General features: G+C 42.6%; 4 protein-coding genes and 1 long non-coding RNA gene across 7 annotated transcripts in view; 1 reads left to right on the plus strand and 4 right to left on the minus strand.

Moving 5' to 3' along the window:
* LOC123369599 (olfactory receptor 4S2-like) overlaps positions 1 to 13,345 on the minus strand; it is a 22,299-nt gene extending 8,954 nt beyond the window's left edge. For 2 of the 3 annotated variants that reach the window (XM_045015363.1, XM_045015361.1), the window contains exons 1-2: positions 12,520 to 13,345; positions 6,316 to 6,409 (exon numbers count right to left, since the gene is read on the minus strand). In XM_045015363.1, coding sequence (XP_044871298.1) covers positions 6,316 to 6,329 — 14 coding nt within the window. In that variant the 5' untranslated portion in view covers positions 6,330 to 6,409; positions 12,520 to 13,345. The remainder of the gene's footprint in view (positions 1 to 6,315; positions 6,410 to 12,519) is intronic. The other variant, XM_045015362.1, reaches the window with a different exon arrangement.
* A 6,947-nt stretch (positions 13,346 to 20,292) lies between these two features.
* Positions 20,293 to 37,671, minus strand: LOC123369217 (up-regulator of cell proliferation-like). Its single transcript, XM_045014573.1, has 4 exons — positions 37,665 to 37,671; positions 34,510 to 34,869; positions 29,747 to 30,031; positions 20,293 to 22,907 (listed from the first exon to the last, which is right to left on the minus strand). Exons 1-4 carry the CDS (start codon positions 37,669 to 37,671, stop codon positions 20,293 to 20,295), a joined length of 3,267 nt encoding a protein of 1,088 aa, XP_044870508.1.
* A 3,091-nt stretch (positions 37,672 to 40,762) lies between these two features.
* On the minus strand, positions 40,763 to 48,517 carry LOC123368277. The gene is made up of 5 exons (XM_045012928.1): positions 48,413 to 48,517; positions 46,223 to 46,585; positions 44,264 to 44,410; positions 42,033 to 42,112; positions 40,763 to 41,057 (listed from the first exon to the last, which is right to left on the minus strand). Exons 2-5 carry the CDS (start codon positions 46,509 to 46,511, stop codon positions 40,896 to 40,898), a joined length of 678 nt encoding a protein of 225 aa, XP_044868863.1. The 5' UTR covers positions 46,512 to 46,585; positions 48,413 to 48,517; the 3' UTR covers positions 40,763 to 40,895.
* Positions 48,518 to 53,014: 4,497 nt separating this feature from the next.
* LOC123368931 lies at positions 53,015 to 55,201 on the minus strand. Its single transcript, XR_006578935.1, has 3 exons — positions 55,121 to 55,201; positions 54,040 to 54,180; positions 53,015 to 53,137 (listed from the first exon to the last, which is right to left on the minus strand). It is a non-coding gene; the product is annotated as an uncharacterized LOC123368931 (long non-coding RNA).
* A 13,071-nt stretch (positions 55,202 to 68,272) lies between these two features.
* The window catches only part of LOC123369218 (up-regulator of cell proliferation-like), a 13,528-nt gene continuing 10,270 nt past the window's right edge, over positions 68,273 to 71,530 (plus strand). Inside the window, exons 1-2 of the mRNA XM_045014574.1 lie at positions 68,273 to 68,328; positions 70,247 to 70,359. Coding sequence (XP_044870509.1) covers positions 68,273 to 68,328; positions 70,247 to 70,359 — 169 coding nt within the window. The remainder of the gene's footprint in view (positions 68,329 to 70,246; positions 70,360 to 71,530) is intronic.

A 71,530-nucleotide genomic window follows, 5' to 3' on the forward strand; every position in this document is an offset into this window, starting at 1 on the left:
AAGTAACTTAACTTGTTCCTTCCCTATTTTAGCATCAGAACCTACCCCATTATCACTGGCATTCACTATGTTAGGCATCCAAACGCCACCAATCTTCTTGGTGAAAACCATAACCAAGAAGTCATTTAGCACTTCTGCCATTTCCACATTTTCTGTTATTGTTTTTCCCTCTTCATTTAGTAATGGGCCTACCCCGTTCTTGGTCTTCCTCTTGCTTCTAATGTATTTGTAGAATATTTTCTTGTTACCCTTTATGTCTCTAGCTAGTTTGATCTCATTTTGTGTCTTGGCATTTCTAATTTTGCCCCTACATATATTTTTTAAATGCAGGGGCCGGAAGAGGTGGGGCAGGAGCGGGGCCTGGGGCGGGGAGGGGTCAAGCACCCGCTGGGCAGAAGGGAAATCAGCACCTATGGATACATGCAGTGTTATCAATCTCTAGATACTATAAGTGGCTGTTGAAGGGAGAGGAGTTGCTTTTTGGTTGGGGTTGGGGCAGGCTTGCCTTATGTGTGGGGTGTGGGGGGGGCTCAGGTTTTTTGCATTTCAAATTTGGTAACTGTCAAATATAAAAGGAAGGGTAACAACCTTTATGTATGCAGTATTTTAAATGTGGAGCAGCAAATTTGAACCTGATAGAAAAGTATAGACAAGATTTCAAAAGGAATGCAAATAGCCTCAGACATGAACTTCAAGTTATTTAATGAGTAATTGCAAGAAAGCAATTAGAATTATTATCCACACTGGATATGATCAGACAATTGAAGGGAAAGCTGACAGGCTCTTGTCTGACTGCCAGAACAGAACACAAACTAGACAATGAGAAATGAAAAACAGACTTTCAGTACGTCCAGACTACCCGCCCTATCGGCAGGTAGAGATCGATTTATCGGGGATCGATATATCACGTCTCATCTAGACGCGATATATTGATCCCCAAACGCGCTCCCCATCGACTCCGGAACTCCACTGGAGCGAGCGGCGGTAGCGGAGTTGATGGGGGAGCCGCAGACATCCATCCCGCGCCGTGAGGACCCGAGGTAAATCGATCTAAAATATTTCGACTTCAGCTACACTATTCATGTAGCTGAAGTTGCGTATCTTAGATCGACACCCCCCCCCCCAGTGTAAACCAGCCCTTGGAAATGATAGAGGGAAGACCCTTATCAAAGTTAAAGCTCAGTAGGTTAAAGAAGCCTCAGGACGATCAAGATATAGACCTCCAGCTGAGACAGGGTCCAGTAACTCATGCGGGTGCTGTCAGTCAGAGCCTACAACATGCAAAAAGCCTATGGTGTTCTGGAGTGAAAGCTTTCAGCATGAAAATGGAATTCTTAGACATAAAATAGATTTGAGCAGTTGTAGAATACTTAACACAGGACTGTCATTATAAAATTGAAGAGCTTGCTAAATCTTTAGTGAATGAATGCACAGATTACATTGAAGAAAAGTTAAAGCCAAAGCAGACTGACAAAACCTATTGTGGAGAATTGCTGTATCTGATTAATGAGAGATTAAAGCAGGAGGGTGTTTAGAAACTTTACACTCCTCCTTTATCTGAAGTTGACCTGAAGCTTCACATTTTGGGGGAAGAAGTTCCCACATCTCAGAAGATGTTTGAGGATTTTAACAAAGAAAATGATCCTCAGCAGCATCTGGAGCAGCTGAAACATCAGTATTTCTCCATATTTACAGATTCTTACTTGGAAAAGGATGATAGCCAGACAAGGACCAGTGATTTCTGTGATTGGTGTCTCAGACTTGCCCTGGTCAACAAAAGTTTTGGATTAGAAACAGTGGACAAGTTTCTCAATAGCAAACAGACCATTGAATACACCAGTGGAGCTTCTTCCAGTTCTCTGTGCTAAAGAAACTGCAGGAAGAGTTGAACTTTGATAACTGTGTGAAATACACAAGTAACTAAAAAGAGTTTGCCACATCCAGGGTACAGAGACATCTAGTAGATCATTATGGAGAGGAAGCACATTTGGGAGATTTGGAGAAAGGGATTCTGTCCACAATAATAATATTACGGGAGTTTTGAAAAACTCTAAATGAAAAGGGCAAAACACTGTCTGCCTTTTTTAGGGAAACTTCTGCAAAGAGCTGCAGCAGGACCTGGTCATTTCCAGTGTTAGCTTAGTTGGAGTACAGTTTATAAGCACAGAAAAAATTGAGCTGCTTCCTGATAACATTCAAATCTTTCTTCTGGAGCTGGAACAACAAAACTTATCCCAATTTGGCAGATTGGAAATTGAAGCCAGACTCTTTAATCTGTCAGTGAAGCCCCAGAATGAAATCTTCAAGTGAGTGTTTGCCTGTGGGAAGCAGTGCCCATCCAGTAAAGTCTCCAGTGAAGCAGGACTCACTGACCATGCAGAGCATTTTCTATCAGTCCACTAACCGAAGTCACCAAAAGACTTAGGGAACTTCAGAGATGATGATTCACAAAAAAACTGAGCATTCTGTATGCTCCTCTGATGTGGTTTCCAAACTGTAGACACTGCAGGAATATTTCATCCCTTCAAAGATTACCGGCATTACAACCCAGACAGGTGCATTCAGCCCCATCCCAGCACTGATGTTTCTGATTACTGGAAATTTGTCTTCAAGGAGTTTAATGATCAGCTGTAGGAAAGATTGGAAGTGGGGCAAGAGACCACCTTGGCTTAACCAGGAGTTCTTCAGTGGTCTGAAACTCAAAAAAGATTCCTAAAGAAAGTAGATATTTACAAAGGATGAATATAAACAAACAACACATGCAGGTAGTGATAATATTAGAAAGACCACGGAACAAGAGAGACATAAAGGGCAAGAAGAAAACATTCTACAAATACATTAGAAGCAAGAGGAAGACCAAGGATAGGGTATGCCTGTTACACAATGTGTGTGTGGAGGGGAGGCTCAATAACAGAAAAAGTGGACATGGCAGAAGTGCAAAATGACTTTTTTTATTTAATTTTTCACCAAAACATTTAGCAGTGATTGGACATCTAACATGGTGCATGCCAGTGAAAATGAGGTAGGCTCTGAGGCTAAAATAGGGAAAGAACAAGTATAAAATGACTTGGACAGGTTAGATATCTTCAAGACGCCAGGGCATGATGAAATACATTCTAGAATACTCAAGGAGCTGACTGAGGAGATATCTGAGCCATTAGTCATGGAAAACAAGAGAGATTCCAGAGGACTAGAAGAGGAGAAATATAGTTCCAATCTATAAAAAGGGGAATAAGGACAACCCAAGAATTACAGATTGGTCTGGTTAACTTCAGAACCTGGAAAGATACTGGAGAAAATAATTAAGGAATCCATTTGATAACCAATCAATTTGCAAACACCTAGAAGGATATAAAGGTGACAGGTAGCAGTCAGCATAGATTTGTCAAGAATAAGTCATGTCAAATCAACCTAATAGCTTTCTTTGACAAGGTAACAAGTATTGTGGGTGGGGGGAAGCAGTAGATGCGGTATATCTTGACATTAGTAAGGCATTTGATACTGTCTCACATGAATTTCTCATAAACAATCTAGGGAAATTCAACCTAGTTGGAGCTTCTATAAGATGGGTTCAAAACTTGTTGGAAAACCATTCCCAGAGAGTTGTTATCAGTGGTTCACAGTCAAGCTGGAAGGCCACACTGAGTGGAGTCCTGCAGGAATCAGTCCTGAGTCTGGTTGTCTTCAGTATTTTTATCAATGATTTAGATAATGGCATAGAGAGTGCACTTATAAAGCTTGCCGATGATACCAAGCTGGGAGGAGTTGCAAGTGCTTTGCAGGATAGGAGTAAAATTCAAAATGATGTAAGCAAACTGGAAAGATGATGTAAAGAGGATGAAATTCAATAAGGATAAATGCAAAGTACTCCATTTAGGAAGGAACAGTCAGTTGCACACATACAAAATGAGACATGACTGCCTAGGGAGGAATACTATGCAAAGTGATCTGGGGTCATAGCGGATCACAAGCTAAATATGAGTTAACAGTGTAACACTGTTGCAAAAAAAGAAATCATCATTTTGGGATGTATTAGCAGAGCTGTTGTAAACAGATAACTGTACTCCACACTGATATTGCCTCAACTGGAGTATTGTGTCCAGTTCTGGGTGCCACATTACAGGGAAGATATGGATAAATTGAAAAAAGTCCAGAGGAGAGCAATAGAAATGACCAAAGGTCTAGGAAACATGACCTATGAGGGAAGATTGAGAGAGTTGGCTTTGTTTAGTCTGGAGAAGAGAAGACTGAGAGGGGACATGAGAACAGTTTTCAAGTACATAAAAGGTTGTTACAAGGAGGAGGGAGAAAAATTGTTCTCCTTAACTTCTGAGGATAAGACAAGAAGCAATGGGCTTAGATTGCAATAAGGGAGGTGTAGGTTGCACATTAGGAAAAAATTCCTCACTGTCAGGGCAGTTAAGCACTGGAATAACTTGCCTAGGGAGGTTATGGAATCTCCATCGTTGGAGATTTTTAAGAGCACGTTAGACAAACACCTGTCAGGGATGGTCTAGATAATACTTAGCTATGCTTTGAGTGCAAGGGACTGAACTGGAAGATCTCTCAGGGTCTCTTACAGTCCTACGATTTCTATCCTACCATTCTGTGATTCTGCTGTGCTACAGCAACAGATCTCCAGGAGACTGGAAAAAAATAACTAAAGAGTAGGCATTGCAGAGACTATAGCAAGTGTTTAACATTAAACAATAGACACAACGGGAGTCTCTTTAAACAGGATACACTTCAACAAAAATAAATGTATCCTGTCATTTTAAAAAAACAGCATATGAAAAAGTCTGATGTTCTGTATCTGTTTTTTTGTGGAGAATTTAAGGAAGTCAACAAATCATCCAAATGAGTGCAGGGCTGATGTACAGTTACTGATAGGATCATGGGAACTACCATTCCCCTACCTCCCTTTGCACTAGGACAGATCCTAGCCCATCCAGCCTGGAGTCTGCATCTGATGACTGCATCGGATCAGACCAATAGCCCATCTAGCCTGGTATCCCATCTCCCTGAGGCGCTGGATCAGACCAGTGATCCATCCTGTCTATGACAAGGGCCATTACAAAATGCCTCAGTGACAGAGGAATAAACCCTTTAATGGAAATTATGTAAAAACTTGTGTAAAGGTGGAAATTTCTTCCTAACATAACTAGATGGTTTCTAATTTAGGCAGTTCCTTGAATTTTGATTGGTTCAGAGATATCTGAATAATCACGGAATGATAATTTTTGGTAACCATGGAGTATGCTCTTGCTAAGAATGATCCCTAACCAAACAATATGAAGGGATTTGCACAATCACTGTATGGTTATTTCTTTGAATTAATACGCAAATTATCTTTATCCTGACTGGCTGCTGTACATTTCTCAAGCAAAGCAGAAATATTCCAAAATGTACATGAAAGATGAGGGGACAACAATATCTAAAAGCAATAAAATGTGCTTTTGAAACTCCACTATTCTCTGGGCAGCTGGTTCAGTGAATTGTGGGATACCCTTGTTGTAGCCTGTAAAATGGTTTGGGTTAAGAAATAAGTAGAAGTTAGGATAACATGGGCCCAAAACCTAAGTGTAGAGGAGTACGGGAAATTGAAATTGCTAGAGTGAAAAAGTTAGAGATAAGTTGTAGCCAGAGAGTAACGGGAATGTAAGAGTTAACGGGGACATGGCCTGGGGTTATGTTTCCATTAGGTTTTGGTTATAAGTGGTTTAACCAAGGTTTTTAATGAGTGTTTTTGAGAACTGTGAATGCTCTATTTCAATGCTAGCTATTTGATAGTATGGGAAGGATATTGATGCAGATATTAATTTAAATAATGTGCAATGTAAAGAGAAAATAAAAAGGTGGTGAAAATATAACTGTGGTAAAGGATAGTTTAATGTTTCTTAGTATTAGAATATAGTATAAAAGGAGTACTTTTGCTAAATCGTGGGATATCTCCAATTAACATTAAAAAGGTAACATTCAGTTCCAGGATTATAAGGCAGTACTTTGTTGTAAGTCGATTAATCATCCATTGACACGCTATTTCATCTTTGAGTGTAAATAAAACAATAGCATTTGTGTAAGTGCTTATTTGCTTAACTAATCATTTTTTCCTTTTAATACACCTAAACGTTATCAGTCCATGTGTTGCTTAGTGGTCCTATACCAAATAAATGTTCTGTGACCAAATCTAGAGGCTCAGCCCTGAAATCTAAGCTGGGTTTTACTGCACCCTTATCTTTAACAACTTAATATTAATTAAAAACATTTTAACATACACATTACTACATTGTACCACAAACATCTCCTTGTGCTCACCTGTCTGTCTTCATCTTGTTTGATGCTTAAATTGTCAGCTCCTTGGGGCACTAGCCATCTTTTTGTTCTGTCTACACAGCACCTAGCATGGGATCTGAGCCATGGCAGGGGTATTATTGATAATACAAACAATAATCATATATAAGTAGCTACGCCAGTCAATTTAACCATGTACATTTTGTCTGTGTTACTTCCTATTCTAAACCCAGTCTATTGCATTTATTCATTTTACTCAGATTGATGGTCTTAATATCAACTGCTTAATATCAAGAAGTGATGCTATTAAATTATAGCATTTAGAGCATGTCTGTCATTTATTATCTGTATTGTGTCTTCAGTGATTTGTATGCCTTTTTTGACATGTACATAAGAATCAACAGAGAATCATTTACTTAAAAAACAAAATAAAAGTCTAAACTGTCTTCCTTGGTGGTGGTTTTATTTTTGAAATGTTCCCTTGACATTTTTGGTAATAAAGCTGATAGGAAGATAGTTAGGGTGAAGGAAAGAATGTTTTTTAATTGAGATGGAGGATCTACAGCTCCTATGGAGGCAGATTTAAGCATTATTCTTTCCTTGTTTCCATTTGCCCCTCCTCTCTTCTCATGGCATTTTCTGGTTATTACACTGCATGTTGAAAAAAGAAAAAATCTTAAGAAAGTTTAACACATCAGGCCCCTGTGCTACCGTTTGTGAGGGTAACTTCTTGCTTGTTTTCAGGGTGGGGTACAGATGCGGTTAGATGCTGCCTCTGTTTGGGCTACAAATGGAGTATAAAGATTGCTTATATGACACAACATGGAAGTAAAATCCACAAGGAGAGGGATGTGAATAAAGGGATCTGTAGTAGAAGAGGAGATATGAGTGGCAGACATCAGCGTGGGGTGGCACTAGAGAGGCTGTGACTTGAGGAACCAGAAAAGGTGTGAAAAAACAAAGAGAAGTAGATGAGAAGTTTAAAGTAAGAGGAGATTAGGGGGCAGATTCTGATGTCAGTGACCCTGGTGTAAATCCAGAGGGACTCCCCTTACTTCACTGGAGATAGGGATATATTATAATCTGTTACACCAGTGTAAATCCCCTCTACTGAAATACGGAGTTACTCCAGATCAATGCCTCTGTAACTGCAAGCAGACTCTGGTCTAAGAAGAATTGAAATAAGGTCTAGAAAAGGCCAAGTGGTTGACAGTTCAGAACGGCTACCAGGGGCATTGATGGAGGAGACTGATTCCAAGAGATGGGATAGAGACTGAGAAGGTTGGAGGCTACAGGAGGAGGAAACAGGCAATGAGAAGGCAGTGAGGGGCAACTGGCTAAGGAGTGACTCCAGACTCTGGGGCCCAGTCTGAGTAGCCAGGCAAACCTCTGGAGAGATGTGAGAGGGGAAAAGGAGGGAGGCCATGGCGCAGCTGATCTGAGGCAGTGAGTGCAGTGACCCTTATGGTGACCTCAATACCCACTCCCAGCAGAGAGGGAGATGCTTGGATCCAGATAGACCCTTCCCTTCACACTAATATGTAAGGATTCGCTGCAGATTTCTTGCCAGCGGGTGCACCACCCTTTGCTGGCCCCCCAAATACTGCCCCACTCTTTAAAGGTGAGACTGCCATAGGGAGGAGATTTTGCTGCTAACCATAGAGACAAAGTATATTTAGAATTGGGAGGAGATGTCAGTAAAAAATATTATTTCACCCTGGGAGGAAAGAAGAGAAAAAGACATGAAAGACCGAGGGACAGGAGGTGCTTCCAAGCTGGAAACCGGAGTTCCTCAAGTGATGCAGGGGCTCTGACTTTGGATTCACTGCCTTTTGAGGAGCCTCAATGCTCTTATACAGGTAAGAGACAAAAATCTGGAACAACAGACTCTGTTTTGTGGATTGTTATTATTATTAACAACATTCACGTTGCAGTAGCACCTAAAGCTTCACTGAGCTCACCTCAGCTTCACGCCACAGCTGACCTTCATACCCTCTTCTCCCCAGCTCTGTCCCCCTTGTCCTCTTCCCTTCGGTGTCCCCTCTCCTTCCATTTACCTCATCCCCTCCTAACTAAACCCACTCCGCCCTCCAAAAACAATAATCAAACTACACAGATTCATGGATTCTAAGGCCAGAAGGGACCATTGCGATCATCTAGTCTGACCTCCTGGATAACACAGGCCAGAGACCTGCCCCAAAATAGTTCCTAGAGCAGATCTCCTAGGGGAAAAATCTTGATTTAAAATGGCTAGTGATGGGGAATCCCCCATGACTCTTGGTAAGTTGTTCCAACAGTTAATTACTCTCACTTAATAAAAATATATGCCTTCCTTCCAGCTTGAATGTGTCTAGTTTTAACTTCCAGTCATTGGATCATATTATATGTTTCTCTGTTAGACTGAAGAGCCCATTATTAAATATTTGTTCCCCATGTAGGCACTTTTAGATTGTAATCAAGTCACCTCTTAACTTTCTCTTTGTTACACTAAATAGACTGATCTCCTTGGGTTTATCACTATAAGGAATGTTTTCTAACCCTTTCATCATTCTCATGACTGTTCTCTAAATGTAGATCTGCCTTGAGTGCAGGAGACTGGACTAGATGATCTCTTGAGGTCTGTTCCAGTCCTACACTTCTATGATACTTTCCAATTTACCCACACCCTTCTTGAATTGTGGATGCCATAATGGGACACAGTATTCCAGAAACATGACATTTGCGGCCATCGTATTGTTCCCTCTGCTTGTGTTTAAAAAGCCTTTTCCCACCTGTCTCTCTCTGGTCTGTTTAGATTGTAATCTATGACATTTGCTGCCATCACATAGTTCACCCTGCTTGTTTGTTCTTTTGCAGTTAGGAAGGAACGGATGTTTTGATGCTGAGTTTCCTTTCAGAAACAGTTTGGCATCATTCAGTGCTTTCCTTCAAGAAAATAGAGTGCAATCTGCAGCCTCAGGATTGATGCTAATATCTGGGGCAAAACAACAAAGCAACAATTTTGCCTACATCCCATTTCACAAGTCACTTTAATTGTTTTCTGCTCTGTGACTAATAGTTACTCCTGGAGCACTCTGTGTAAATCAGTTGTGGAGACATGTTTGGTGCCAGTTCAAAGTGCTCATGATTTATTTAAATTACCAACTGAACAACTGAAAGTGACACAAAGGGCTTGCCTGCGTGAGAAAATTATACCAATTTAACTAAACCAATTTGGAAACTGATTTAGTTAAAGCCATGCAACTGTGCCCATATGTGGACATTCTTTAAGGGTGCCTTAAATTGGTTTAATTTAAATCAATTCCTTAACAACTCAAGCTGAATTAATATAAGGCACTGAAAATGCCAACCAGCTTGCTGGCCAGGTTGGAACTGTTTTCATCTACCTGCACTGATACCTTCCTTCTCCACCTCCCCAAAGGTTTGCATTTAAAGATTTCCTCCTTCCCCAGTCACTTGCTGTGAGGGCAATCCTTTGTCAATCACCCTAGGTCCTTCCCCTGCTACAGATTTAAAAGAAGGGTGCAGCAACCTCCCCAGCCTACCAAAAGCTAGCAAGGAGAATGAGTCCTGCCCATCCCAGTCTTCCCTTTATAAAACCCCAGCTCCACATGTGACCCCTCTCCCCCATTATTACTGACTGACAGCCTGTCCCTGCTGATTGCAAGTGAAGCCATTCTAGCTCCTTCAGCTGTGAACCTCTTCCCCCACCTCCAACAAGCCACCTCACCTCAACACCACCCAGGCCAGGCCAGTAAGTTACATGGGAATTTTTTTGGGGGGAAAAGGGGCTACCAGCAGCTCTACCTCAGTTTCCAAATCTCTAATGGAAAACACAGTGTAACAGCATGATCCCCCTCAGGCTGTAATCAAATCCCATCCCCTGGCTGAGAGTTACACATGCTGACCTTAGATTCTGGGGGAACCTCTGTGAGACACTCACTCAGACAGACACACCCTCCATAGATCCAAGCCCAGGAAATCTGCTCTCATCCCCAGATGCATACTGCTGTCCTCTCAGTAACAGTTTAATAGAGAAGCCAGTTAGTAAAGCAGAAAGATCAGCACCTGGGGGCAAGCCTCTCCCAAAGATAAGTGTCTGCCCTTCCCACAGCTGCAGGTCCCAAGTAACAGAGGGGCAACCAGTCTTGGCCAGTGTCACGGCAAGGGGGCACTAGTGCAGTGACAAGGCTCTGAGGAGAGTAGCCCAGTGGCTAGCTTGCCTTTATTATAGTGACTGCTTTGCGTTATATTCAGCCATAATGCAAGGATCCTGCAGGCCTGTATCCTGTAAGACATTAGCTTCAGCAAGTTAGCATAAGGCTTGAGGCCTATGAACTTTGAAAGATAAAACTTTGAACAGATAAGCAGCCCAACAGAAAATGCCAAGTATTTGGGGAGCTGAAAATAGAGTTTAAGAGGACCACAGATACATCAGTCAATCACCAAAGAGCCCTGGCAATGAACTGACGTACATAACAGGTATATGAGATTCATCTAAGACTAGCTTGCTTGCTTGCCTATATATCTTTTCTTATAAGTTTCTTTGGGGGATGATTATTTATTTTATTATAATAGGTTTATATTAGAGCATATTTGGGCCATAACACAAGGATCTGCAGGTCACATCCTGTATGTTGAGTTAAGGCAAAGTTTGCATACATACGTTTGAGACCTTTCAACTAGATAGATGGTGATGAGCTAAAGCATACGGTCCATGTATGGCTGCAACCATTAACAGAAAGGATGTGTTGATGTAGGTTGGCATAGGGACTTTCCTAAGTTCATACTCTTTTAAACTGAACAGGTACACCACAACTTGGAACTTGGAAAAGAACCAGTTAGGACAGAAATAACAATGAGATACCTAACCACAAAAGGGCCACAGTAATGAATTGACATATGTGATAATAAGTTTGGATCATTTATATATTAACCTATAGGGGGAAAAAAACACTGCAACATTAGTAAGGTGAGGAAAAAAGGAAAAATCCCCTACTGAATATGCATTGAACATAACGGCATCAGCCTTACATATTATAAAAGTGGCTTCCCAGCCTAGGGTGGTAGGAGAAGGAGTTGTAGTCCTTGGGAGGTGCCAGAATGTCCCCTGGTGAGGATGGGGAAAGTGACGGTGATGAGGAAGATCATGGTTAATACTTCAGGTTGTTCTGCAAGGGATGGTGTCAGTATATGGATGTGCAGATGTACATTCTGTGGTATCGCTATATACCTTACTGCGTTGGGGTGTTTTATGACTGTGCTAAATGTATAAATAAACTATATTTGTAAATATAAAAAAGTTCCTATGGTGTGAGTGTTGCAACTGTGCACATCAGGGGTCCCAACTATATAATAATTTGAATAATACTGGGCTTGATCTTATGGCAAGAACCTGTCAACCCTCAAAGTGATTACTTAAGAATCCCCAGTTATCAGTGTAATTGATACATAATCTAAAGATTGGGCAACAGCTGTATGAATTGTCCCTGCAGTGCCTGGCCCCAGACACAATGCATTACAAGTCAATAATTGATTGGGTCGATACACAAGGCCAGCCACACAGCGAAGCAGCTAGACCCCCAACCCCAGGGAAGGGATTTTCCCCACTTACAAGGGGATTGTATTTAAAAAAAATAAAAATACAAACTGGGATCCAGCTGTGCAGGGTTAGAAATCACCAGTAATGACAGTCACAGCCCAAACAGCCTATCCGCTCCCTGCCCCAATCTCTTCTCCCTGTATGGTACAAAGGCTCCCTCTAGTGTCCGAAAAGGGGAATCTTTTCTACATTCTTCTCAAGTGCTGTACCCTGTCTATTATTACTGTTGTTGTTATCTGTAACCGTGGTAGCACCTACAAGCCCCAGGAACAGACCAGGACCCCACGGTGCTAGGTGCTGTACAAACACAGAACAGAGATGTCCCTGCCCCAAAGAGCGGACAATCAAACTGCTTAGTGGATTACCCCATGTCACCCTCTTTCAATTGTTCCTTCTCACATGCAGCACCTGGCACTTCCTACACTTTATATTGCCTCTTATTATGCTGTCCAATTACCTGCATATGTAGCCCTGTCTGGAGTCCCTCACAATCCCCTCCAAGCAAAATAATTCACTGGCATCTGCAAATTTTCCCATCTCACTCTTCACTCCTTTATTGCAGGTCGTTAATAAATACAACAAAGAACCCAGCTGTGGTATTGCTCCCTAGGAACCCCACTACTGACCTTGTTTTCACATGGGGAACCGGCCGCTGATTCCTGCACAATTCCTCCTGTCAGGGCAGTTGTGTGCCAGATGCCCAATTGCCCCTCACACAGGACAGTAGGTCCTTGCCCTGTGCAGCGGGACACCGCATGGGCAATAAACCGTACAGTCTATTTAAATTAAATGACCAAGGCTAGAAAATACATCTAAGAGACTTTACAACCATGCCTGCCACCCCGTGCGCTAGTGCCCGTCTGCGTGTGACATGCTGGCAAAGGTGGCTGGAAGGACCAAAAGCCCCCAAGCTTCAAAGACAGGCGGGCTTTACAATATGCACCTTGGTCTTGTCCAGTCCCTCCAAGGAAACACCCAGATCTTCCTGATCCTCTCCTACTAAGAAACTATCCTCAGCCCAGCCTGCAGGGCTCTTCCCCATCAAGTCCCTCTGCTAGACCCTAGAGGTCTGTGATTCACAGGGGTGCTGTCACCATGCACCTTTTGCACCTTCACTTTGTGCCATCTGGACACATTTTCTACACAACTGATTAACGAGCCTCTCACCGAATGTCCTTCCCCCACCATTGCTCCCTGCTCCTGTGTATGGCCTCAGTGCTGGGCTCTCTCCCCTGCGGCTGCTGAGGGGCTGGGGGTGGGACTCCCCGGCCTCCCTCCCTCAGGCTGCTCAGGGCTCCCTCCCCACAGTTCAGCCTGAGGGAGATGGGGCAGCAGCTCCCCGGGGGGCAGGGATCCAGGAGGGGCCGAGGCTGAAGAGCAAACAGCCCCCTCCTGAGCATCCTACCCTTGCCTGGGGCAGAGGGGCACAGCTGGGCTGAGGGGATGGGGCACAGGAGGGAACAGCGGCAGCTCCCCCACCCACTGCTGCTCTCCCTCTCCCCTCCCCACCACAAAGACCCCATGTCTTCCCCTCATTTACACACTCCCAAGCCCTCCCGTCAGCCTCCCCTGGGCATCCATTTTGGTGGTCTAACCGTCACCCCACGACCACTTCACACACCCCTCAGCGTGTCATTTCCCCCCACCCCAGTTATATCAGTTTAACTGTCACCCCATGAACACCCCACATCCTCCCCCGTGCCCCCCCCCCGCCCCAGAGTTTGCAGGTTTAACTGCCACCTCACAGAACGTTCTAGAAGAGCTGGGGGTGGCTGAGGAGGGGAAATGGAGGGGCCGGGGGGAAGGGGAGTCAGTCAAAGGAGACATGGGAGGGAAGGGTTCAGAATTTGTGAGGGGGTCGGCATGGGGGGGTAGTTTAGGGATAATTCAAGCACCCCCACCCCAGCAAGGGGGCCAATAGGCTCCATTCAGTAGCAGGGACTTTCCCAGCCCCGCAGTGGCTTCCCAGTGCCCAATATGGGAGGGATGGACATTTTCCCCTCTCCCCTAAGATGGGGTGGGGGCCTTTCCCTGGCCAAGCCGGGCTCGTTGGGGCTCTAGCAGGGCCCAGCTCCAGGCTGCGTCTCAGGCTTTCCCAGGCCCCCGGCACTGGCAGCTGCTGCTGCCCTAGGGCTGGCAACAGTCTCTTATTTCTTCATCTCCGCACAACGATATCAGGAGTTGCTAAATGCTGCAAAAAGCAGCAAGAAATATCCATGGCGAATGCAGGTGAGTAGTGCTTAATAATAAATAAATAAATAATAATGACAATAATGATAATATCAGGAGGAGGAGTGAGGCAGGGGTGCTAAGAAAACAGTCTCTTATTTTTTAAATACAATGGTGGCAACTCTACGCACACACTCCCTACTAGGGTGACCGCCAGAGCAAGAGATACAAGGGATAAAGGGGAGTATGTGGAGGGGCATAGAACAGACCCTCCCTCCCCGCTCCTGTCTCTGGGGATATGTCTACACTGCACACAAAGCCTGGGCTCTGACTCAGGTTTGAGCCCAAGCCCCTCTTCCATCCACACACAGATACATCTGACTCAGGTCAGCAAGCACTCAGAACCCGAGCCCTAGGTCTCAGCTAGAGGGGAGGGTCAGAGCCCAGGTCCCGTTGTGACTCAAGTCCAAGCCCTGTCATTTTTCAGTGTGGAAGTAGGTCAGGCCGCAGACCCGAGTCAGAAGGTCTGCATAGCAGAGTATGCATGTGTTGACATGGCAGTGAGAGCTGGATCCTGCACCTGTAAACCCAGGTTTGCAATGCAGTGCGGAAGCTCAAGTATGGGCTTGGAAACACCATGTCCACAAGGCTGGGTCCCACAGACCCAGGCTTAGTATGCAGTGTAGACATACCCTGGCAATTCTGTATGGGACAGTCCTGCTCTGACCCACTATTGGCTCAGACAGCCTCTGTGATAAATAAGGGGCCAGGGGGTAGCTGCCTTTGATGGACACCCAGCCAGCCAGTTAGCTGTAAAATCCTTCTTGGCAGCTGTTCTCTACTTGCTTTATCTGTAAAGGGTTAAAAAGTCCCTCACGTAGAGGAAAAAAAGTGGGCACCTGACCAAAAGAGCCAATGGGAAGTTTAGAACTTTTTAAAATGGGGGAAATGCTTCCCTTTGTCTCTGTTGTTCTCTCTGGGCTGTAGGGACATGGAGCAGCAATGCTATAAGCAGGAATGCTGTATAAGGCTTGAACTAGGTATGAAAATTCATCAGATCATACCTAGAATTACTTATTTGAAACCCCCCCCCAAATATGTAAGTAAATTAGGAATGTTTAGTTGACGTGATCAGGTTTATTTTTTTATTTTGGCTTTTGGATCTTCTCTGTGCTAACCCCAGATGCTTTTGTTTGCTTGTAACTTTTAAGCTGGACCCCAAGAAAGCTATTCTTGGTACTTAATTTTTGGAACTGATCTTCTAAAATCTAGCAAAAGCCTAAGTTCCAGATGTAATTTCTTCCTTTTTGTTTTTAATAACATTTACCTTTTTTAAAAAACAGGATTGGATTTTTGGTTTCCTAAGAGGTTTGTGAATGTTGTTTAATTAACTGGTAGCAACAGCTAATTCCCTTTGTTTTCTTTCTCAGCTCTTCCCTGGAGGTGGGTGAAAGGGCTTGAGGGTACCCCAAAGGGAGGAGTTCCCAAGTGCTCCTTCCTGGGTTCAAAGGGGGGTTTTTGCATTTGGGTGGTGGCAGCGTTTACCAAGCCAATGTCAAATTTTATTAAAAACAGAAAGAAAATTGGTAGATATCACCATTACTAGAGCTAATCAGATCTACTTGCTGCATGAAGGTCTTTCATCACAGGATGTCAGAGTAGATAATTACATTGGTCTCTTCTGGCACTGGAACCAGGTATTAAAATATTAAAATCTTCCAATTCTGTTGGAGTTTTATTGCTGCTTTGGGCTTGTCCCTGACATGGAGCCAGCCAATGGCAGTGGAGTTAGTCCTTCTGCAGACAACAGCAGTCCTTCCCACCCTTGTCATGACAATATAGCAGCTGAGTTTATGCTGAAGGTGGAAATTTGATTGCGCAGGCAACAGGTTTGGGCCTAGGTTTTGTTTCATTAATACATTTTTTCCTCCTTGGGAAAAAGTATCATGGAGACAATTAGGTGCTCAAGGAATTGAGGTACTTTTATCCTCAGTAGTGGCTATATCTATCTACCTTTATAAGGATTATAATGGCAGTGTCCAAAGATGCTATTTATTGGTTTCTGAGGCCCAAATCCTCAAAGGTATTTAGACTTCTCACTTCCACTGAAATCAATGGAAGTGAGGAGCCTAAGTATCTTTGAGGATCTGGGCCTGGATTAATTCACCAGCATCCTCCTACCAAGTATTCACAGGAGGAGCTTGTGGCAGCTCACGTGGAACTATACCAACAAATTGGTTTGTACTCCTCCAGAATAACAAGGGACCCATAACCGTAAGTTTCCCAAGGGCAGAGGCAATAGTGGGAACCATGGATAACCCATGATAAATGGGTATAATCACAGTGACAGCATTTCAGTCCCAGTGATTGGTTGTCATCTGTTACATTTAAAAGTCTTTCTGCATAAAACAGGGCTAGTAGAAACTTACTTTAAAAAAAATAGTCACTAGGTGAGATCCTCACCCTGCTCTGGCCCCTTTACATTAGGGAAAAGGGCCCAGAGTGGCATATGGGAACCCAAACAGCTCCATATCTGTCTGCAGGAGGATTCCCCTGGTGCAGGCATGGTGGCAGATATCCATAAAATTGTTTCCTTAGGATCTTGTCTTAGGCCCCTCCATAGGGGACTGGTGGTATAAGGGGCACACTGAGGGTGTGAGCACACCACATGCTGCTGCAGAGATTCCAGGCAAAGCTACAGCCCACAGGTCAGCCAATGGAAGCTCTTGTGACGTAGACCAGGGGTAGTCAAGTACTTTTTGTCAAGGTACAAATTTCTTGGTCAAGGTCCAAACTCCAGAGAAAATAATAAAAAATAACAATAATGATGATGATAAGTAAATAAGATTTCAGGGTCTGTTCAAAAGCATCTGGTGGTCCAGATTTGGCCCATGGTTCACCTATTGACTATCCCTGACTCAGACAGTCCCCCATGGCTCTGAGATCTGAGCACACCTACAGGCAACATAAGTAGGGCAGTCCCTATCTCCACCTTGTTTGAGGATCGTGCTGGGGTTTAGGCATAAGATAGGCAACTGGATGCCTAGAGTGAGGCAGCAGTGCCAGTGCTGGATTAGCCATTGGGCCAATGGGGCCTGTGCCCAAGGGCCCTGGCCAATTGGGGAGCCCCAGGAAAAATGGTTTCCCCAGAGCCCCAACCTGCTCCACCCACCTGGTACTCAGGCAGAGCAGGGCAAGCCCCTGTGCCCCAAACCCCCTCCCCACCAGGAGTACCAGGGTGGGGGGATGGACTGTAGGAGGAAGGGGTGGGGAGGAGCCCTGTCAGGGCTCCCTCCGCATTCTAAACTCTAGGGTACAGATGTGGGGACCTGCATGAAAGACCCCCTAAGCTTATTTCTACCAGCTTAGGTTAAAAACTTCCCCAAGGCACAAGTCCTTCCTTGTCCTTGGATGGGTACAGCTGCCACCACCAAGTGAGTTAGACAAAGATTCAGGAAAAGGACCACTTGGAGTTCCTGTTCCCCAAAATATCCACCCAAGCCCCTTCACCCCCTTTCCTGGGGAGGCTTGAGAGTAACCAAGGTGAGTACTGACCAGCCCCTTGGGTTTTTAGGACACTAAAAACCAATCCAGTTTTTTAAAACAGAACTTTATTATAAAGAAAATGTAAAAGAAGCACCTCTGTAAAATCAGGATGGAAGATAATTTACAGGGCAGTCACATTCAAAACACTAAGTTTTGCCCAGAGGGGAATCCTCTAAGTTACAAAAACAGGGATAAACCTCCCTCTCAGCACAGGAAAATTCACAAGCTAAAACAAAAGGTACTCTAACTCATTTCCTTGCTATTACTTACTATTTCTGTACTTTTAGAAGTATCATTCAGTAGGAACTGGATTATTTGCTTGGTCTCAGTAGCATAGCTACAGGGTGCAGGGAAAGCAGCCGCTTCCCCTCAGCATATTTTCAAAAAGCAGTGCCTGCCGGGCCGGCACTGGCAGCAGCACAGCCAGAGGAGCCGGGGGGAGGGCTCCTCGGCCATCACGCCCCACGCTCAGCGCGGCCCCAACATCGCTGCAGCCACCTTCTTCGGCAGTGGCTCAGGGTTCAGCCCCTTGCTAATGTTGGGAGGCGAAAGGGCCCCTGCACCTTTAAGGCCGCCTGGCTGGCGAGCCCCACAAGGAGCACACTGAGCACCGGGAGCAGGCTGGGGACAGGCAGCAGCGCAGGACGGAAGGTGAGCAGAGGGGGTCCAGTGCACTATGTGAGGTTAGACACCTATAGGGTTAGGCAGCCTGGGGGCGAGGGAGAGGTTGTGTATTGCAGTGATGCCTAAAATTGGGACATAGATATCTAAAGCCTAGATTTAAGTACCTAAATCCTTTTATGGATCTGGCCCTTTATTACAGAGTTCCAATCATGCATATAACATTGTTTCTCCATTTTGGATTCAATTCTCTTCTCACTGTGGCAGAAATCAGGAGTAACTTCAATGGAGTCAGTAGAATTACACTAGCATGAAAATGGTGTGAGAAGAGAATCACCCTTTGTTTTATTTTAGGACAATAAAGATTTAATTCAGTAATTGTCAAAGATTATAACACAACATTCTCACTCCTGGCACAATTCTGCATTCCTTTTCCACACAGAACTTCTATTGTCTCTAGAGGAGAAAAGGGATGCAGGTTTAGGCCCTCAAGCAACAATTTAAAGTTATTTCTACACAGCAAATGAAAGTGTGATTGTAGTGTGCGTAAGCATAGTAACAGCGCAGTGAAGATGTGGTAGCATGGGCTTCAGCACAGCTTAATGCCCCAGTACAAGCCCCCTGGGAACCCTGGGGACATACCCAGGTTGGTAGCTTGCTCTGACATCCATGACACCACATCTTCACCACTTCAATCATTACCAGTGCTAACTAGATTAAAACTAGCACAGCTATACACACCCACGTGCGGATCGTACGTCTACACAGCAAATGAAAGTAACTTAAATTGCAGGAAAGGAAGATTCAAGGTTTAGCAGCTCTCACCTGATTTCTTTCACTTTCTCTTACAACTTATTTTAACATTATTGTTTACAAAGTTGTTTAAAATTATACTTAATAACAGAATAATTAAAGTGTACATGTATATAAATGCTTATACAGTAGAAGAGAATAAAAATACAAGATCAATATTATTCTCATAGTTATGCAATGGTTTCTCTATCTTGCTGCAATGGGGTCTACAAACCCCATACTGAGCATAGACAGAGGTGGAAGGAGAGCCTCTCCTGATTACAAGCAAGCAGCTGGATCATATCCCCATGCCGCTGCCAGTCATGGAGGCAGGCATCCATATCTGGAGCCAATAAAGGAAATAAGGCCTGCTATAAAGGGGAGAGAAAGGCCTGGGACAGCGAAGGGGCAATACCCCTGCATCAGGCTGCCTCCATGAACACAGCCAAGAGACTGAAGCAGACTGCTAGACTTAATTAGAGGTGAGTGTCCAAGAACTGCCCTGACTGAGAGCAAACTAAGGAGGGCCAGTCAGGAGAAGCGGAGACTCCACAAAAGACCCTACCCAGAGATGGTTACACTTTCCATATGATATTCATACCAAGATAGTATAGACCTTATTAAATTCAAGCTCCTCACCTTCATCTCTCACCCCTGGTCTCATTTCTTCTCGATACCCCTTCTCACTCCACATTCTTCCCAGCCCTGTGTCCTTCTCCTATTCCTGGATGTTTATCTTCTCAGACTCAACCTTATGTCTGGGACCCGCATGCTGTCCTCTTCCACCTGGCACCTTCTCTCTTCTGCAAATTATCTTTCAAACATATTTCACTCCCAGCAATCTGTCCTACGTCAAACCCTGCCTTTCTTTCCGCAATCCATCTCCTGAACTGTTATCCTGTGTCCTACCTTATGGTTATTTGTCTAGTCTTATACAAATCATAGGCTCTTTGGGGCGTTCGCTTCAGTGGAGCCAAGATTTTACCCTATGATTTTAGAGAACCATGTATTTATGGGATGTTTCATAAAAGAAACTGACAAGATGTGATTACAGAATGAATATAAGGATAACATCATAATCTAGGTCAAAATACATCAAAGTAACTCTTTGCCATAAGTACAGGACAAAAATACAGAAAAAATTTCTCTCAAGGTAAAAAGATTCAAGAGTATGATTGACAAAAAAATGGAATAAAAATTGTAAGTGTTTAAAACATCAAAATGCATCCAATTGGAATGTCCCATTCCTACTCAGAATCATTCATAGTTGATTATAGGACTTCAGTTACAGGACTCTTGGTGAAGGGGGATTTTCCATATTTCACAAAGTTCCACAGGCTTGTCATCCATCCATTAAACTGGGGAATGTCTCTGGGAGCCATGTTAAGTGAATGGTTGATCATATGATTAACCAAGAATTTCTTCAGTTCACACACATTCTCACTGTATCCTATATTCACTCGAGCCATGGGAGGGACTCCATGCCACAGGCTGGGAATGTACCAATTATGCTTTTCTGGGACATAGTCCATGATGTCAGAAAATGCCACTTCTCTGGATCTTTTTTCTTTCTTGGCTGCAAGTTTGGTCATTTCATTCAGCTGTTCCAAAAGATATTTCCTATCTCTCGTGTATTGTTCTTCCGCAGACACATCATTGATGTTATGATGCACAAATTGGCAGATGGGCTTCTGCCCAATTTCCTCCATTCTGAGAAATGCATGAACCACAATTTGCAGAATATCCTGCATTTCTGTTGCATTTTTCATGGCAACGTTAATGATAGTTATGTCACTTAACCCAACCACCAGTGTGGCCAGCTCATTGTCATGTTCATAACTATTCTCCAGTTGGGCCAGTTGGGGGGCTTTCAAACCTTGTGTGTCTATCACCAGGATGAAATCACAATGAAGATCCTCCTTTAAGTTTCCTGTAACTTTAATGAGTGACATGAAGGCTCCTCGTGTACATCGGCCACTACGTACTGCAAACTGCAGGCCGAACATGGTGTTGAGGAGAGTGGATTTCCCAGTGCTCTGCACTCCTAGCACTGTTAGAACCAGCATTTTAGAACTTCCCCCCAACTTGGTATGGAGCTCAGTCAGAACATCTGTCACCCACTGCAGTGGGATGTTGGATGCATCTCCATCGATCAGCTCCATGGGAAACCCTTCCAGCATCAGGTCAGCTGCAATGCTTGGAAACTGGCTGAATTTTTTTTGGCTTTCTGGCATTTTGCCTTCCTTAACCATTGAGTATTCAGCCTCATAAAACTGCCCTAACTCACGCAAGAAATGCTCTACCCCTAAGGAACTGGCAGAGAGTGATTCATCTAGTTCTGCTAATATTATGGGATCACATGTCCTCTCATATTCATCTAGCAGTTTAGAAAGATTCCCCCTAGCAATGCAATCCAGATTTAATTTAAACCACTTCAGGAAGTAATGTCTCCTCACTGCATCTACATGCCCAATTCCTTCAGTAAATTTAGCTAGGTCACCACTAAAATCACATTTATTCTGCTCTGTACGTAGCTCCAACCATTTCTCTTTCAGTTTAGATGTATTGATCTCCACAGGGTTGCCATTTTGCCCTTTCATTTGGTACAGCTCTTTCTCCACTTCAGCTAAATCTTTCCAGAGTCTCCCCTGGAGTCTGAGCATTTTCCTCTTGTACTCTGCAATATCTTCTATTTCCCCAGTGATTTCTTCAGTCCACTCTTTTGCCCTCTGACATTCCTCACAGTCTTCATCTACTTGGATTCCTATCTTACGTGCTGTCATGGCCATGTCTTCTACATTCACTCTCTTGTGAGAGGAGTTCATTATTCTTCCTATGGTGAATTGCACCTTTTTCACAAATTGTGCCTTATTTTTGGCACCATTTTTCACCAATAGATGTGATTTGTTGAAGTTCAGCAGTGGGGCTAACTTTTTAAGAGATTGTAGAATTTCAGTACATTTCTCATCTGGAGGATTAAGGATGAAGTAGAATTTAGCTTTTGATCCCTGCAGAGATGATAACAGCTCATATTCTCTTTCACTGATGCTCTCAGTAACTATGAACACTGCTGAGGAGACCTCTGTTAAAAAACCAAACTGCAGCCAGTGCGACTCAATGTCTCCACGCAGGTTTGTAACTGCAACGGGCTCTGGGAAAAGATCCAAATTCTCCCTCCCAGCAGGGAAATACCAGGAAATCTCAACCAGCCCATCTGCGATTTCCCGAGGGACATTCCCAGACTCCATGTCCCGATGGATAAAGAAATTGTGGTGCTGCTGGGAGGGGCTGAGAACCTCATTGAGGAGTTTGGACTTGGAGAAGCTGCAGCTCCCCAGCCGCACAAAGGAAACGGTTGGCATTTTGGTGAGCACCAGGCTCTCCTCTCTGAACCCTCTGCTCTCTGCCAGGGAGTGCGGCCTCCACTTCCTCACAATGTCCCTCATGGCCCACAGCATTAGGGTGCCCTTGGGGGTGTTGATGGCAGGTAGCAGCAGAGGGAGGGAAAATTGGCACATGGACATTCTGGACAGGATCTCCTGCTGTAGGAAACTGTCTGAGCAAAGCAGAACAGCACAGAGAACATCGAGGGGGTGCAGAGACTCAGTAGTGTCAGGGTCATTGTGAGAGAAAATTGTTTCATCGATACCCTGTTCCTTTTCTCGATTGCTTCCTTGTTCCTCAGATGTGCTGGGCATTATGGTTGTGCTTCTGGCTGTCCCATTCAGAGCCATGACCTTTCTCAGAAAATTCCGAGGTAAATCTTCTAATGCATGAGGTTTCTGGTCTTTGAAACTTTCTAGGATGTGGTTTAGGGTGAGCTTTCTCTTGCTATATTTCTCCATTTTCATCCTTTCTAGGAGTTCCTGAAATGGTGTCCATTTCGCTGAAAAAAGAAAAGGAGATACATTATTAAAAATGCTCATTTTACTCTCGCTCTCTAACTTTCTCTTTTCTAATGTTGTTCTTCAACTCTTGAAGCATATCTCTGGTGCAAACTTTGAGGTTGATCTCACTATGTGAAGACTGTTTGAAGGTGACATTGTGTATTGCACATTTATTGTAACCTATAATCAAGTGAAACCATGGATTTTCTGAATGCCAGTGCTAAAATCTCAGCCTGGGCTCTGGGATGAACATAGGGGTTTATTTTTTTCTTCCTCTGCTTCTCCCCCAGTAATAAAAGTTCAACAGACTAAATTCTGTCCTTAGTGGTATCTATGCAGCCCCCATTTCCTTTAAATGGAATTTAGCAAACAATTCTGTTAGATTTTATCCTGGCTTGTGCCTACTTATTTCTGTCTCCCATAACTGTGATGGTTTTTCAGGGCTAAGGGAGTGAAAAACATCAAGAAAACATTACTTTTATCACGGAAGCCAGCAGCTATAACACTCACACAGTCTGTTGAGTAAGAATGGGGTCTCTTTGACTTATTGTTTCATTAGGGTCCCCTGTCTGTCTTTCTGTGTCCACCACTTGTCTCATTCTAGACTTAGGGTAGGTTTACACTTACCTTCCAGGTCGACGCGGTGAGTTCGACTTCTCGGAGTTCGAACTATCGCATCTGATCTAGACGCGATAGTTCGAACTCCGGAAGCGCTGCGGTCGACTCCGGTACTCCACCACTGCAAACGGCGGTGGCGGAGTTGACGAGGGAGCCATGGAGTTCGACCCCGCCGTGTCTGGACGGGTGAGTAGGTCGAACTAGGGTACTTCGAATTCAACTACGCTATTCACGTAGCTGAATTTGCGTACCCTAGTTCGACCCCCCTTCTTAGTGTAGACCAGGCCTTAGATTATAAACTCTTTGGGGTAGGGACTGTCTTTTATTCTGTTTTTGGCTATGGTAATACAATAATTAATAATAATACACATTATTCAGACCAGACCACTACTGCGCTTTAGGCTAGCTTAGTGGTAGCAAAGAAAGAGCATTGAAGGATTTGTGGCAGTATTAGGTTAGTTTGCACTATGCAATCTCACAATGCACAGCACTTCGCCGTGAAAGTGAAGTACTACAGGGGTGTGTGTATATATTTCTTGAAATATATTTTTGTTATTTTTCATTGCATTTTTCTAGAGTTATCTTTCTTACAACAGGGAGGCTAAGGAGGCACATGGTATATTAATAAAGATATTCAATTGAACTGAAGGAATACCTGACCAGGGACACTGCTTAACCAATACATAGCTTTGGACATCCCTTTTTGGAAGATGTCACACCCACGTCTAACCCATGCTAACATTGTGTCGCTCTTACTTCCCTTCTACTGCCTCATAGAGTTAAAGAAAAAATCTACTGTGGCATAAGGCAATGCTTGTGAAATGTCAGCTAGATTGATTTTGTTTTAGCATTGTTGTAGTAGGGAATGGTGATAGACAGTAACAGACATTAAACTATATTGAATTAATCTTCAGGATATTTACCTTGTGGTTCAGATTGCAAGAGGGCCTCATTCTCATAATGTATATATCCACATACATCTGAAATCAAGAATATAGTTGTAAGGTTTATGGAACCAATGCTACATAGCTCTAGACATTCTGTATCTTGCATCCAGAACTGAATGGATAATTCAAAACTAATTGTCCATTTGATTAGTCTTTTCCATTGGCAGATTGTCTATAAGCATAGGGTGATTTTTTTTCTCAAGTTTTCTTTGTTGTTCAGAATTTTTTTCATTGTTCATAGAGTTGGTCAGAAGGGACTATTAGATCATTCAACCTGACCTCTTCTACAGAACAGGCCAGAGAGTGTAACCCACTTACCCCTGTACAGAGCTGGCTGAAACGTTTTTTTTGACAAAAAACGAATATTTGGTGACATCAAAACATTTTGCAAATTTGTGTCAGCTTGCCAAATTGTTTGTTTCGGGAAAAAATATGAAAAAGTCAAAACATTTTGTTTAGATGTTTTTGATTCAAAACAATGTTTCCTTTTGAAATTTCCTTCAATTTTATTTAAAACTTAAAAAAGGAACAAAACATTTCCTTTGACCTGAAATTAATTTTCTTTTTCGCAATTGTCAGTGAGCATAAAATCAGTTATTCCACCCACACACTCCACTCCTGTATTGAGCCCAATGACTTCTGTTTGACTAAAGCATATCTTCCAATATCTTTTAGTTAATTTAGTTTGCTATCTGGTTTGCTATTCAAGCTGTGTTTAGTTGTGATTGTCGGACTGCATAAGTCACATGGTATTGTATCTTTTCCCTGATTTGATGAGCATAATTCTTATAATCAGTTTTCAGGGGCAACGGTTCATATAAAATATGCTTTCCATGAGTATCCAAATGAGTGAGCTTAAAAGTCACTTCCTGTGACCGTTAGTGATAATAAAACTATCACACAAATATTTACAGAAGGCAAACATAAAGAGGATATAAACACAGCTAAAGTGAATTCATTTAAAAATGTGAACAATTATTCACAGAATTGTTTGTGTTTTTCAAACTATAATCACATGTGTTAATACAAAGAATAATACAGCATTTAGAAATGACCAAGGGGTTAGGACATGAGCCTGAGCTTTGGGAGACGTGGAGTCATTTCCCTGCTCTGCCACAGACTCCCTGTATGACCCTGGCCAAATCTGTCTCTCTGTGCCTGTTTCCACCTGTACAAAGGACGTAATAGCCCTGCCCTACCACACAGGGATGTTTGGAAGATAAATACATAAGAGATTGTGCGGAGCTCAGATACTGTGGAAATGGGGGACAAATAAGTACCTTATCTAGATAGACAGATTTACCTTCAGACATATATTGTAAAAGACTGTCTGTCTCATCCAGTTGTGATCCAGGCAGAGCTGAAATCAAGAGCACAGTTGTAAGCCATTTAAATCAATGCTACACAGTAAAATTCATGCCATATCACATCTGTCAGATTCTCTGGCTCACTCCATTCAAGCAGTGTGTATGCCGCTGAAACTATCCTTAACTCCCCAGATGGAGATTCACCTAGTGTGGGCAAATTCCTAGAATCTATAGCGCTGGCATAAGTGGTTCCTACTCTACCTGCCCTGTAGTCCCTGGCACATGGGGTGGGAAGGACAGGTGCTCAGATACCATGATGATGGGCATGGTATAAGTGCATGCACATGTGTGTGTATTAAGAAAAATTAAGGCTACAACTATTTCACAGAAGTTACAGAATCTGTGACTTCCAGAGACCTCTATAACATTTTCTGCCCCGGGGGCTGGAGCTGTCAGCAGGCAGTCCCACAGCTCTCAGCCACTACTGGCAGAAGCCCATGGCAGCTTCTAGCCCCCAGGCAGCAGGGGGACTCCAGAGTTCCCACTTGATGCAGGCAGTTGGGCTCCCCACAGCTGCCCAGCAGCAGTGGGCGGCAGGAGCCCTCCCTGCAGCTGCCCAGCTGCTGTGGGTTCTGGACCATTCCCCCTCCCCATTTTGTCAGGGATATTTTTAGTAAAAATCGCAGACAGGTCACAGACTTCTGTGAATTTTTGTTTAGTGCCCATGACCTGTCTGTGATTTTTACTAAAAAAATATCTGTGACACAATCTGAGCCTTATATATAATATATAAAAATAATTGTATGTGTATGGATAAAACACTGCAGTGAAACTCAGAAGACCTGGGTTCAGCTCCTGACTCTGCTACTGGAATCCTGGATGACTTTAGGCAAGTCACATCCCCTCTCCATGTCTCAGTTTCTCCATCTGTGAATTGGGGTAATGATACTGACCTGCTTTGCAAAGTGCTCTGAGATCTACTGAGGAAAAGCTCTCGATAAGAATTAAGGATTTATTATATAGAAGGAGGGACTAACTGGCAGTGGGCTGCCGCAGTGCTCAACTGGTGGATGGTCCCTTCTGATCTATTACCAGCTGGCACAAGTTAGAGGGATGATCTAGCCAGCAACTGGGCTGGGGAATCAGGTAGAAAATCAGTTATAGCTCCCTCATGTCCCCCACCCTCTGGCTGCACCCAACATAAACTCAGCAAGGCAGAGAACATGGCCCATAATGATTCACAGAATCCAGCTTTATAGTGACAAACAATCAAAATTACCATCAGAGTGGTGCTGTAAGAGTCCCTTATTTTCCTCAAACTGGGGTCCACGTGGATCTGAAATGAGGAATATAGTCATCAGTCAGAGCTTGGGCGATCCATAAACGTGTATTCTCTGTGTGTTCTTAGAAAGGACATTTCACAAGCTATTCCTTGCAATTGTCTCTGCAGATTGTAAGCTGTGTTGCATACAATCTATGCTACCAGTAGTCTCTGTAGATGTGCTATGGTGGGGTTAAAGAGGCAGAACTGGGCCAAGTTTCAGGGAGACTAGGGGTTCATGAAACTGCACAGTTCAGAGAATAAGATTTGATGGTTTTGTTGGAGTGGGTTTGGAGTTACACAATAGCCGTGGGACTGGAACTGAGTCGGGGGCAAATTATTTAGGTAGAGGGAAAGAGTTTGGGTGATGCAGGTGCAGATGTGAGGGTGGTACCATGGGAGAGGGAAAGCCTCAGTCTTCTGAGAAATGGGAAGGAAGGAGAGGATTAAGGTAGCTGAGATTTAAGTTGATTGGGGACAGGATGGTAAATAAGAATGGGCAGATGAGATTGAGGAGGAAGGTTGGAAAATGCAGAGTCTCAAAGACTAGGAGGGAAATTTCACACTGGATTTTGAAATGAGCAGGATTCTGCAGTGTAGATTTTGGTGGGTGGGGTGATGTGTCCAATCTACACAGTGATATAACATCCATGGGACTGTCTATGTCTACCATTTGGAATTCAGGTTTTTGTTTCTGAAATGTTAATTGGGTTTCCAAAATAGCACAGGAGAGTACAAATGAAATCAAATTTCCCCATGATATGAGACAGGACTCATCAGTGCTGCCAGTCTTTCTGCTGGGTCCCCCATCTGCACTGTAAGGGCACTGTGTGCCAGTTCTCAGACTGAATCTTACATGCTTTCATACCTTACAGGAACACAGAACTTGCCAAAACTGGATTAGACCCAAAATCAATCTAACCCAGTGTCCTGTCTCTGACAGTGGCAGCACCAGATGCTTCAGAGAAAGGTGTAAGAACCCACACTAACAGATGGTGGGTATTCTGCCCCCACATAGGTCTTTTCTTGATCGCAAATAATTAGGGATTGATGTAAGTCCTGAAGCATGAGTTTTAAGTGCCTTTCATCAATGGCAAGCATGTGGAAAGACTCCATAATCTAAGTAGTCATTTCTCCACCATGCATACATACAATCATATAAGTCACACTTAATACATGTACCCATGTATAAAGTGTGAAATTGGGGATGGATCACTCAGTAATTTCCCTGTTCTGTTTGTTCCCCCTGAAGCTTCTGGAACTTGTCCCTGTCAGATGACAGGATACTGGGCTAGGTGGATCATTGGTCTGACCCAGTATGGCCCTTCTTATGGATATTTACCTTTCTGATGTCTTGATTTAATCTTCCAGTAAATTAGTCCAGCTGTTATCAACACCACAGCAACCATTACAAGTCCACATGCTAACAAGATTTCTGTTGAGACATAGCTCTCTGTTTTGTAGGCTACAATGGAAAAGATTAAAGTATGAGTTGCAAAAAGTACCATATGTTCAGAAGTAACTTCCCCCAAGTGTGGTGAATACCTGAAGATATTGGACTCTCCTGCCCCTACCTACTTCATATAACCACGTATCAACTAGAGCCAGGAAGAACTTGCATCTGCTTAATCTGACTGGGTATGAAGCTATGTCTGGGTGCAGCGCTGGAGAGAAAACTCCAGAACAAATTCATCTTATCTGTCTGATTCATGGTTTCTATGGTCAGAAAGAACAATTGTGATAATCTAATCTGACCTCCTGTGTCACACAGGCCAGAGAACTTCCCCAAAACAATTCCTGGAACAGATCTCTTAGAAAAAACTGCCAATCTTGATTTAAAAATTGTCAGTGATGGAGCATCCAAGTCCCTGCTCCAAATCAAGCATAGTAGGAATTTGAATGTGAGTCTCCCACATCCTACTGGGATATTGGATATAAAGAGGCCACCATCACCTCCTCCTTCCCAGTTGCCTTCTGTGTGGGGTAAGTGTGTGGGCACAGGTCCTGGACAGGTCTCACAGGTGGGATAGGGAGTGGGACACCTAGTCTATGAATCCTACCAAGGCATAGTCATTAGCTAGATGCAGAGCAGCTGGTGCTGTCAGGAGTTAGGTGGCTTTATGCATGCCTGCTGACAGAAATTCAGGTGTCTAGGGGACTTCAGTCACCTCCAGGGTTAGGTGGCAGCTGAGTGATTGTCAGTGGGACCTAAATGTTGGACTTAGGCACTTAAGTCACCCTTGTGAATAAGTCTCATTGACCCTCATACATGGAAGGGATCTCACTGACTTTAAGAGGACAGTCCTTATGGGTGCAACAGTCCATGCTAGCAGATCCTTTTGCAGGACGGGGCTTCAAATTGTAAATTCTTTGGTGCAAGGAATTCGCCTTTATTTGTACAACTTTTGTAAAGCATCATACAGATCTGTTGCTTTTGTTAAATAACCAGCATTAAAATATCCTGATCGGGAGGGGAGAAAAGGAGAGAAAAATAAATGAGCCTTTTTAATTTTCCATATTTAATTTTGTGCAGTGCTTGGATACCTCACCGATGAGCCTGGTATGACTATCTAGATTGGCAGAAATGTACACAAAGGAAATATTACTAATGTCATTATCATGTTAGGATTTATTTGTTTAGTTACCTGTAATCTTCTCACAGTTAGTCAGGTGCTGAAGCAAGACTTTGTGGGTAATAGAACAGCAGACAATGGGATCTTTATTGGTGCTCACTGATAGGTTGCTGAGAACCTGAAAGACTCCCTCACTCGTCCTCAGGAATTCTGTAGGCTCTGATGGAGTCAGTTCATTTCCATTCGCATCTTGCCACGTTAATTCTGCCTCAGGGTATCCCCTTTGTGACTTGCACTGGAGGAGAACATTATCTTCCTTGTTGTACAGGGCTGTTATCTGTGGGGGTTCATATGGAGCTGAAAGGCAAGAACACGGACATGACTCAGGGCACCACAAACCCTTATGTACTGAATGCAAGTGATAAATGACATGAGATTCTATAATTAGGGATATACAATTCCATAGGGAAGGATCCACTCTGTACTTTTTGTTTACTCGCCAGGGCTATCTAATATAAAAGGAGTGGCAATACTCTTCGCTAAACACTTCCCTTTTATTGTTCCAGAACAACTCAGAGACAGTGGGCAGATATATTTCAACTAAGAGATCCTTGAAAAGTAAACTTCTCACCTTAAGCAATATATATGCTCCCAATCCAGAGGCAATGAAGTTTTGCACAGGGGTCGAAGTGGGTTTTTGAATATTCATTTGTAGGCCCAAGTTGAGGAAGAGATCTATGGCTTCAAACGTTGCCTGTGAAGTCAATTCAAGGGAACACCCAAGGGTAGGAGAAAGAGTCTATTTCTGGCAGGTAGCTGGCCCTCCATAATAATTGCCAGGAATTGCACTCCCTGCTCCGCCAGTAGGTGATCAGCAGAAGAGTTCAGTTTGGTGTAATTATATGATTATATTTCACCATTAACGCCTGGTAATTGGCAATTCTAAATTGTAAGGTGGCTGATAAATAAGATTTTCTATGAAGTAAGTCTAGATGTTTATGATCTTTTTTCATGGAGCATGGATTTAGCATGGTGCTGCCTTCCATGTTCATTAACTGTGTCAACCACCAAAGAATTAGGAAAGGAATGAGACAGTAACAACTCTGAGTCTTTTGCTGGAACATAACATTTATCTGGTTTCTTGCATGTAGATAGAATATTAGCATGGTTGTAACAGACAACCTTTGCGGGATCCAGAAAGGCCTCGCTGACAGGCAAAGCTATGGAGGCAGATGATGGTGAATGAAGGATATCAAGCAGCTTATGATGAGGTTCTTTAACATCTTTGAGAGGGATCTGCAAGGAGTTGGCAATTCTCTTGACCAGATCCAGGAGCTGCTCAAAATCATCCAACAAAGATGTGGAGGAAGCATAACTGCTTCATCCGGAGATGAAGAAGAGATGTTGGCTGAAGAAATCTCTTCATAGGCTCTAGCTTCCTGCTCCTCAAAGGTTTCTTCTTGAAAATCAGGTTTCCTAGAGAACAGGCAATGAAGGTTGCCTATCTCTGCTACAACAGGTGGTGCTCAAAGCCCTTGAAAATTGTTGAGGATGTGCCACCTACGGGTCCCAGTATGGCCAAGGAGGTGGTGCATAAGGCATGGGATGGGGCACCCATGGGTGCTTACAGTAGTGTGGTGACTGCAACCTTGTTTCATGAGTGGTTATAGGCTCATCAGAGGTTTCTGGAAAGGGGCCTCTATAGGAATGAGGAGAGCAGCCCTGGATCAATGTTTGGGAAACTGAGGCAAGGTCATCATCAGAATCCTCTTCCTTAAACTCACTATAGACTGGTGGGAAGCCCAGAGAAGTTTGAGGTGAAATCATTGGTACTGATTGAACTTCCGGTGATCTTGATGTCCTCGGTACTGAAAATATGTAGGAGCTAAGCAGTGGAGAATTGGGTGTCTCAGATGCCGCCAAGTCCCATGGAAAGTGAAACTCCTGTGGTCCTGAACATGTTGTCAATACTGAGTCTGTGGTCTGCACTCAGACATTAGCGATCAAGGAACTGATGGTACCGTGAGCCTCGGCCACTCTGAGGGAAATGCGGTCAGAACCCAAGCAGGCCTTTTCAGTACTGAGGAAACAGGAAAAGCTCTTCTTGCCATCTCATTCTGCTGATGGTACCGAAATCTCTCCAGGCTCAAGGCTTTGCCATCTTTCAATCTAACAATGCCTTTGCTACACCTGAGGAACCAGCAACCTGGTGGATACCAGCTGAGAACGGACAGTGCTGCAGTAGCTGAAGATACTGACAACCTTGGCTTTTTTGAGGTAGATTCTTCACCTGGTAAACCCAGGGCACAATCTTTGAAAGACTCATGAAAGGAGTCTTGTATCAGAGGGGTAGCCGTGTTAGTCTGGTTCTGTAGAAGCAGCAAAGAATCCTGTGGCACCTTATAGACTAACAGACGTTTTGCAGCATGAGCTTTCGTGGGTGAATACCCACTTCTTCACCCCATCTGAAGAAGTGGGTATTCACCCACGAAAGCTCATGCTGCAAAACGTCTGTTAGTCTATAAGGTGCCACAGGATTCTTTGCTGCTTCGAAAGAAGTCTTGTGTCTTCCTCGTAGATGCCCTCATGGAGTGTGACTTAGAGAGAGTGGAGGCAGCATATTTGCTCAGAGACCAGTGTACAGGGGCCGGGAGGCCCTGGGCCTGCACTTGGGTCAGAAGCCAGGCATAGTGAGCTCTTCAAACTTTGTCTCCTCATGATGACCTCCCTGTTTTTTTCCGGCTCTAGATTTCAATGCCAGACCAAAATTACACTTCTGGGTGATGTTCAATTCCCAAGGCATTAGATGCCCCACGAGTGCCCAGTCGCTGACCGTGATTACTTCCCACCATGACAGACAATGTTTGAAACCAGGAGAACCAGGCATAACCTCCCAGTGAAGAAGAACCACCTTATCTACTAAATAATATCTAGCTAAATATAATTTATATGAAAACATATTTTTAAACTAGGAAATTCAAGCTAAATCTACTTACTAACTAGTTACCCTAATACTAAGAAATACTACAAACTAACTACTATATTAGAAACTGGGACACAGCTGAGTTAATCTCAATGGGGACAACTGCCAGAGCTCTGTCTCAGGCTGAGGCAGTTGAGAAGGAACTGAGGGCGGTCCCCCCTACAGTGTTATATAACAGTGGAATGAAGCATCAGGCTGACTAGCACGCATGGACGAGCTGAATGGACACCGCTATGATAAATCTTCTATCACAGGCGCAAGAAGCTTCAAGCACACCTAGAGTGGAACACCCATTGGATGCTAGTCAAAGAAGGACTTTCTGTACTTTTTTGGAATGTAGACATAAATCTGTAGGATCCATGGGCATATATAAGAAAATAATTTAGTTAAGAGGGAAGATTAACCTGTTACAAACAGGTACAGCTGAGCAAATACTTAAATATATTAACAAAAACACTATGAAAAGGGCAATAAAGCTGATAGGCTTATAGACAGAAATATAAAAAAGGAACAGGACAAATCAGCCACACCTCTGATTAGAAATAAAAAGGGAGTTTCACTAAGTGGCATCAGACAGATTTCTGAAATGTTTGCTAAGTTTGCCATACTTTGTATGCTTCAGAAAATCCAAATCCAGAAGTTATAAACAGAGACCTGAGAAGCGTAAAACTACCTCAGCTCCCAGAGGATGATGTGGCAGCTCTTGGTAGGCAAATTGCTGCAGGGGAAGATGAAGTTGTAATTTAAAATTTAAAACCCAATAAAGCTGCAGGTTCTGGTGGATTTTGTGGAGTATTATAGAGCTCTAAAGAAAGTGTTGGTCCCTATTTTAACTGAATTGTTTAGTGTGGTATATTGCGGGGAAATGAGATTCATGGGAAGAGGCAAAAATCATGGTAATTGCTAAGGAAGGAAAAGACATTACAAACTGTGCATCATACAAACCTATTTCTTTAATTTATGTAGAAGCTACAATTTATGCCCAGGTGCTAGTCAATAGACTGAATGTTATCTTGCCTAAATACATTCACCCTGACCAGTGGTGGGTTCATTGCTGGCTGGTACCTATCTGATAATATTGGAAGAACTCTGAATTGATTTATAATGTCAGTTCTGTCAATTTCTACTGTGCCCTGCTTTCTTTGGATGCTGAGAAAGCCTTTGATCAGTTGAAATGGGAGTACCTCACACATTTTCTGGTAACGATTAGGTTTGGAAATTAGTCTTCTATGCAGGGGCGGCTCTAGACATTTCGCCGCCCCAAGGAGGGTGGCATGCCGTGGGGGGCGCTCTGCCGGTCGCCGGTCCCGCGGCTCTGGTGGACCTCCCGCAGGCATACCTGCGGAGGGTCCGCTGGTCCCGTGGCTCCACCAAAGACGCAGGACCAGCGGACCCTCCGCAGGCACACCTGCGGGAGGTCCACCAGAGCCCTGCCTGCCGCCCTCCCGGCAACCGGCATAGCGCCCCCCGTGGCATGCCACCCCAAGCATGTGCTTGGCGTGCTGGGGCCTGGAGCCGCCCCTGCTTCTATGAGCATAATGGCCCCTTATAGTCATTCTTGAGTGTCTGCTTTGGTTAATGGTCATCAATCACCTCCTTTTAATTTGTCTAGATTAAGTACAAGATAGGTTGTATCTTATCCCCCCCTTCATTTGCTTTGGCAAGGGAGCCCTTTGCAATAAATGTAAGAAACAGCCCTTTGGTAAAGGGCAGAAAAACACCTGGCTTAGAACACAAAATAGAAATGTGCTTTGAAGCCAGTTTGTCATCCTGTTGTCAAAGGTACTAAATCCGTCTATGTGTAGATCAGCATATTCCACCAGTCTCTGCCCATTGTGACATGTTCATTTACCTGCTACTTGCAGAAGAGTCTCTCTGATAGTCGCATCCTGGTTGTCTGCAATTATACACCTGTAGAGCCCACTGTCTGAAGGTCTTGCATTGCTGAGAGTCAGAGAAGTCACCCCTTGACTGAGCTGTTGGAGAAAGAGCTGAGTTCGATCTTTGAACTCCTCTTCCTGGTCCTCTGGGCTGTCTGTTCCATTGTAGTAACTGTGCACTCTCACTCTCTTCCCGTTTCTGAACAGGAGCCAGAAGAGACGAATGTTCTGCAGCTCAAAGCTTGAGGTTATCTTGAATCTGCAATGAAGAGTGACGTCCTCTCCGGCTTTTGAGTCAAGCTCTGGTGTTTCACTAATTGGAAGAGGAACAGCTGAGAAAAAGAAAGGAAGGATTAAACTCAGACTCTGGAAACTCTGGAAACTTGGATTCAGACTGAAGTGGGTCACTGACCCAGCATGATGGAGATACCATTTATAACTCACCAGGAGTGGCACATGCCAGAAACAGTACCCACCAAGCCAGCCAGGGCATCTTCAAAGAAGGTTGAAGTGTGGTGAAAGCTGAAGAGACAGAGAAAATCTGCTATAAAATACATACTTATAAATATTAGTATAAATATTTTAGTATTTTAAAATAAGTATTTAGTTCAAGGTAAGATGGACAGAGGCAATGGGGTAGTATCCAGCACCATGAATGCTTATTGCCTAGTATTCTTTCATTTTAAATGCTATGTGTAACAGATCCGTTACTGAGATTATGGTACAGCTGGAGTAGAGGTGGGTGGATTCTTCACTCTAAAATATGTTCATTGATAACATATTCATTACTTTTAACTAGAGCTCCTCAAAAAAAATATTAACATTTTCACTTTTGCATTTTGCTGACATTTCCTTTTTGCTGGAATTTTGTAACCTGCTTTACTCGCAACTATTCACTGAATTGTTTTCATGAATGATTTTCAGCCTGTGATGGGGCTGTTCACTTTGACTCCGCTCTTTGTGGCATGTGGTTGGTTATCGAAGTAACATGATTTAAGTCTGCTTCCTGACTGAATGACTGGAACCTTTCTAAACAGGAGAATGATTAATGGTGAATAACCTACAGCAAATGATAAGCAATTCCTTTTCAGGTACAAATATTCAGACATATAAACATTTGTGCTGCAGTTTGAGATTGTGATGCAAACCTTTGGGATTTACTAAATTACAGAGAGAGAGAGAGAGAGAACAATTCAGTTGCCTGAATGAGGAAAAAAATAAGTAAAAGGCCTTGGGATTTAACCCTAAAAGAATATATACATACACACTTGCACACACACAAACAAAATAGAATTCCTATCCTACAACTACTACCAAGCATAGTGCCTACAACTGCAAGTTATTTAATTGAAGTAAATGCAGTACAGTGATATAAGCACAGCTCTAAGCACTCTGGCCTGTTTCAGGAAAGTATTTAGGCATGTGGTTAGTCTTAAACACATGCTTAAATTCATGCCTATTGAGCAAAGCACTTGTGTACATGTTTAGGTATCACTGTATCCTTAAGTGCTTTCTAGGTTCAGAGCCTTTGAAACTAATCTTGGTAGGGGTTTTTTTAATTTAAAATCCTCTCGCCTCTTCTTTACTTTCTGAGTCAGGAAGTAGACTGGTTTCCTTCTTCAGCTGCTCTTGCTATCATACAGAAACATCAGGCAGTTTCTTTGTAGTAGTTTATGAAACAGAAGATATTTTACTGCCGTTTATTCCTCTTGAACTTTTCAGATCACACAATTCAAAACTGTTTTGCTGCTTTTAACCTTAGTCGTGGTTTAAAACCCAATATCATGGAGAGCTGTGGCTCTCCTGAGTTTTTGAGGGAGAGTGTGTTGGGGGAGAAATAATTTTTTTTTCATTATAAAACAAAAATCTTTTTTTTTTATTCTCTCTCTGAAAATGGAGATTGTAGAAAATTGCAATTTGGCAGCAAGCCGTGGCTGTGGGTCTAATCCAAACCTCATCAAAATCAATGAGAGTCTTTCTACTGGAATCAAGCCCTTTGAGTAGTCCTGTGAAAACTAGTTTGGATTTGACAGTGTTTTGAGCCTTTCAAAACTGCACTCTGCATACATCGTACCATGGGTATTATTATTATAATTTATTATTATTTTTTGAAAAACTTCAAAGTTGAAAGTATGGTAATCTATACAGGACGATTTAGCTAAATGTTCAAACTCTGAGACACTTAATTACTCCAAACCTGCTTAAAGCCATTTCCAGGTTTTTTTGAGGAAACATGAGCCCAGGTAAAAAGTGACCTCCCCCTCTACCTCACTCCCATCCTTCTCCTGATTGGGGATGCAATCTCAACATTGATGTATCCGGTCTTTTGCATATTTAATTATTCAACATTAGCATTCTTGTAACAGGGTTGATTTTTAATGGGATCATACATATTAATTGTGAGAAATAGATGTGTCTAAAATGATTTGATTTGTTTTTGTTATAATGGAAGTTTCATTCTTATAAAATGCTATATGAGTGAAAACTGCTTTATATGGTAAATACCAGAGAGAGAGAGAGAATGGATATGTGTATTGGCACTGAAATCAGAATCTACTCATGTGTATGGATGTCTCTCACACACACACACACACAGTTGCTAATATATTTGAAATGTGAATATATTTGATATATATACTAGTGAAATTAAAATAGTGCATGTGCTAGTAATACCGGGGTATGTGTTATGCATTGCTATTTTAGTATATTCAGTATAAATAGCCAGTGATTATAATAAAGAATTATTATGTAACATTAGTCATTGCTGTTGATATTACATAATATATATTTGAAAGTTGAATATATTTGATTTTGGGTGCGTGTGTGTATACACTAGTGACATTTTAATATTATACTTGTTAATAGATATGATGCATTGCTATTTTAGTATACTAAGAAGAAATATCCACTATTTCATATAATTAATTGTTATAGAATATTAGTAATTGTTAATATATTATATAACTGCTAAGAATGTACCGGTAGTTGAAATTTAATTATTTTATTGTGTGTGTATATACATATACACTAGTGAAATTTAAATAATATATTGTTTATTATTTAGCCAGTCCTAATAACAAGTAGCTGGGTCCCAGCAATATCTTTAAGTAAATATTCTTATTCCTACTCTTCATACCCACGTTTGTCTTATTAACATCTGAACAAATCTGCAAATAAAATACTAAAGAGTGGGTCTTTCCTACAGACAGACATTCATTTGAGAAACCAGATCTTGTTCTGAAGGAAGCCAAACTTCAAGGAGGCGGAAAAAAAGAAGTTTTGTCATCCATTTAGAACACAATAGAACATTTAGTAGCTCACTCTTTGGAGATGAACTGCATTTGTTACTTAGCAAGTAAAACTGAAAGTAAATTTGTTATAAAGTATAGCTAGAAAGGTTTTTCTAAAAATAACACTTCAGCATTATGAAAGTTGGGACCATGAGAGGCCAATTCGAACCTTCTGAAAATAATAAAAAGATGGTTTCCTTAAGTTTTAGACTTACCTTTTATTCTTCCTCAGAGGACATTCTTCAGGCTGCAACTATTATGCAGTGCCAACTGCCCTATCTTCCTAGTGTTATCTCTGAGGAATTGCAGAGTGAACTATAGACTTTGAGCACAGATCTGCAGTGTGTGCATGTTTGTGAAGAGATTTTCATCGTCACATGTGTATTCTGAAGCAATAAAAAAGTGAATAAGGAATTATGCCCTTTCCAGCAGCGAGTAGTCCAGGGAATGACACTCTGACCGCACTCTACACAGATGCAGCCTGTCTTTTTAGAAAGGGGAGAGAGAGAGACAGCTCCATCATCCCCAAAATGTGTCCAGCCTCCAGGGGAAGAGACCCCAACTCCTTCCCTCAGCTTAGTCTGATATCAGGAATATATCTTTCACTGCATCCAAGTCTGTTCATGGGCAAGGGGCAGGGAAATCAACCCCCTGCCTAAAGCATCAAAAACATGCAATAAATACATATTTTATCAAAATATGCCCTAGGTGGGAATTGTATCTATAATAAATAATATTTATATAGCGCTTTACAAAGCAGAGCAGGACTGTTATCTTCATTTTACAGAGGGGAAAGGATTTGCCCAGGTCACCTCTCAGGCTAGAGGCAAAGACAGGAGTAGAAGCCAGGTCACCTCAAACCTAAGCCAGGGCATTACCTTCTAGGCCACACTGTCCCTCATATAATACTTATCCAGTAGCCCCACTGGCCCTGCTCTAACTCCTGGCACCAGAGCATCATTGGTCTGACCCAATACGGCTGGTCTTATATTAGTTTGTATTTTATGTTGGCAGTACTTAGGAGCCCTAGTCTTGAACCAGGACCCCATGGTGCTAGGTGCTGTACAGACACAGAACAAACAGATAGACCCTGCCCAAACAACTTACAGTCGATGTATAAAACAAGAGACAGCAGGTCGTGACAGACAGACCAACGGAGAGTACAAAAAACCAATGAGACAGTGTTGGTCAACGTGACGGGCTGTGGTCTGAGCACATCAGCTGCCTAATCATTGTCAAGTTTATTGTAGACACAGTTACCAGACCAACCCTCTGACTTTCTCCTGTGGTGATTTCCACAGTGAGAACATTGTGAAAATGGCTAACAATACCCAGTATCCCAAATAGCCCTCTTGCAGGGGTGGAGAGCTTCTCTGTAAGGTTAGAGATCTGTAGGAAGAAGCCAAGTCTTGTTGGTTTCCACATTGCCCCACCAATCCTTAAGGGAATCCATGAAAAAGTTGGTATTAAAATCAATGTTGAATTTTGCTCCTGTCCTCTCTACACTGTGGAATACTCACTAAGGGTTGGAGCTGCAGAGGGCACCAAGCAACCCTGGAGCCAGTGTGGAGGCATGGGATCTCCAGTGGATCCTGTGAGGTTCATGTAGATTTGCAGTGGATTTGTATGTTTTGGGAGCAGAACAGTTGAGCTCTTTTGAAGTTGATGCTGCACTGATGGAAGAATATACAGGAAATGCCAGCAAGTGCTAAGTCTTGTTGACGCCATTGGAAATATTTATGTGCTTTGACTGAATCGGGGGTATTTCACAGAACGTCAAGAGCCCAGTCCACTGAGTTCTACCAATGACTTCAGTGGGAGCAGCCTTGGGCCCAACAAAATGTAAAAGTTGATAGCTATGTGATGTAGCTATCTGACATATGAACAGCACAGCTAGAACAAAGCTGGAAAGATTTTATGGATGGCTAATCAAAGCAAAAAGATCTAATAGAAGCAGGGCCGGCTCCAGACCCCAGCGCGCCAAGCGCGCGCTTGGGGCGGCATTTTGCCGGCAGGGCGGCAGGCGGCTCCGGCGGACCTTCCGCAGTCATGCCTGCGGATGCTCCACCGGAGCCGCGGGACCAGCGCACCCTCCGCAGGCACGTCTGCAAGAGGTCCCCCGGAGCCGCGGGACTGGTGACCGGCAGCGCGCCCCCTGCGGCATGCCGCCCTGCTTGGGGTGGCCAAATTCCTAGAGCCGCCCCTGAATAGAAGTAACTGAAATTGAGGCAGTGAGAGCTGGGAAAAGTGGCTATTGGAATAGAATCCTGGTCTTGTTCATGTCAGTATCAGAAAATTGTCAGCCAACACAGATAGGTCCTAAATGCTTTACAGATTAAATAAGAAATAGAAGAATGTTGATGATTATTGAGCACCGTTAGTGTGCTCAGTAGTGTGCAGGGTGAAATCCTGACTCTTTTGCAGTCAAAGGGGCCGTGACTTCACCTCCAACGCACCACATGATTACATCATTGTCATTGCTAATACAGATATATTTTCTTTCCAATAATACACTTCTTTCCTTAGTGATTTATTGTTTGAAGGCTTCATACAAGAAGCTAGTTTTAAATCCAGGAGTGTTATAAATGTGTGTCTAATGATGTAGATTAAACATAATGGTTGGAAAGTTGAAATGTGGTTTAACAGATTAAGTAGCAGCTGGGGAAAAATCTATTTGGAAGAAATAAAGACCAAGCAGTTTTGTGGAATGTGTCACTCCTGGATTTAGACCTGCTGCTATATAGAATTGATGAACAATATTCAGCAAATATGTTAGTCAACTAATTGCAGCAACTTTCATTTAATACTTTATTTTCAGAATACTTTTTGCAGTATTGCACCAGCTCCAGAGTTGGTTGGACTCTGACTAATATACAATATACTGACTAGCAAATTAATTAAATATTACATTAATTCTTTTTTCTGCCATTGGTGTTGTAAAACTAACTTGTACTGGGTGAAAGTATTGTAGCAGAAAGCTAATATGCCTAGACGAAAAAAATCAGATACTTCTCTGGGACAGTGGAAGGAGATTGGAATTGTGGTCTTCTTTCTTCACAATATGTCCCCTAATTATGATATAGTTTGTGCTGCTGTGAATATTTTAGCTCTGCATATTCCACTCCAACTGTTTCCTTAATTCTGTAGCTTGCTGCTGCAGTCTTTCTTTGCATCCTTGTTTGGAAACTGAGGTCTGCATACATGATTTCTCCTGGTTCAGGTGGGGATCCCTGCAAGACAGAGAATTTGGTTTTACAACCAGAGCTTCTTGTGACTATATCACCAAGCTACACAAATGTGGCAAATCTGAAAATAAAAGAAACTGGAACAGGTGGCTGAAAACCATTTGAACATTTCATGTCAGGACTAAAGCTGGCCGGAAAAATAGGTGAAAAGATGCAGAAACTTCAGCAAACCCCAAAGGATTTTTCTTCTTGTTGTGTTTTGCAAGAATTGGATTGTTAATTTTCTGCAGAAAAGTTTAATTTCATTTTATTTAATTCTGCCACAGTGCAGGGGTCTGGATTAGATGACATCTTGATGTCCTTTCCAGGCCTACATTTCTGTGATTTGAGATATTAGAAATTTTTGAAAATGAAATTTTTCAATTTTGAAAATGAAACTTCCTGTGACACTATTTGTTGTTGTTTATTAGGTGTATTACGGTAGAACCTAGGAGCCCCAGTCATGGACCAGGACCCCATAGTGCTAGGCACTGGGTAAATACAGAATTAAAAGACAGTCCTTGCCCTAAGGAGTTTACTGTCTAAGACCAGAGCCAGCAGGTGGATACAGACAGACTGATCGGGGTGCACAAGGAAACAATGAAATAATTAAGCTGATCACTCAATATGGACAATGGAGAGAAAGAATGAAAGCAAGCATTTTTTCTTTCTAACACCAACAAGGATCAGGTTTGGCCGGGCTGGATGGGAGACCTGTTGAATTCAGCACCTCTCCACTTCCATCAGTTTAACTCTTCTGGAGCCCTAGTTGTAAAAAGATGCTGCCCTTTCTGAGGGGAAATCCCTGGAAAAGATTGGCAGCAACACTGACACCATCCTCCCAGGGGCTAAATCTCCCCTCTGGTGCACCTACTCCTGCAAACACCGGATGATGTGCCCATAGGGTGAGCCAGTCCTATGGAGTTGTATCCACTGACGACAGCCAACACTTTATAACCAGGATGTGAACTGCAGACTCACCTCCATCTCTGGAGGTGTGGAATCAGTCGGATCACCTTCTCTTAGAGCGAGTGACATCTGTCTTAGAGCAAATGCAAGACCTGTTTTCAAACAAATGGAAAGTTATATTGGACTACATGGAAAATAAGAAAAATCAGAACCATTATCTTCCAGAAGACTGATACAGCCTGTAACGAATGTAGAAGTACAAATTTATAACAGCATGGATGTTTAAAACCAACCCCCAGGGGAAGTGGTAGATTCTCCTTCTTTTGGTGGCTTCCAACCTAGATGAGATGCCTTTCTGGAAGATGCTATAGCCAAACACAAGTTATTGGGCTCAGTGCTGGGGGAACTGGGTGAAATTCTGACACCCATTATATGGGAGGTCAGACAGTGTTTTTCAATGACCAGTTTGTGGACCCCAGCACAGGTCCCTGAGATTGCCCTAACAGTTTAGGAAGGCAGCAAGCTGGTCCCTGGTATCAAAAAGGTTGAAAATACACTGGACTAGATATTCTAATGGGCCCTTCTAGCCTTAAAATATATGAAAGGAGGTAGCCTTCCAGGAGTGGGAGGAGAGAAGTAGAAGATTTTTTTGGAGTGGCTTCTTAAGATAGAAGGTAGTCTGGAAGGGGCTTTGTACAAGCTAACTATAATTAAAATAACCCCACCAGATTATCTTCCAACTAGCAGATGGGGAAACCCATACACACAGAGGGGAAGTGACTTGCATAGGGTCACAAAGGAATTAGTGGCAGATCTGGAATAGAACCCAGGAGCTCTGACTCTCAACCCACCTTGCACCAGCTCCTATCTAACGATTTTGCACTAATGCCTATCACAGGGGTTCTCAAACTTCATTGCACCACAACCCCCTTCTGACAACAAAAACTACTACATGAGCCCAGGAGGGGGAACTGAAGCCTGAGCCTGCCCGAGCCCCGCTGCCCTGGGAAGGGAGCTGGAGCCAGAGACAAAGCACAAGCCTCACTGTCCCGTGGAAGGGGCCAAAGCCAAAGCCCAAGGGCTTCAGCCCCAAGTGGCTGGCCTGTAACCTGAGCCTCACCACCCATGGCTGAAGCTCTCAGACTTCGTCCCCAAGCAATGAGGCTTTGGCCCTAACAAGTCTAACATCAGCCCTGGTGACCCCATTAAAATGGAGTCGCGACTCACTTTGGAGTCCCAAACCAGAGTTTGAGAACTACTGGCCTATCACCTAGATCAATCATAGTCTTTGGGGCTCTTTTTCCCTCTCAGGTACAGGAAACTGTTTAGAATAGCATTTTTGATGGATAAGGTGAGATGTGGGGAGCTGAGAGGGGCAGTCTTTGACTTAAAGGTCATTCTGGATTAGGTAGAAAAGCTTCATTGAAGAGGAAGGTCTCTCACTGTGACTGAAAGATGCTCTGATTGTGGATTAGTCTAATCCTTTCTGAAAATGTATTCCACAGGCAGCTCCCCGTGGCAGTAATTGCATCATATTCACTTCTCCTGTGCTTTGGCCTGGGCTTCGTGAGAAGGCACACAGGTGTCTTAACAGCTGATAGATGGATGGTGCACCAGGGCTCTAACAGCAGCGGCGTTTGGGGAGACTTATGTACAGGAGGTCAGACTAGATGATCTAATGATCCCTTCTAGCCTTAATATCTGTGTACCTATATACTGGGAGATTAGATCCGTGACCCATTTAGTCCAGTGTCCGTGTCATGTTGCACCAGTCCAATAGATCATCTAGTCTGGTATCTTATCTCCCAGATGAACGGATGTTCCAAAGGGGGTTGTAAACCTCCATAACATAGGTAACAGTGACAAAATGTTCCACTGGAAAAAAAAACGTATCTAATGGTGACCATGACCAGTGTAAATCTGCAGAATTAGGACTGATCATTGCTATAACTGTAGAACAGCTAACATTACTGTAGCTGCTATAACACATTTATTTACACTGAAAATAAAAAAGAGTTAGGGCTGTATTCTGATCTCATTTACAAAGGTGTGAAACCAGAATGACTCCATTGAATCGATGGAGATAGGGTCAGATTCTGATTTCGGTTACAGCAATGTAATTCAAGAATAACGCCACCAAAGTCAACAGAGTTACACCAGCCAATGAGAGGAGAATGAGGCCCATTGTATTTTTTTCCACCATAATAATATTAAAGGGACTGTTCTAAACCCAGATATTTCAGTTTATTCCGTAGAAAAGTTTTTCACTGACAGAGTTTTACACTTTAATTGCTAGTTCTCACCTCTTCTCCCCATGTGCCAGCACACCAGGAATGCCATGGTAAAAATGGCTACTGTTATCACAGCCAACAGAATGTTCCAATAGAGAGTCATCTCACCTGCTCTCTGATTCGGTTTGTGTTGTGTTGTGTTTTCTGGAGTGGAACTTTCTATAGGAGAAAAGGTAAATTAGAGAAGCAGTTCCCGTTCAACTTTCAATCACTTTTACTAAGGACTGGTTGGTCTTGTGACTAAAGCATAGGACTGAGAGATAGGAGTGGTTTCTATTCTCAGCTCTGATAGGGAGTGGATTTTAGTGGGCTAGAGTGTGGAGGGTTGCGGATCAGGATTCCTGGGTTAAATACCCAGTTCTGGGAGGGAAGTGGGGTCTAGTGATTAGAGCCTGGAGGGATCTGGGAGACAGGACTCCTCGCTTATGCTTGGCAAGCCCTGTCTTCTCTCTTTGCCTTGGTTCTCCCATTTGGGGTGATGATAATACTCACCTACCTGATGAGAGGCTGGGATTAATGTTTGTAAACTTTGTTAATTTCAAATGAAAGGGGAAAGTCATATCATGAACAGTCCTCCCTTTAGTATGCAATGAGCCTTGCAGCTGCAATTCTGTAGCTAATTCTAGTGTAACTGACTAAGGGTACATCTACACTGGAGCTGGGTGTAATTTACAGCTTCAGTAAACATATGCACACTAGTTCTCCTCACGCTAGCACACTAAAAATGCAGTGTACCTGCAGTGGCATGGGCAGCAGAACAGGCGAGCCACCTGAGTAAGGTCCTACCTGGGTCCCTAGGCACGCACCCTTACTACACCACCCTGACTCTTCAGTAGTTTGGGGGAGGTTTTCAAATGCACAAACGGCAGTTAGACACCTAGCTCCATGACTTTTAAAATCTCCACCTGTTAACTTTAATTCACCACTAGGCAGCTTCCTTGCTGGCAGCAACAGTAGTATAGACACAGCTCAGGCATTTTTACAATCATGCCATCTAACCCTGCTCTGAGCCTGAATCCACCTGAGCCCTGCCTGCACTTCAACTTTTATTGTTGCTACTGCTAATAAAGACACTCCAAAGGTGAATCACAACTACAAAATTTGCTAGCATAGACACAACCTGAGAGAGAATCACCTGTCCATTTTAATAATGTTCTTTTTCTTCCTGATTTCTCGATGAATGTCCCCCTTTAAGGTGTGTTTTTACTCTGAAAAATTACTGTGAAGATGACATTGTGGGGCTCCACATTTATTGCATCTCAGTAATTCCTGTATCAAATGTGTTTAGTTAACAAGTTAAAAAAACAACAACCACCTTTTCTTCTGTAAGAAGCCCTGCAAACTCAGACTGGGATCTGAGAGTTGTAGTGTAAACACCTTTTATGAAAATATGATGGTTTTATTTTTGTTCCTGTACCTTTAACTTCTGCAACTCTCTCAGGGTGGCAGAGCTCAAAATTTGCAAGTTAGAAGTCAGCTGGGGTTGTGAGGAGACTGAAACTAGGTGTGCCCTGGTAAGTAGCTTAACAAGGAGACTGCCCTGTTCTCATTTGCAGCCTTTTTTTGTTGTGTCTTTGTTGTGTTTACTCTTGTTAAATTAATGTTATTTTAGTTTTATGGAAGGAGTTTATTTGGCTTATTGGTAGCTGGAGACATAACAAGAATGACCCATATGGAGTCAAGGCTGGATTTTGATCTCAGTGACCCTGATGTAAATCTGGAGTGCGGACACTGAAATCGAAGTGGTTAGAGCCAGATTCTGATCTCAAGTGTAACTGCAAAGCAATCCCACTGAAGTCAATACATTTAGGGCTGTATTCTGATCTCATCTACATGGTTGTTAATCTGAAGTGACTCCACTGAAGTCAATGGAGTCACATCAAAGATTGCCTGCCTCCTGCAATGCATCTCTTTCAAATAGTTTCTTCTGAACAGTGAGTGTGACCCAATAAAACCCCAAATTTACAGTACCTGTAACACTCAGTCTGGTCCCGTTCCCATCTAAAATGCAGGGTGGATTGAAGAGGAAGATGAAGAACCGACAGTGGTAAATGGCCATGTCATTTTCCTGCAGGTTATGAATGTGCAGGGTGCTGGAAGAGACATCTTCCGTCCATGTGAGCCTGAATCGGCCTTTCAGTCTGTCAGTCTCTGTGATTTTCTCCATCCCACTCACATCATTCCCTATTCTCCTGCTGTACCATACAGATACGACGTCAGGATTCTTTAGAGGTTTTGGTGGTACTAATGTACAATTCATCTCTGCAGCTGCTCCAGCTTCCACCACTACAGACCGTGGCTGTTGCACAACTGAGAATGAACAATCATCTTGAGCTAAGGGTGGGGGAAAAGATATGTCAGAATGTTGGGTTTTTTGAGGTGGGGAGGAGGGTTAACTTATGCAGTAGTTTAGAGTGAAATTAGAACTGATGAAAGGTGCCAGGTTGGCAGCCCTTAGAAACTGGATCTACTTAACCCCATGGACAGCAGCAGGGTAAACACATAAAAAGCAGCCCCACACCAGTGTGCCTCAGCCATGCCCTGGGGAGTGAACTCCCTGGGTACTTGCAGAGTGGCTACAGGACAGGTAGCATCAGCCAAAGATCTTCACAACACACAGAGAACAATCCCCTCCAATGCACCTTAATAAAATCCTCAAATGTGCCAATGGAGAAATTGGTTCAATAAATGCTCACGTGGATGCAATTCTGGATTGCTAAATGGACAATGTAATTTCCAACAGGAGGCTCACTGGAAAATGATTGTTGTGGATGGCTTCCAGGAATGAATTTCTCAATTCCCAATGTATCTGAAAGATTTTTCTATTATCTATCATTTTAAAATGTCTTTAAAAAAACAACTCCAGAGCTCATAATACAGGCTTCCCTCACATAAGTGTCTCACTCAAAAACTGACTTTGTACAAATCTCTTTGGGGATGTATTTCTTCAGTTAAAGTACTTAGGGTTAGATTTTTTTTAAAGGTATTTGGGTGCCTAAAAGGTGCAGATAGTTGCCTAACTCCCTCTAATTGTAAAGGGAGTCCGTCACCTAACCTGATTAAAAGCTGTGGAAAATTCCATTAGGCACCTATCTGCATCTTTAGGCACCTACATATCTTTGAAAATCTGACCCTTTTGCCATAGCTGTGAAAGAATCAAGTGAACCTTGCTACGGTGCAGATTGTAAGCAGTTTGGATTTACTTTTCAGACATGCAATGTAATCAACAACTAGATACAAAAGTCCTCCTCAAAGAAATGTTAGAGATATGAAATCATTTTCTAGAAAATATTGTTTAAGTGTGTTTAAACTTCAATTTAAACTAGACCTTTAAAAACCTATATATTGCAGAGATGGAAAGGTCCATCTATCAACCACAGGATCAGTTACAGACCCTGCTAGATGATAAACTAAGATTTTGTTCTTATTTATCCTACTATATATCCTATATAACTCCTATGATTTCACTTGACTTACTCTGGTTTTGTACCAGTGTAAATGACATCAGATTCTGGTCCTAGCTTCATTAGCTTTAGTGGAGTCGCTCTGGATTTACGCAGGGATAACTGAGATCAGAATCAGATCCTAATATCCTAGTATTTCATTTGAACAGTATGTGGCTCCCAGAATGAGTAAGGGAAATCAATTTGGTATTTTATTAGAAACAAATATTGTTTAAAATACAATTCATTTTTCTGTACAGCTTCTTAGATCTCTTTTAGATCATTTCATATTTTTAAGCTAAGAATTCTATCCATAAAAAATTCTTTTCTCAGTACCCATCATTTGTGCACATTAGGTTGAGAAGAGAAATCGTGAAGTCAGTGTTTCTGACGAGTTGGAATATTGTCTGGTTCAAGAACTGCTTACTTCTTGAAAATATTTGGACAAAGCACTAATATAATTGTTTATGCATGTGAAGAAAAAAAATACATCTGATTGACAAGAAGGATTTTCATTACAAATGTAGTAAAATTTTTAAAAAGTGCGGGAGGAGTCATCATTAGAAAGTCAGAATTTGATATTATTAGTAAAATATACCAGTATACACAGGAAAACTACCTGTCAAAATTTCATGTTGTTGTAGCTGTGTTAGTCCTAAGATATTAGACAGACAAGGTGGGTAAGGTAAAAATAAGTTGGCCCAATAAAAGGTATTACCTCAAGCACCTTGTCAGAATTTAATCAGAACGATGTGACTTTCATTTAACACTCTGTTTAATGATGTTTCACCTTCATTGACTGGCCACCTCAGTTAAAGAAAATTTAAATATCACACAAACTATTATATAGAGATCTGCAGAAGAAAATGATAAAATAACAGCTACTTTCATACAAAGGATTGATTTTTCTTAAAATCATTGTAAATGATCAGGTTAAACATATTCATATAAATAATTTTAAAATGCACAATATAATACAATGTTAAGACAATATGTAAAATCAAAATGTGAGTTTTAAAAGAATCTCTTACTGGTCTCCTGTGAGCAAGTTTTGAGAAGATGCAGAATGGACACGCACACAAAAAAATACATTTCTTCAAGAGTGGGTGTTATCACTTTGAAATCCTTACCATAAGTACGGCTGTAGAGAGAAGAGTTTAGTTTCTCTGTTTCCTCCTGGGAGGAGTTATAAGAGTGAAAAAACCCCAAATGAAACACTTACAGGGCTCAACCCAATGCTAAGGACCCAATTCTGCCACCCTTATCCACAGTGAGTATTAGTTTGCTCCATGAGCAGTGCCTCTGATTTCAAAGGGATAACTCATAGCGTTGGGCATTAATCAAGGTAAGCCTGCAAAAGCTGACTCTAAATGTTTTTAACTTTAAAAGAATTAAATGCAAAAGCCTATGTTAATGCAGCTTTAAAATGCAATTCTACTCTAAAAAGTGACTGCAAAATATAATTGTTCAGTTCCATGCTTCTTGCGTCTCAAAGTCTCCAGACCAAATGTGCTCAGTTTTGTTAACTTTCCTGGGTTCTGAGCTCACATCTTTTCTTCTCACACGTTATGACCAGTAATAAAGATTCTTCAGGCCAAATTCTCTACAGGCGCCTGCTGTGTTCAGTTTCTGCCCTCAATGGCACCAGTGCCATCTCTATTGTCACAAGTGGGATTGGTCTTGCCAGTGGAGCTCAGTGAACAAATCTGCTGAGAAGCCAGACTAGAATCTGACTCACTCTGTCATAGCTGTGTTGGTGCTATAGAGCTAGAGGTGAAAAGTAGGAAAAACTTATTTTTGCTACTAAAATTAGCAGATAAAATGACGACGGATGGATGAAGTGGTGTCTATGTAGACAGAGAGAGAGAGAGTGAGAGAGATGTTGTATTTCCTTTGATTTTTAATAAAAAGTAGCAGGATAAGAATGAGGAGAAAAAAAGACATAAAAAATCAAAGTTTTCATGCAAAATTGCATCTGCAGCAATAAATTCTCATGAAGATGCACAGATGTTCTAAAATTTAAAAAAACAGCCACAAGCAAAACCAGAACTTTAACTGCGCATAACTATTTGAGCTGGTCAGAAATGTTTTCCAAAGAACATATCAAATTTTCAACAAAAAATTGAAAACAGAGAATTTTTGGCTGAAAGCCAAAAACTCTTGACCAAAATCTTCAATTTGGAATTGTCATCCTGTGATGCCTCATGGGAGTTGTAGTTGGAATGCCTCATGATCCCATTCTTCTCTATGGGCTATTTCCATGGCCAGACTACATCTCCCATGATACATCATGGTCTCTGTTCTTGCTGAACTGATGTGGTGCATCATGGGAGTCCCTGACCACAGTGCATCATGGGAGATGCAGCCAGGTGGTGGATCTCCTATGAGGCACTGCAGTGGTTTTTCAATACTAATTTTTTTTCTGCATTTTTTCTGTTTTCTGGCTGAAAACAAAAAAACCTTTTCCATTTTTGGTTTGGGGTTTTTTTGGGCAAAAGCAGACACTTTTCATGAAAAAGTTTGTTTAATCAAAAACCCAATACAGTAACTCCTCACGTAACGTCCTCCTGCTTAACATTGTTTCAAAGTTATATCACTGCTCAATTAGGGAACATGCTCATTTAAAATTGTGCAATGCTCCCTTATAATGTCATTTTGCTGCCTGCTCTGTCCACTGCTTGTAAGATTCTATGGAAGAGCAGCGACTTTACAAGGGAGCATTGCATGAGTTCCTCTTCTCCGCCTCTTCCCCACTCCCTCCCAGCGCTCCCCCCACTGCCAAACAGCTGTTTGGCAGCACTTAGGACTTTCTGGGAGGGAGGGGAGGAGTGGGGAAGCACTGGGTCTCCGCTCCTCTCCCTCCCCCCCTAGAAAGTCCTAAGCGCAAAGCGCTGGGAGGGAGGGGGATGAGGGGGGAAGCGCCACATCTCCACTCCTCCCTCTCCCTCCCAGAAAGTCCTAAGTGCCACTAAACAGCAGTTTGGCAGCACGTAGGGCTTTCTGGGAGGGAGGGGCAGGAGCGGGGATGCGGCTGCTCCAGAGAGGAGGTGGAGTGGGGGTGGGAAGAGGTGGGCCTGGAGTGGAGTGGGGACAGGAAGAGGCAGGCCTAGAGCATCCCCTGGCAAATTCGGCGCCTGTTCTTTTCCAGGGAAGCTGCTGCTCCTGCTGGAAGGTGGTTCCTAGCGTCCTTGCCTACAGGGGGCTGTGCCTGTGAAGGGTAAGCTAGGGGCACTTCCCAACCACAGTACAGTACAGTATATAATGCCTTTTGTCTGCCCCAAAACATTTCCTTGGAACCTAACCCCCCGCATTTACGTTAAATCTTATGGGAAAATTGGATTCGTTTAACATTGATTCACTTAAAGTTGCATTTTTCAGGAACATAACTACAACATTAAGTGAGGAATTACTGTATAGTGTAGAAGTAAAAAGGGTTACAGAAAACTTTCAATGAGCCCTAGTAACTATAGAATTACTGAACCAAATTTCTTCAAACTCAGCAAAACGACTTTTACTTTGGGGTCTAAACACATCATAGGCCAGACCCTTAGCTGGTATAAATCAGCAGAAGTGATCAGTTGAGACGATTTACATCAGCTGAGGAAGTTTATAGTTTGTTTAAAGTTGCAAGGCCCGATCATGATTTCACTTACATTGGTGTAACTCCACTGACTTTAGAGAAGTAACTTTTTTACTCCAGTGTAACTGAGGGCTTGACGAGATGGAGAGTTTGCCATGCACTAGCTGGCTGTGTAGCTCCTGCTACCATGCACTAAAAGTTACCTAATGTTTGCATTCATCTACTTCTGTCTGAAATGGGACTAGGGCAAGGTGCACTTGAGAACATTTAGTGTGTAGCGACATGTTCCCCCTAACCAGTTAGCGCATGGTAGGCTAGTGCAGTATAGATTTACATCCCACAACACGCTAACTCTCCGGCTAGACAAGTCCTGAAAGGATAATATGACTCTTCAATTTCAGCTACTTCTGAGCTATTTGAATGCAAAAAATGTGCTATAATAAAACATTTGCCAAGGCATGTAGTGAGAGTTATGTACATACCCAATTCCCTTATGCACCTTTGAAAATCCCATTCGTATCATAGACATTTTTCAGGAAATTTAAGTTAAGTTTTGTAGCTTTTTCCTGCCCAGGACTGCACTGTGTTAACCAATGCATGTTTATCCAGTTAAACCAACTGCAAGAAAACTTGCCTCCAGCCGAAAATAGCAGCAGGAAGGGTGTGAATTCAAACCTCCCTCCACACCATGAGCCCCACTGAGATGTGAACCTATCTCTTTGCTACCTCATTCACCTCTGTGAGATTAGCACACCAAAGGTTAGACAGGAGCCTTGGAGAAATTTTTTATATGTTTTTAAAACATAAATTCAGTAAATTTATTCATACTGACCTCTGAGCAAAGCCCAAATAAATGAGCTCTGTGCAGGTTTCCCCACAGGAAAGAGACAGACTCCCCCTTTCCCTGCTGTGGCATTTTAGGACTGCAACAGCACCTTTAGCCCCATTACTCCTTTCCATGGGGGACTTTGGCCAGTGGATTTTTGCCTCTCCCCTGGCCAAGCCTGACCTCCAAAGCCATCTTGGTGGTGGCACAGAGGGCGTCATTATGGAGCACTGTGACATTCCCACACCACAGAACATTGCCGCTTCTGCAAATTGCAGGATTTAGGTTTTAGTCCTTACTCTGGCCATCAAAGCCCAGTCCCTAAAGGGCCTGATTATCCCCTTCATTGCCTCTTGTGGACTTAATTACAAAGTGGTGCCGAATGCTTCCTAATCAGAATTCCCCATCCGTTTTCACAGGTGGTACGATTTTACATCCGCTTTGTGCAAGTCTAATGGGTGACACAAGATGGCAAGGCAGGAGGGAGGCAGGATCAAGGCTCAGGTCCACAAAAGCACTTAGGCATCTAAGCCCTAGATTTAGGTGCTTAAATCCCCATTTGGATGAGCCATAAAACCACTCACAGCTGCAGCCTAACCCTGTATGTGCCTAAACTCACTCAGCATCTAAAATACAGTTGTAAAATTCCTTAGGCACCCATGTTTCTTCCTCTGGGAACATGTCCTGCGGCCTCACTCTAGGCACCTGGACACCTCTCTCCCACCAGAGCTCCACTGCGATCCTCAAACTGAGGGAAGGCAGGTGGAGGAGTGCCTGTCTCACCCGTGGCGCCCAGTCAGATAGGTGTGATCGCAGGCTGCCTACCAGTGCAGGCCCCATTCAAAATATGGCTTGAGGAGGAGGTGGCTTTAGCTTATAGCTTTTAGTACAGTGATTTAAAATTATGACCTCACCTCTTGTAGGCTTCATAGAAGGAATAGATTTATAGATGTACTTGAATGGTGGTGGCTTGGCAGACTGGATTGGCAAGGACATGCCACCACACCTCAAGAAGCTTGAAATACATAGTGGTGACACTGCAAGGGAAATGACATTGTCAGTACTGGATGCCATATTTTCAATCTAGCTGTGTTATTAACACTGACAAATGAAATTCATAATTTTGTAAAAGGAACAGGTGGAACAGTCATTCTTTTAAGAATAGATTTAATTGCCAGCATATCTTTATAGCAAATGGGTGTATTCTACTGCATCAGCTAGGAGAAGAGAGGCAAAACAATATTTAGCAATTATTGCTCTTTCTTAAGATCTCTGTGTGTGGTTAATACATATCTTGGTAGACTGGCAGATACACTAATCCAAATAGGAGTTAAAAGTTTAATGCAATATTCATTACACAATCTACTATCAACAGATACTCCTGAAATGTCACAACTACTGTGAAATCTGATGTTCTCTTTTTAGGCCTTGATTCAGGAAAATTTGTAAGCACGTACAGTACTTAACTTTAAGCACTTGCTTAACTTATGTCCTAAAAAGGGATGCATTCCTGAACTGAGGCCTTAAATTAGTTGAAGCTTAATGTTAATGTTAGAATCATGCATAATTCTTTTTTAAAAATCCTTATTCATTCTTTATAAGGAACTAGTGACAGAGGGTCCTAGGTTTAATTCCATTTTTTCTGAGAAAGAAGGCAAAAAATAGTCTGTAAATTGTGGGTACACATACATGATGGCTAGATTCCAGTGATCAGGGCTATGGGCATTCATATGCTCCTATAATATTGTTGTTATATTTATCTAACTTATATATATAGGAACAACCGTGTGTGTGTGTGTGTGTCAAAAATTTTCCTTTGAAACATTTTTTCAATGCTGTCACAGTTTCAGGGTTAATGCACTTTTGACCCTGCACCCCACCCTGGTCTTCCTGAATGTTTAAGGATCCCAACAGTTACCTCTCTTGGGAGGAGACTTACATCTTTTTCCCTCCAGATATGGCTTTCGGCTTGCAATCCCTCTGCACCACACTGTGATTTCCCAGCAAGTCTGACTGGGGTTCAGCACCTGTAGTTAACTATTCCTCAGGGGCTGCAACTGTATGCCTGTTACCGACCAGCCTTTACAAAGCAAAATACATTTATTCTTAGAGCAGAAGCGGCATTACAGAGAAAACACATTAAAAACAATAAAAGGTTCCTATACATTTACTAATAAGCATAGCAACGATCACCCGTGTTCCCCATGGGGAGTCCGATAGGCCACTATCCCTTCCAATCGTTCAGCGAGGTTTGGGGACTTTCCTTGGCCAGAAGGTCCTGTCCACTTGCTGAATCAGAAAGGAAGCCACCGCTTAACTTGCTTAACTGTCCCCAGCTTCCTACAAATGGGTAAAACCAGTCCCTCCCCATGTTCCCTAGGAGATCAAGATTCCAAGTCTGGGGAATCTACATAGCCAGCCTTGGGATTCTGTAGGAACACTCTACTCTGTCCCCACCCCAGCTAGGAACGCACAAATACTAAATCACCTGTATTGATACAGAGGGCTGTGAATGTTGTACAGCTCACCCTGTATGACCCATCCCAGTATAATAGCCTTGTGAGGATTTCATGCTTTTAACATAAAATACAATATGATCCCTATAAGATACTGCATGTAGTTGCAGTATCTGTCACTGATGGAAAATTGGTTTTTGACTAAAGAAATATTTTCACAGAAAGTTTATTTTTTAAGGAGTTTTTTATTCTTTTTGTCAGAAAACTGAAGTTTTTTTGCCTGAAAACCAAAAAAAAATCTGTTTTTGTTTCACTGGGTTGGGTTTTTTCAAAAATTTCCACTTAAATTTTTTATGTAAATGAAGATTTTTTTTATTGAAATTTTTCATGGGGAAAAATACTCTGACCAGCTCTTTGTTTAATAAAACCATGCCTCAAGGCCACTAATTGTAGGTGATATTTCTCCCTGTAAGGAGTACACTATCTGAATAAGGATTTATCGATGAGTAAAGATTGGCAGGATTGGCCCTTATAGAGCTGATACTGCTCTGGGTTTTTACTCACTTCTGTGGAGTCACTCCAGATTTACACCAGTGCAACGGAGAGCAGAACCAGGCTCTTTATCTACAGTGCTGGTTTTTTCACAGTGTCTCTTGATGATGATAGCAAGTTACTAATAAAACAGAGCAGAAAAGTCAGCATTTGTCCCAGTACAAATATCTTCATTTGGTTCCTTTGAGTATTCTGCTATGGTTATGGAATGGCCTAGTTTATATTTACATAGTTTTTCTTCCATTGTAATGCAGTATCACTGTGACACTACACACCATGTTCTTCATAGTGATATTATTATGATATGATTATAGAATAATGGTGATGTATTTTATGCAAGATATGTCATGTGAGGTGTCATTGGAAAAGTTATGGTTTGTTGAATATGATTATTCAATTTGTGTGCATGTATCATTTTTATATCTGACGTTATGAATATTGACTATGTATCTGTATTCCACATGTAGATACGCTTGGACAATGTGTTCAGTCTAGATAGCTGGCTGGGAAGGGCCTATTCATGATGATGAGCCATTAGGGAAAACAATAGGCCTTAGGAGAAGCTTATCTTCCGTCTGGTGAGCTTTCCTGAGAACGCTCCAGATAGCCTGTAAACGATGACTGCTATAATACTGCAAGGGCTTGTGACCAGATCACATGTCACTGGACTCCATCTTGGGATGTCTGTAATTTTCCACACACTGGTCTGAGAACCAAATATTGAAACAACAGGTTCCTACTACATGCTAAAGCTATGTAAGGCAGCGAGTGACATCATCTTGGGTTCTTCATTCCCCACACAAGAAGACTCCTGGAAACACCTGAGGAACAAAGACTTAACTGAGAGAAGTGCTGGACCCAGGCTAATTGGATTTCTAGTCTGTGAATGAAGATCTGAGACACTCAACCTATAAAGCTAATGCAGCTTGTGCCTTAAGAATCTGCAGCCTGCTTGTAACATCTCTTAGGGTAAGAATCTTCTAATATGTATCCAATCTATCTAGTATGTTAAGCTTAGTTTGCATTTTTGTTTATTTGCTAGGTAATCTGCTTTGATCTGTTTGCTATCCCTTTTAATCACTTAAAATCTATTTTTGTAGTTAATAAATTTGTTTATGTTTTAATCTAAACCAGTGATCTTTGACTGGAGTGCTTGGGGAAAATCTCTGCTTGTTTACCATAGATGTGCATTGTCCTCTTCACATTGAGGGAGAAGAGGACTAGGTGTTAAACTGATATACTGGGTAGATTTGACCAGGGCAGGACAGTACTTTTCTGGGGTCCTAGGCTGGGAAACTGGTTAGAGAGCCTGCATGTAATTGCAGCTGGGTGTGTCCCTACCTGGGTGAATGCTGGTGAAAGTGCAGGCTGGGAGGTTTGGCAGTTTGTCACAGCAATACAATGTGAAAGAGAGCCCATGCTGGTGGGTCAGAGGGGTCAGTGGTACCCCAGTTCCAAGTGGCACCCCGGGGGGAATCCTTCACAAGCACATCCCAATTAAGTGATTCTACCTGGCAAATGTAACCTACTTGCCAGTGTGTGTTATGCACCCATTTCTATAGAAGGCGTGAGTCTGTAACAGCGCCAGCTACAGAGCCAGTTTCTATAGTTGTAGCAACTCAATAGTTTGCCTCCAATACAATCCCCAGTGTCAGCCAAGATAGCAGTTTTTTGTGTTGTTTTGTTTTTCAACCCATTACTGATACATTTTTCTCCTTATTTTTTTGGGCTACAAGATGCACAATCACACTCCTCTCCTTTCTGATGATTGCTATGGAACCCTACTGAGTTATCTGGTAGGCCCATTCAAACATAAGAAATAAGGCCTCTAATTCTAGCCAAGTATTTTCAACACATGAAATCAGGTCTTCTCTTCTGGTAGCTTCAAGACCTGGCATAATGCTACTCTACTGACTATTCAGATTACTCCTAATGCTTTTTTCTGAATAAGATCCCATTCAGCTCTTGCAGTTTTTTTGTAGGACTTGTTATTATGTTTAATTGCGGCTGATCAAGTAATGAAAAACAATTTTTGTGAGTGATTTGTGAAAACTGGGGACGAAGTGAATCCTGAATACCAATCCCAGATATTCTGTAAATAACCCTTAGATTAGTAATTATTTATTTGTTCTGTTCATGTAGTACTTTTGCATGCTGAATAGATTAGTAAAACTGGGACTGAAATGAAAAAAAAAGTCAAATTTCACTGATTTGATCAGCCATGTATGGGTGTATTTTTAAAACTAATACAGATAACTTTAATACCTGGGGAAAATGAGACGGAAACAAGGAATTTCAATGTCCATGTCCCTCCACATCTCCTGGTCAGCAGAACTGCCCTTTTAAGTAGTGGCACAGTGGAGATCTGTGACAAACAATGCTTCCCAGAGCTCCTCCTGGTGCAGGGTAGCTCCACACTTTCCCCCTACTCATGGCTGTAACCTTCATGGCACCGTCTGGCCCTACAGAACTCCATTGATATTTTCAGTTAATTAATCTCAGTGAGTTCATCTTTTCACCTGTACAAGTAGGTGGCCATCTCTTGGCAGGTCAGAGACTCATAGGAAAAGGTTTAGAATAAATAGTAAAGACATCGTGTTTTTCTGCTCCGTGTGGTCAAAGGCCAGAGATGAGATTCTCGCTTCTGACATCAGAGACTTGTCAAGAAGTGCAAACCACTGCAGACACAGTGTTGCAAAAGAAGGGCTCTATTAGATATAGCACAGGCAGGGCCAGATCAGAGACAGAGCAATGACCGTATGGAAAGAGCAGCTCAGTGTATAACCAATGGAACAATCTGAATGGTGTTTATGTTTGTGGTTAAAAAGTAATTCTACTTAGTATCTCTGGTTTTACTTTTTAAAACGCAGAAACTCATCTAATGTTAAATTGTGGTTATGTTATTATGATGGACTATTTATACAGAATCATAGGTCTACCATACAGGGCACTTTACTGATTAGTGAAAGAGGACAATTTTCAAAAATGCCAAATCCCATTTTCAAAGGTGACTTAGACACAGATTTTTTAAAGATATGTAGGCACCTCCCATCAAGTTTCTTAGTCATTTCTGAAAATGTGACTTGGTCTTTTTGAAAATTTCACCCAAAGTCTCTTTCCTAAGGAGTTCACAACCTAAACTGGTCCAAAAAATAATTAAAAGGAGTAGGAGTGGGCACAGTCAATACTGATCAGTGATGAAAAGCCAGACAAGAGAAGTGGATCTGATGAGTGAATGGAAAGAAGAGAGGGAGGTCACTTGGAGGTTATTCTAAGGACAGCAGGAACTGTGACAGAAAGTGCTTAGAGGAGATGGGAGGAGGAGATGAAGAAATGAGCATTGAACCTGTGCAGGACTTGGAAGAGGAGGAGGAGAATCTTGAACTTGAAGCAGAAAGGAAGTCAGTGAAAGAATTCAAGGGATGGAGAGACATGACATGGTCAAAGCAATAGGAGAAGAGGATTTGAGCTGCACTATTTTGGATGGACTCCTGGGGAGATAAAAGAAAGCCAGAGAGGAAAAGGTTCCAATCGTCCAGGCGAGGTAACAGAATTGTCAGCCATGGTTTTGCTGAGGGAGTGGAGAGGAAGGAAAGGGTTTAAGATGTTACATGTAAAGAAGTGGCAGGAAAATAGATCAAATTCAGCTCTGAATTACACCCCAGAAAATTAGCTTGGCTTCAGCAGGATTGCAGAGCATGAGGGTGGGTGATTAAGAAGAACGTGTTGGAAAATGGGTTTTGCAAATTTTGATGAAAAAGAAAAAACAACAATATTTTCCATGCAAAAATTCAATTAGGGCTAAAGTGGTGTAGCTGGTGCTGCATTCCTTCTTTTAAGCTATGGTTTTCTATTTGGATGTCTTTCCAAATAGAAAACAACTTTTAACATTTATCTCCTTCTTGTGTGTATGTGAAGACTGTATGGCAGTTTATATAAGAAGGAGACACTGAACATTGCTTTTTCAAAGAAATCCATGACCACAAACCCCATAAAATTGATGAGCTCTGGTAGCTAAGGGTAGTTCTTTACCCTGTTGAGCATCTTACTGTATTATGAGTTTAGAAGCAAATTGAATTAAGGCTCTGCCACTTAAGCACAAGAACAATTAAGCATTTATGCACTTAAATCATTTAAGTGCTTCGGAGTTTAACTAGCTGAGATATGACACTTTCTATGTATCATCTTTTATCTTTCTATCTGGTATTACCACTCATCACCATAGTATCTGATCACCTCCTATGTAAAATATATGTTCAATGTTGAGGTCCCTAGTGGACTTAATGAGATTTCTGGCTCTTCTCCCTTCTCCCTATTATTATCCTAAAGCATTAGGGAGCTTGATAGCAGACGAACCCCTCTTCCTCCCCCGCACCCCCAACAACTGCTGGAGTTCCTGAGCTCCTGATAAGTGTGGAGTCTGGAGTACTTGAGCTGAAATGGTTAAAGAGCCCTCAGCCCTTTAAAAATTAAAAGGCCCACTTGTGTGGGCAGACTTAAAACAACCATTCATATCAACTGCATCACCTCCCCTCTCTTTCCCACATAGCATTAACATCATTTCTACACTGAGAATTGGCCATTTATTCCTGTTTTTGGAAGGAACAATTCCATACCCAAACTCTCAGAGACACTCCAAGATTCACAGGGTCACCCCAAAGCATTGGGCAATAAACCACACAGAACTATTTAAATGGCAAAGGATCTCCGTAAAACAATCAGTGTAGCCATGCATGATGTTCTCAGGTTCCAGTAAACCTCTTGGTTTGATAGATGTAGGTCTAGATTAGAGAAATATGAGGGTTCTGAGCATCATGATCAGGTAAGTTTTATAATACACATCTTGTTCTCCTCTGTTCACCAATAGGAAACACCCAACCTGCCATGTATCAGAGGGGTAGCCGTGTTAGTCTGGTTCTGTAAAAGCAGCAAAGAATCCTGTGGCACCTTATAGACTAACAGACGTTTTGCAGCATGAGCTTTCGTGGGTGAATACCCACTTCTTCAGATGCAAGTGGTGGAAATTTCCTGGGGCAGGTATATATAAGCAAGCAAGAAGCAAGCTAGAGATAACGAGGTTAGATCAATCAGGGAGGATGAGGCCCTGTTCTAGCAGTTGAAGTGTGAAAACCAAGGGAGGAGAAACTGGTTCTGTAATTGGCAAGCCATTCACAGTCTTTGTTTAGTCCTGAGCTGATGGTGTCAAATTTGCAGATGAACTGGAGCTCAGCAGTTTCTCTTTGAAGTCTGGTCCTAAAGTTTTTTTGCTGTAGGATGGCCACCTTAAGATCTTCTATTGTGTGGCCAGGGAGGTTGAAGTGTTCTCCTACAGGTTTTTGTATATTGCCATTCCTAATGTCTGATTTGTGTCCATTTATCCTTTTCCTTAGAGACTGTCCAGTTTGGCCGATGTACATAGCAGAGGGGCATTGCTGGCATATGATGGCATATATTACATTGGTGGAAGTGCAGGTGAATGAACCGGTGATGTTGTGGCTGATCTGGTTTGGTCCTGTGATGGTGTTGCTGGTGTAGATATGTGGGCAGAGTTGGCATCGAGGTTTGTTGCATGGATTGGTTCCTGAGCTAGAGTTACTATGGTGCGGTGTGCAGTTGCTGGTGAGAATATGCTTCAGGTTGGCAGGTTGTCTGTGGGCGAGGACTGGTCTGCCACCCAAGGCCTGTGAAAGTGTGGGATCATTGTCCAGGATGGGTTGTAGATCCCTGATGATGCGTTGTAGGGGTTTTAGCTGGGGACTGTATGTGATGGCCAGTGGAGTCCTGTTGGTTTCTTTCTTGGGTTTGTCTTCCAGTAGGAGGCTTCTGGGTACACGTCTGGCTCTGTTGATCTGTTTCCTTATTTCCTCGTGTGGGTACTGTAGTCTTGAGAATGCTTGGTGGAGATTTTCTAGGTGTTGGTCTCTGTCTGCGGGGTTAGAGCAGATACGGTTGTACCTCAGTGCTTGGCTGTAGACAATGGATCTTGTGGTGTGTCCGGGATGGAAGCTGGAGGCATGAAGGTAGGCATAGCGGTCATGACACTCTCCTACATCTAGACTCACACTTTCCTTTCTGGACAGTTTTGGTTTGCATTCAGTTTCTTTCACCGGAGCCTGTCTGCCTATGTTTTCATACTCAAACTGAGTTTTATCAGCCCTTTTAATGAAATCACCCAGCTGATCAGGTCCAGATGAGGGGTAGCTAATCTGGTAGAGGTGTGGCTGAGCCAAGCTACTCTTAAGGGGCCAGCCAACCTGTGACAGGAACCTTCAGAAACCCAACATCCCTCAAACACTCCCAACTACCAGACGGGGAAAGCCTCAGTTGTCTGTCAATCACACCAACAACCTCCAATAGGTCAGCTGGTGCCAGTGCCTCCAGTGTCCAAACCAGATATCAGTTCAATACAGAGCTTTAACTCTTTACCTCTGACCCTGTGATCACTGCTTCCTTAACAGCCTCTTGTGAGGGATTCTATCCCAAGCCTTTCCAATTCATCCCCAATACAGGGGATTCCCACATGACTTTGGTTCATAGGATTTCTGATTGATTGGTCCCCTGTGGGGAGAATGGATCCTGGACAATAAGCAAGAGGGTTTGAATATGGAACCCATGAACCTTTCCAGACCTGCATGTTGGGGGCACTGCAGAGTCCATTCACTTCTCTTTTACACCAAATCATTGTCCTATCTTTGGACTGCTGTCCTTGTATTTTCAACTAAGCTATTAAATCATAAAACCATAAACTAGCAGCTTTATCTTCTGACCATCTATTTCCTCAATCATGGTTTAAACGTTCCCTGCACCTGTTGCTTTTAGTTTAGACTACAAAAGCAACCCCCACTTTAAACACTTTCTGCCCCTTCTTTGTTGGGTGTACGTAGAACCACGGGGATCAGTTTTCAAAGCTGTGAACACGGCTGTAGCTCTGTGACTTCCATTAACATCAATGGCACCCATGATGCTAAAATCCTCATTTGCCCCTTTGAAAATTAACCTCTAAAATTTCTAAGCTGTATATGCGACCGCATAAAAACTTTCTGAGGAGAACAAATGGGTTTTTTAAATGTCAAGCATGATGACTATGTGTGTGATTAGTTCAAAAGATTTGTCAGTTAACAGCAGTTGCATTTGAGGATAAATCGGAGACTTAATTTGCATACTGTGGGGGTGGGGTGATTTCAAGAGAGATTATTTCACTGTGTGAACTCGATTCATGTTTGTTGTTACTTTATCTTCCTGTTGAGGTTCTGATCCAGTTAACATCACTCTGGCTAAATTAAGAGGCGCGATTGGCTGACTGGAGACACAGCAATTTGATCACAAACTCTAATGGGGATTACACATGGTGTGATGTTCTTTCCCTCTCAACTGGGATTCGCACCACCAGCAGAGCAATGCACTGCATTAACAAGAGAAGAAATGGAATGTTGAAATGTATCGCTGATGAGGTAATATACATTGGAAGAAATTCCCAGATTATGTGTTTATACAAGTTCCGACTAACTTCTGAACACCAGCTGGGGGATGTGAGACTTTATCTCTCTCCCTCACTGACACACACAAACACACCCTTGTGTGTTCTTTTGTTTCCCCACCTTATTTCCTTTCTTACCTTCTGTTTAATGAGAGCCTGGGCTTATCCAGCCAAGTCTGTATACTTTGCAACATTCTTGTGAGCCTGTGACCAGAAAGAGACAGTTAAAAGCAATGCCCGCCCAGACAGTCCCATGATAGTACAAGTTTGCCAGGTCCCAGAATGGTTGATCAGACCCTGTGCTGAGCATGTGTTTCTCCAGCAGTGAGGTTGCAAAGAAGAGTTAACGTCAGAGACAGAAACTGCATATTCTAACTTTGCTGTTGTTTTCTCTTCTCTCTTGTGTGTTTGTCTTGTTTTGTCTTCTAGGAAACAGGATCAGACTTTAACAACAACAGCAACAATAACAGGTCCAACCCATTTCAATTTATCTTTAATATCATCTTCTAAAGGACTGTCCAGTGGAGGAGCTGGGGCAGAGGAGATTCCTTCTAAAAACTCCCTCCAGCTAAAGGGAAAGGCAACAAGGGAAGCTGTTAAAATGAAAGCCTTATTAATACTTTACATTTCAAGTGTTTTAACTGTTTCCTTCCTTTTTGTGTCTTTAATAAAAGGTTAAAAAGATGTTTAAATGATGTATTTGCCATGACACTAAGCAGGCTGAGGGCTCTATACTAAATCTCGAATCTTTTTTAACACTGGTCCATTATAGGGTCATGTAACACCTTTGACTCTTTGGGCCCGTATATTCCATCTAAATTAATGCAACATTACTAAGTGAAGACTAGAAGAGGGCTTGATGAGCCGATTTATTTTTAAAGAGATAAAATAATAGCGAGGAACTACTCCTCTGGAAGTTTCTACAGGGGTTGCAAAAAATGTGGGTTTACAGGAGGGATCTGAATGGGAGGAGAGAGGGCAGAGGCTTTGCAGACCAGCTCGGGAGAGGTGTGCCAGGGTTTAAATGTGGAGTAAAGAGAAGCAGAGAGATGGCGGTGGAGGAAACAGACAAACAGAGTCCAGGACAGATGTAACAGTTTCAGTTTTCACTCTTCCCAGGCAGCCAATACTTCTTGCAAAACAACTCAGAGATAAGCAAGGTTAACTTGTACTCACAGTTCAAAGTCTGGAATCAGCTGTTTGCTAAGTCTCTTTACCACACTCCCAGTGGCAGTTCCACCTGTTTTCTCCTCCTTCTTTTTCTCTTCTCCTAGATTTTCCCCAATGGATCTGCACAAATATCATCTCTCTGTTTTGAAATCTTCTTTCTCTCTCTCCATCTGCACAAGAGTGGGGCAGTGATAATACAGACACTGGTAAATCCCTGCAAATAAGAGATGGAATTGGTTTAGCACTGGGCATGGGGTGTTGTTTTGGGGATTTAAGTGAACTGCTCAGATTTGTGGGATATGATAGTGGAGGAGGTTGCTTTGAGCTTGAATGAATTAGAGAGATGCTTTTGTTTACATAAAAAATCTCTATCTGCAGGTGCATATTCCTGATTTCTTCTACTCCAGGAGTCAGCTCAGGTAACGTCTGAGGAGGCACCGGAGAAGAGAGTGGAATATCATCTGCTGGAGACCTTGGAAGAGCTGGGGGAGACAGATCTCTGGAAGTACAAGTCCACACTGAATGCAATCAAGGTGGAAAAAGAGTATAACTCAGGCCACTGGCATAAACTGGAGACAGGAAAGCCTGGCTGGCCAGCTGCTGTGTGAATGACGATGTTGAGAAGATTGTTGTGGAGGTGCTGAGCCATCAACTCGAGGGACCTGGCAGACAGGACTCACTGAGGCAACAAAAGCTGGTAAGAAACTACGTCTAGGAGAGGACAGCAGCCCCCTTCAGGCAGGGAAACTTGGGTGTAATCAGGCAAAATCCCTGTTGAATTCAGTGCGGCCAGATTTGCACCTCTGCCTTTTCATCTGCAATTTTACTGCTTATTGTCTAGAACTGATGATTTCCTAAACATGCTTGAGCTGAACATAGCTGCAAAATGGCCTTTGCGCTGCTAGGGGAACTTTGAGAGATGTCAGGAGTCGGTGTGATAGACCTCCCCAGATTTTTTATCATTTTGGTTCATATTTTTCACGTTCTTCAGGTCCATGTTTCATTTTTTCAGCGTAATAGAGAATAATAATAATGAATACTATTAATGTTGTGGTTGTGCCTAACGTGTGCTAGGCCCACAAGAAGAGACAGCCCTGGCCCAAAGAGCTTACAATCTAAATAATCAAGGTGAATAAATAACAATAGACAAACACCACATAAGCCAAATTTCCAAGGCAGTATGTGCTACACGTTTTGCTAATTTATTTTCTTCCTCCCCTACACTTATAAAAAATTATGTCCTTCCCCTCTGTCCAGGTACCACCCTGCTCTGATGTCACAATTCCAATGTACCCTCCTCCCACCCTGCTCACCAAACACCATAGATTCAGGGTCAGTGCAAAATCCTATAGGGAATGGGGGTGGGAGGATCAGCCAGTCAGACAGAGCCTGATCAAAAAGGACAATAGAAAGAGTTCAAAGGGGTTTGGATCAGACCAATAGAGTCCATGTTAATAAAAAGTGTTTAAAGAGAGGGCCTCCTTGCAGGGGGTCTGCATGGCCTCACCCGCTCTCTACAGTTACCGGCAGCTCCTACTCCTTACTCACCTCCCACCCTTGTGTGTGTGTGTGTGTGTGTGTGTGTGTGTGTGTGTGTGTGTGTGTGTGTGTGTGTGTGTGTGTGTGTGTGTGTGTGTGTGTGTGTGTGTGAGAGAGAGAGAGAGAGAGAGAGAGAGATCATACTATTGTTAAGTCTCAAGATTTTATAACAAGTCTCACAATATACAGTTGGTTTTTTTTAAAGTTCCCCATGATCTCAAGATTCCTGGCTTCAAATCTGCCAATTTCTTCTGATTTCAAATGGCCACCATCTTCCATTGTTTCAACAGGGCTGAAACCAAACTGCTCTCACTTAAGATGTCTGCCATTTTCCCAAGTCTTTTCATGTGAAAGTCAGGCTGCTTCAGCAAAAATGGCCACTATCTCCCATTGTCTTCAGGGAAAGATGGCTGTCACAGTATGGTGATGGGGCTGGACAGGAAACAGTCAGGAGATGGGCAGTTACTGTGACTAGGAGAGAGAAGGAAGCAGTGCAAGGAAAGATAGGTGTTATAGGAGGGAGACTGAGGAGGAAAGGGCGCATGGGGGGCATGAGGGATGCTTAGAGGGATCGGGAAACCAAGGAGAAGCAGAGGAACAGAAGATAGCAGAGAGGGGGAAATGTGAGGAGTAGAATATACTGTAAAGGCAAAGAGAGGGAACATGCTGGGGAAGGTGAATATAGGGAACAAGCTGGGAACAGGAATGTGTGGAGGAGTACAGAGGAAGAACATGAAGTGGGGGTGAACTGAGTGGAATAGGGAGGGAGGCAGAATGGTGAATGAAAAGACAGGGACGGGGGAGGGAGAAAGACGGAATGGCCGCTTCCTCACTCCAGGGGTTAGGAAAAAGTAAGAGTAATCAGCAGAGAGGCCACTTCTTTTCAGGGCTCTGTCACAGCCCAGAGGCCTCCAGCAAATGATTGGATCCTTGATCCAACCTCACAGGACCGGGTGCCACATAAATTTCAGGTTTTCAAGTTCACTTCAAGTTGAATTTTGAACCTGACATGATCACACGCATACACACACTGAAGTGAACAGCTTTCCTCTGAAAAGTCAAAACCCAGATGGCAAATAGCAAATAATAAATAACATATTTATAAATAATAATTTTGATATTTTGAAACTCATGATTTCTAAGACCATTGTGATATCTGGGAATCTGACTCATGATTTTTCAATGCTTTGGGTTGACAACATTGAGTTCCTGAAAGCAGGATCCCTTCTGCAGTCACTAATAAAATCTTTGTGTTTTCTTTTTAAATGTTTCATTTATTTCTATAAATATACAACACTACACAAATTTCCAGACAGAGCAGATCGGACAAAGTCTGTGTAATGAAACTTCACTTGACACTAGCAACCAATAATGGGTGAAAAAAATTCAATTTGGTCCAAAGCATTTGTCGTTATTGGTGTAAAATAATTAAATTAATTAATCAAATGAATATTACACTATTGAGGTGGCAATTAGTAATATTCAATTAATACCTTGTGTATGGGTATGAAGAACATCTAGATTTATCATAATTCATTATAAACATTTAGTGAGGAGAGCATACTATGCCTTATGCTTCAGGATTTAAACCAATATCTAACTATTAGAAACCAAATCATAGAATCATAGAATCATAGAATCTCAGGGTTGGAAGGGACCTCAGGAGGTCATCTAGTCCAACCCCATGCTCAAAGCAGGACCAAACCCAACTAAATCATCCCAGCCAGGGCTTTGTCAAGCCTGACCTTAAAAACTCTAAGGAAGGCGATTCCACTACCTCCCTAGGTAACCCATTCCAGTTCTTCACCACCCTACTAGTGAAAAAGTTTTTCCTAATATCCAACCTAAACCTCCCCCTCTGCAACTTGAGACCATTACTCCTTGTTCTGTCATCTTCTACCACTGAGAACAGTCTAGATCCATCCTCTTTGGAACCCCCTTTCAGGTAGTTGAAAGCAGCTATCAAATCCCCCCTCATTCTTCTCTTCTGCAGACTAAACAATCCCAGTTCCCTCAGCCTGTCCTCATAAGTCATGTGCTCCAGCCCCCTAATCATTTTTGTTGCCCTCTGCTGGACTCTCTCCAATTTATCCACATCCTTCTTGTAGTGTGGGGCCCAAAACTGGACACAGTACTCCAAATGAGGCCTCACCAGTGCTGAGTAGAGGGGAATGATCACATCCCTCGATCTGCTGGAAATGCCCCTACTTATACAACCCAAAATACCATTAGCCTTCTTGGCAACAAGGGCACACTGTTTACTCATATTCAGCTTTTCGTCCACCATAACCCCTAGGTCCTAAGACCTAATAAGACCTAATGTGGGGGTAGATTATCCCACATCTGCCACTTCTGGGTTTTGCATCTTCCTCTGAAGCACCTGGTTATGGCCATTGACAGTGACAGGACAGTGGCAGATGCACCTCAGCTCTGATCCAGTCTGGCAGTTCTAAGTTTTCATTTCATACAGATCAATAAAATAGGAAGGAGGAGTAATACAAGAAAGAAGAAAGTAATACAGGAATAGACTAATAGAGCAGAAAGAGGCAGAGTGGTAGAAGTAAGGGATATCAAGGGAGAATCCAGTCATTTGTACAATGATTATAAAGGGCATTTTGTATTGTGAAATATCCAGCATCTCCCGTGACTTTTTGTCTGTTCACAGACATTTTAAATCAAAGGATAATTGATTGATGGAGCTGTGGAACTGATGTGGATCCCACTCTTTTTGTAAAGGAGGCTAGGCCAGCCGCAGGATTTGGGAGTGGGCATAAAGTTGGCATAGAGCCACCTTTAATCCTTTCAGGACCTCAATAAAACAGAGCTTGGCTGGGCCCAAAGATTTATCTCTTTATACCTCACTAAATAACACCTCTGAACTACTAATTTTACCCTCCTGCTTTTCAGAACCAGTGAAAAGACACATGGACAGTTCTAGCACTAGCTGTTCAGCACTAGCTGGTGACACATCATCAGTGATGGACGTGGACGACAAGCCAGAGAGCACTGCTCCACCAGCAACATCCGTCAAAGGGTAAATGTCTTCTGAGACATAATAAGAACCTGAAAACAGGGATTTAAAATGAAAGTATGATGTTAGTTCAGGGTGGTCACCATTATTATTTTTTATTAGACAATAAACTTACTTCAGCTGGAGCTTAGGTTATGAAACTAAGTTTTCTTTTACAGGTTTTTTTTTTTGCACTACATGCAATTAGACTGTGGACTCAGCAAGAATTGGACATTTAGATGGATATCAACAATAATGAGAGTTATAATTAGTGATAACATTTTGAAAGGGATATTAAGCCTTAGTCTTTAGTGTTTAAGACAATCTGTAGCTATTAGACACCAGGATGAGACCTAGTGTGGGGGCCTGATTACCCCACATCTGCTTCTGCTGGGTTCTTACACTTTCCTCTGAAACATCTGGTGCCGGCCACCCGTCAGATTCAGGACACTGGGCTAGATGGAGCTCAGGTCTGATCTAGTGTGGCAATTCTTATGGTGTGACATTCCCATAATTATAAAATCATAGAAACGTAGGGCTGGAAGGGAACTTGAGAGCTCATCAAGTCCAGCTCCTCTACGCTGAAGCAGGGCCAAGTAAACCTAGACCATCCCTGACAGGGGTTTGTCCAATCTGTTCTTAAAACCCTCCAGTAACTGGGATTCCACAGCCTCCTTTGGAAGCCTGTTCCAGAGTTTAACTACCCTGAGATTTAGAAAGATTTTCCTAAATCTGCCTTGTTGAAGATCAAGCCCATTGCTTCTTCTCCTACCTTCAATTGACCACCATTCTCTTAATAACAGCCCTTAACATATTTGAAGACTTATCAGGTCCCCCTTCAATCTTCTTTCCTAAAGATTAAGCATACCTAGTTCCTTTTAACCTTCCCTGACAGCTCAGGTTTTCTAAATCTTTGATCATACTTGTTGCTCTACTCTGGACTCTCTCCAATTTGTCCACATCGTCCTAAAGTGGGGCTCCCAGAATTGGACAAAGTACTCCAGCTGAGGCCTCACCAGTGCCTAGTGGGACGATTAGCTCCCATGTCTCACTAAAGCATTCTGTTAATACACCCTGGAATGATTTTAGCTTTTTTTGCAACTGTATCACATTATTGACTCATATTCAATTTGTGATCCTTTATAACCCTCATATCTTTTTCAGGAATACTACTGCCTAGCCAGTTATTCCCCATTTTGTAGCTGTGTGTTTGAATTTTCTTTCATAAGTGTAGTACTTTGCACTGTCTGAAATCAACAAGATGAAATTCAATAAAGACCAGTACTCTAATTTGTCAAGGTTGTTTTGAACTCTAATCCCATCCTACAAAGTGTAACCCCTCCCAACTTGATGTCATCTGTAAATTTTATTAGCATACTTTCCACTCCATTATTATCCACATCAGTAATAAAATTATTGAATAGTATCAGATCCAGCACTAGCCCCAGCGGGACCCCATTAGGTACATCCTGCCAGTTTGACCACAAACCTCTGATAACTACTCTTTGAGTATGGTCTTTCAACCAGTTGTGCACCCACTTTATAGTAATAGTAATGATTGTTTAATAATTTGTTCCAATATTTTTCCAGGTATCAAAGTTTGACTGACCGGTCTATAATTATGCAAGTCCTTGGTGTTCCCTTTTTTAAAGATAGATATTATGTTTGCCCTTCTCCAGTCCTCTGGGACCTCACCTGTCCTCCATGAGTTCCCCAAAATAATGGCTAAGAGTTCCAAGATTGCTTCTGCTACTTCTTAGATGTCCTAGGGTGAATTTTATCAGTCCATGCCAACCTGAATACATCTGACTTATCTAAAGACTTTTAACCTGTTCTTTCCCTATAATGAAACCAGATCAATTAAATCTAACTTTGGCTGCTTCACAAATCCATCATCTTGCTCTCATAAACAAACACTTTTTCTCTGATTTAATTATTTCAGAATTCATAGTTTGGATGAAATGGCTAGTGGGGAAGAGTCTTCAGAGGAAATTCTACCAAAGAAGAAAATAAAGATCACAAACACTCTACAAAATGAACCAGATCATGGGAGGAGTAAGATATACTTTCTGTTCTCAAAACTGAAAAATATGACTCAGTGAAAAAAATGCTGGAGAGTTTTGTGTGTATTCTGTTGAAATACTGGTTATTCTCTTGAACAGTGCTGCCTCAGACTACATTATCCTATCTCCTGCCATATAGCTATTATCTAATCCTCCAGGACTCACCTATAAACACCTTTCTCTCTGATTTTGATAGCTGGCTTTTCCACTTCCTCTCATCTCAGTCTCCAACCTTCATTTGGAATTATTCCACCTCCCACATCAGTGTCCCATGCACCCTCTTGCCTCCTAACTTCTCATCTTTATTTCTTCATTTGATTTCCAACCCTGGATCAACTCACCATGATAACCACTCAACCTCATTCTTGCTCAGTGCTGCTTCTGTCTGTACTTATGGGCTCTAAGTGATTGAGGGAGTTATATGGGAAAGAAGGACTAGGAGGGAGTAATGGTGGCAAAGAGTGGCTTTTGGTTGAGTGGCACTGAGTGCTAGAAGGAGCAGAGCAGGCTAGATGGGGATATTTTAATAGAAGAGGCCATTCTAACTATAGTCGGGCTATGCAGTTGCCTGGAGTGGCAGATTTCTAGGCAGCTGCCTAGAGCAGCAGATTTGGCCTGGCCACCCGGTTTGAGCATTGGCCTGCTAAACCCAGGATTATGAGTTCAATCTTTGAGGGGGCCATTTAAGGAACTGGGATAAAAATCTGTCTGGGGATTGGTCCTGCTTTGAGCAGGGGGTTGGACTAGATACCTCCTGAGTTCCCTTCCAACTCTGATATTCTGTGATGGAGCAGCAGCCAGGACAAATATGCATGGTGTTGGGGACAGCACATTGAAGTGTTACCTAGTGTAACAGGTTGTCTTGAATGACTTCCACTTAGCAGCAGTTCAACACTGCACAAGAAGGCATTGTTTCCCTTCTTTCTATACCTGGGAACATCTAGTAGTTCACAGCTGTGGGACTCTCTTCTGACGAGCCACAGTATGTCTATCATGTTAAAAAGGCAGGGAAATGCTAATGGTTTCTCTCACTGTCTCTTCCTGCACCTCCCTCCCTAGACACCCTTTCTACTCAATAAGAGACCAGCTTCCTCCCATGTCCTCCTGTCTCACCCAACCAGACAGCCTCTGGTTTTTCACCTGGAAGAGCTGCTAGAAGAAGA

Source organism: Mauremys mutica, chromosome 4 (assembly GCF_020497125.1).
Source record: "Mauremys mutica isolate MM-2020 ecotype Southern chromosome 4, ASM2049712v1, whole genome shotgun sequence".
In the NCBI taxonomy this organism is placed as follows: Eukaryota; Metazoa; Chordata; order Testudines; family Geoemydidae; genus Mauremys; species Mauremys mutica.

Bases quoted from the DNA above. Each gene is read 5' to 3' on its own strand.
- LOC123368277 (XM_045012928.1), bottom strand. From the start codon at position 46,511: ATGAATTGTACATTAGTACCACCAAAACCTCTAAAGAATCCTGACGTC. The intron at 42,113-44,263 runs GTGAGAACTAGC...GTTTGAAAACAG, and splicing joins CTGGCACATGGGGAGAAGAG to GTCTTGCATTTGCTCTAAGA. The intron at 41,058-42,032 runs GTGAGTCTGCAG...TCTGTCTTGCAG, and splicing joins CCACACCTCCAGAGATGGAG to GGATCCCCACCTGAACCAGG.
- LOC123369217 (XM_045014573.1), bottom strand. The intron at 30,032-34,509 runs GTAAATGAACAT...CTTGCCTTTCAG, and splicing joins GACTCTTCTGCAAGTAGCAG to CTCCATATGAACCCCCACAG. The intron at 22,908-29,746 runs GTAACTAAACAA...TTCTTTTTTCAG, and splicing joins TAACTGTGAGAAGATTACAG to CGAAATGGACACCATTTCAG.